At 46.7% G+C, this 70759-nt stretch overlaps 1 protein-coding gene and 1 long non-coding RNA gene across 4 annotated transcripts in view; one reads left to right on the top strand and one right to left on the bottom strand.

The window, feature by feature from the left end:
- The window catches only part of LOC118176763, a 1289-nt gene extending 842 nt beyond the window's left edge, over positions 1–447 (bottom strand). The window contains exon 1 of the mRNA XM_035343961.1: positions 11–447. Within this exon, the coding sequence (XP_035199852.1) occupies positions 11–286 (276 nt within the window). The 5' untranslated portion in view covers positions 287–447. The remainder of the gene's footprint in view (positions 1–10) is intronic.
- Positions 448–32496: 32049 nt separating this feature from the next.
- Positions 32497–41835, top strand: LOC118176971. 3 transcript variants are annotated; one of them, XR_004755616.1, is made up of 5 exons: positions 32497–32733; positions 34113–34266; positions 36759–36946; positions 39043–39149; positions 40700–41835. It is a non-coding gene; the product is annotated as an uncharacterized LOC118176971 (long non-coding RNA). The 3 variants fall into 3 exon arrangements; XR_004755615.1 differs by lacking the exon at positions 40700–41835 and adding an exon at positions 40242–40486 and having other exon boundaries at positions 32499–32733; XR_004755614.1 differs by lacking the exon at positions 40700–41835 and adding an exon at positions 39272–39793 and having other exon boundaries at positions 32500–32733.
- The last annotated feature ends 28924 nt before the right edge of the window (positions 41836–70759 follow it).

Here is a 70759-nt window from a genome sequence, read left to right as displayed (position 1 = left end):
CCTCTCCTGCCTCGGGGACAGTGTCCCCGTGTCTGCAGCAGTTATTTTGGCAGGGAGTAATGGTGAGATGGTGAATGGGGGCTACCCCTGTGTGCCAGGGAGTGACCGACCTGCTGTCCCCACCAGCCTCGCTGGGGGACTCTCGCCTGCCCCAGCATCGTTCCCAGCAAGGCCGTGCTGGTCCCTTCTGTCCCCAAAGTGGGTGCACAAGGCACAGCCCCCCCAGCAGCTTCGGTGCAAAGACAGCAAGCAAAGGGCTGCGGCCCCAGCTCGTGACTTCCAGCATCACTCTGGGGGTTTGGTCCTGCTGCACAACTGCCGTGTGCGGGGTGCCGTGCCCTGACTGCCCGGTGCTGTGCTCATTAACGAGGATCGTTAGTGTTCTGCCGAGCAGTGGTTAATTGCACAACACAAGGCATGCCGTGTGCTGCCCTCACCGAGCCACGGTGCAGCAGGGGGGTGCAGGGGCCAGAGGCCACGTCCCCAGCCCTGCGTTGGGGACAGCCCCCATGGTGCTGTGAGGAGGGGGCAGGTGCTGCGCTCCCAAAACTGCCCCGAGCAGGGGTGAGAGCCCAGCGCTGGGCGAGCTGGGGCTGGGGCTCCCTCGTGTCCCCTGGCAGCCAGGCTGGTGCAGCACAGCGGGTGCGTGGCTTGCACGCTGTCCCCAGTGCTGCCACGTGCTCCCAGGGGACACCATGTGTGTCAGCACGTGCACAGCTCCGGCGTGCGGTGGCACACGTCACATCCAGGACACCCTGCTCGTACCTGGGTGTCCCCAGGCTGTGCACCCAGCGCGTGCATCTCCCCACATCTCCCCACATCAGAGCCAGGTGAGAGCGGAGCCAGCCACGCCAGAACTGCTGCCCCAGGGGAAAACCACTCAAAGGCAGGGACAGGTTTGGGGTGGAGGAGGGAGGGATGCTAACAGACCTCAGAATGCTCCCTGGGGCTGGAGTCAATGCAGGCAGCCAGGATTAGAACCGAGCCAATGACACCCCAAGCCAGGCGCCCGCTCCTGCACTCGCCACCCCCTTGGCACAGTGGCAGGGATGTGCTGGGAGACACCGAGCCAAACCCATCTCATCCAGGGGCTGGTTTAGCGGCTGGCCTTGAACTAGCTGATCCCGGGAGAATTATTCAATAAATTTGAATTAAAAGCGGGCGGGCGGCTTTCTGAAGCCTCTGGAAGAAAAGCAATGAGCTTAAGCAGCCCCCTGGGCCCTGGGGAGGTCTGGCTGGCAGCCAGCCGGAGCCAGGATGCGGCACGGCCCTGGGCAGCACCGAGCAAGGCTCCGCTCAGCTGCCCCGTGCCCACCTGAGCACCCTGCTGGATCAGGCCCCGGGCACTGACTGCTCCCAGCTCTCTCCCTGCTGGCTCCCCTCCAGACCTCTGAGGCTGCTGTCAAGTGCATTTTGGGTTAAGATGCTAAAGAGCTCATAGCGAAGAGCCCTGGGGCAGCAGCAGCAGCGGGTGTAGCCTCCAAGGCTGTAGCAGGCCCCCAGGTGCTGGCTCAATTCCTACCGGATCGACCCAAAGCCAAGGAACGGAGGATGCCGTAATTTCTTTGGGAGGGGAAAAATATTTAGAAGTCCTTAACATTCAGCATCTCCCTTATACAAACTACGCTTGAATCTGCCATTGAGCACCTATGTGAGTATTTGAATGACAAAAATCCCAGGGGGCCATTTCCAAACACCCTCATGCACCGCCTCGCCTCGTCTAAGTGCTGTGCGGGGATGGGGTTTTTGCTGTTTTTTGGGACAAGGATGGGACTGTGCCACTGGGGGAGCAGCCGGCACCTCGGGGAGGCTCAGGCCATGGGGACAGAGGTGCTGGGACCCCTGCCCAGGCACGCTGCGGTGCCGTGCTCACCCCCAGATGTGCCAGCCCTGCACATCCCTGTGCTGCTCCAGGCATCCTCGCACCGAGGCCGGCTCTGCGGCAGCCATAGCAACCAGACTGCCTCCCTTCTCCATCTTTCCCAGCACGGATAACGCCGATTTCTCCCAGATTTGCTGCTGCCTGAGAGACGCCAGCAAAAGCCCCTGCCCAAGGCAGGGCACGGGGGTTGATGTGCCCCCCAAGCCCTGAGCTGTGCCCCGCCGCCCGGCTCTCTCCGCGCAGCGGGGTGGGGAGCGCTGCCTGCCTGCCGGGGAGGAGGGGACGGAGGAAAAGCCAAGCACCAGCACCACTGGGTCAGTGTGCAGCACCAGCACGGCTTGGCACAACAGATCACGAGGGTGTTTCTCATCCAAACGGCTGATGGGGTTTGGAGATGGGGTCCTGAGCTTGGGAATGGCCACGGGGATTTGGGGGGATCAGAGCAGCCCCGTAGATGCTGACAGCGCCCTGCTTTCCCAGGCACGATACCAGCATCTCCCCAGCCTCCCTGAGGTGTGAGAATACCCAGGGATGAATCAAACACAAGACCCACCCTGGGCTCCCCTTAACGTGCTCCGGGGGGGGCTCTGGGCCGTGCTGCTGCCGCTCAGAGCCCCCCTTTGCAGCAGCAGCAGCAGGGGGCTCCCAGCCTGCCGGCCCCCCTCGCTCCTCCCCAGGGGAACTGCTCCGCTGGTGGCGGGGACAGGGACATCGCCAGGGCTCGGGGGCTCCTGCCACCCCCCCGCCTTCTGTCCCCAAAGCAAAGCCCGGTCCCCAAGGCGGTGCCGCGATGCCCGCCCCACCGGCGCCTCCCGCCCCGTTTCCCGGCCGGCATTGCCGCCTGGTGCCCGAGCGGAGCAGCGCAGCTGCCTTGGGCTCCTCGGCAGGGCTTGGACGCTGCTGGCCGCAGCTCCTCAAAAACAGGGCACGGAAAGCAGCTAGCAAGGGGAAGCGGGGCAGGAGGATTTACGCACGTCCATGTGCCTGCATCGGTGCTGGTAGGACCGGGCTGGCTCCTGGGGCTGGCCAGGGCAGCCCAGAGGCCGAGCCGGGAGCGCGGCTGCTCCAGCTCCTCGCAGCCAAAAGGAGCTGGGGGGTGACAGCAAACCCACCCCTCAGCCAGAGGGTCAAACTCAGATAAGGAAAAATCAAAACAGATTCTTCTCCTTCGCTAACTCGGCTGCTGAGAAGCCGTACCAGCACTCAGACCTCGCCAACGTTTAATATCAGAATACAGAAAACAGCCGATCATGACAGGGAAAAACACCCATATTCCGTCTTCCCTTTGGGTTGCCCAGTGCATCCTGGCTGACCTGCTGCGTCAGCTGGTCTGGAAGGAGCACATCCAAGCCAGACTCACCCAAGCAGCACCTCTGCCTATCAGACCCCTGCCAGGCTGCCCAGAGGGCACTGATTAACCTGAACTGCCCCAGTGAGCCTCACCTGGGACCCTCCCCACACCCTCTACCTGTGGGCCAGAAGCTCTATGTAAGCTCAGACCCAGGTTCCTCCCATATCCTGGGTGAGGTGTCTGCTAGGAGCATCTTCCTATGGTTCCTTCTGTTCTTGGGGCCCTTTGTTTCAGCCTTGCTCCACCTCTGCTGCCCTTCTGGAACATGGTGTGAGCCCTGTTGTGGTGGCTGGGGTTTAGCAGCTGGCTTGCAAGCAGCCACCTCTGTGTGTGTCAGAGAGGTTTGCAGCTACCAGGCTGGAGGTTTGGGAGCTTGGGGTGTGCTTGTGTGGTTCCCATCGGGAGAAGAGCCCCTAAGGGGAAGCTGAGCTGCAGGGAGGGTTTCCTTCAGTAGCTGGCTGCCCCAAGTGTGGCCCCTGATGGGGCAGTTCAGGTGGCTGCTGCTCCTTGTCCTGAGCTCCACGACTTGCTGTGGTCTGTGCCTTTGTGCCCGGTGCTGATGTGCATCCTAGGGACGCTCATCCCAGCTGCCTTGGTATGGTTCGAGTTCAGTGGACAAGTAATCTTATTCAGCATAAGCTTGTTTTGGGGAAAACCTGGGCACAGACCATGAGCGTTTGGAAAAAGCAGTGAGTGTTTCTGCACATCTCTGTACCCGGGGCCTCTTGTGCTCAGGCTGATAATGCTGATCTGGGCCCTGGAGATCCCTTCTGCTCTGACAGAGGAAGGGGAGAGGGCTGGGAGGGCTGCGGGTGGAGGCTGGCAGTGAATCCCTGTGAGGAAGAGGAGTGAGGGGTCTCTGTGTGGGGAGGAAGAGGAAGGCTGCCTCTATGTGAGAAGCAACCTAATGACTTTAACTTTAAACTTTAAATATAGTGAGGTCTCTCCGAACAAGAGAGGGAGCCCTTCACTGCTCCATCCATGGGCCCTAGATCCACCTCTGCCTCCTTGCCTTTCACGTCTGCTTTGCGAGCTGCCCCAGGGCTACTTCGAGCCAGCAGCGTGGGGCTCGGGCTGCGAAACCCAGAGAGAGACCAAGGGGATGTTCACGGGGACTTGGCTCAGCCAAAGAGAAGGGCCTGCTTACCAAATCTCTGAGAGTTTGTTGCCAACAGCCTCTATACCCCAAAGTGATTGCCTTCAGGGTGCGAGGAAGGCCCCATCTTCTGCAGTTTGAGTCGGGACCCTCGGTCCTGCACCTTTCTCCCTCTCCTTGTTAGTGAGCGGGTGCTGTACAAGCGTTGCTTGTCCAATGCTCTCAGCTCTTCTCTGAAGTTAAGCTGCTTTGTGTCGGGTCGGCGTTAAATAGGGGATCTGGGGTTTCCTTAGAGGAGTGCCTCAGGAGTAGAATTTACACATGCATTGCTTTTTCTTGAACTTGAAAGAAATGGGCTTTGTTTATGATTTAAGGCATTAAAAAACCTTTAGAGCGCAAAACATCAGTAAAATCAAGACAATTTTAAAGTAGGGGATGCTGTGAAAAGCAATCATTTGGAATAAAACCAAATACCTGATAAAAACAGACTTCCAATCTACTTACAGCCTAAAGCCTGCCCGTGGTGTGGGGGACGTGCCATGGCAAGCAGATATGGGCAGCACCAGGTCTGCGTGGTTTTGGTGTGAGCGTGGCTTCCCGGGCAGTTGTGTGTGATGCTGGCACTGCAGCACGCGAGGTGAGGGTGTGCAGGCGTCTTCCTCGTGTCTGCCCCCAGCTGTGGCTGGGCAGGGGTTCCCAGGAGTTTCTCTGCACCGCGTGTCTAAGTATTTTTATGTATACTTAGATGTGGTGTAACCACGTTCTGGGTGCCCTGCCGCATCGGGAGCCTGGCCTGTGTCTCCCACTGGGTGGCCGGTGGCAGAGGAGGGGAGAGGTGTCTCCGATGTTTGTGCTGAAGATGGCAAATAAATCAACTGTAACGAGCTGGACAGTGCACAAGAGCACAGCTCCCAGCTTTGGGTGGAATCAGAGTTCTTGGCTCTGCAGCAGCCCTGATTACTGCTCATTAATGGAAAGCCTATTTTGGGTTAATTTCTGGGAGTTTGTGCTTCTGAAATGGAGGGTCTAATCTCAGCTTTAAAGCTCTAAGCAAGTTCTATGACATAGGTGGAAATGTTGGTCTCTCACCTGACCACAGCAGAGTTTAAAGCGAGGTGGAAGCTTTTCCATGAGGTATTTGAATTCCCAAAGTTCTGCATGCCAACAGCAAACCCCTTCTGTCTTTCCTCTTAGCCACATGTCCCATAAACAAAGTGTGAGCCAGGCTTGAATATGTTGTGAGTTTGGGGTTTGGAAGCACTGGGGAGCCGCTGGGCTGCTAGGCCGACAAACTGTTTAATAAAGCTTGAAGGAAGCCCATGAGAGGGGGCTCGTGGGGTGTTTGGGGAGGTTTCATCTTGCAGCCAGTGCTCTGTAAAGGCAGGTCAGACTTTCCTGGGTGGTAGAGAGCACTGGTGCTCAGGGCTGAAGGAAAATGTACAAAACCAGCCTCAGGATGTGAGCTGGGAGAACTTATCTGCCAGGGGTGGCTTGTGGGGGGCTTGGACAAAGCACTGGGGTGGACCTTGGCTTTGGCCACGCTGAGCCCCTCAGGGGGGGTTTGTGGTGGCCACGAGTCACTGCAGAGCTCAGAGTATCTGGTGGGGAAGGACAAAGCACTGCCACAGCGTTCTCTGTGCTCACCTGCTCCTTAGGGAGGTGTAAATGGGGAAACGAAGGTGCTTCCCCTGCTGCCTGCACCTGGTACTGGTTTGGGGACCAGCGTGAGCAGTGCTTTCCCCCTGGCCAAGATCTCTGAGCTCAGAAGAAGAAAGCAGCCTGGATGCTAGCTCAGCAGGCTGTCTGAAAGCTCAGTGGATGCTCGATACACCACACTTCCAGTGTGCTGGTAAATCGAGCATGCTAGTAACCTGTTGGGGCTGGTATATGAAGGAACTGGAAGCACCGAGCTCCTACAGTCCAGAGGCTAAATCTGAGTTCTGGGTATGTGTGTGGGAGATGCAGCCAAACATTTGGGTCTCCTGCCCCTGAGCAGGTGGCTGCTCCCCAGATGGGAGTCCCAGCAAGTGGCCGAGGGCGATGTGCTGCTGGCTGGGGTAGGCTGAGGCATTAATACAGAGCTGTAGGGCTAATTTGGTGTGCTTTACAGAATCACAGAATCACAGAATAGTCTAGGTTGGAAGAGACCTCAAGATCATCAAGTCCAACCTCTGACCTAACACTAACAGTCCCCACTAAACCATATCCCTAAGCTCTACATCTAAACGTCTTTTAAAGACCTCCAGGGATGGGGACTCCACCACTTCCCTGGGTAGCCCGTTCCAATGTCTAACAACCCTTTCGGTAAAGAAGTTCTTCCTAACATCCAACCTAAAACTCCCCTGGCGCAACTTTAGCCCATTCCCCCTTGTCCTGTCACCAGGCACGTGGGAGAACAGACCAACCCCCACCTCGCTACAGCCTCCTTACAGGTACCCGTAGAGTGCAATAAGGTCACCCCTGAGCCTCCTCTTTTCCAGGCTGAACAAGCCCAGCTCCCTCAGCCGCTCCTCGTAGGACTTGTTCTCCAGGCCCCTCACCAGCTTCGTAGCCCTTCTCTGGACTCGCTCGAGCACCTCCATGTCCTTCTTGTAGCGAGGGGCCCAAAACTGAACACAGTACTCGAGGTGCGGCCTCACCAGAGCTGAGTACAGGGGGACGATCACCTCCCTGGCCCTGCTGGCCACACTGTTTCTTATACAGGCCAGGATGCTGCTGGCCTTCTTGGCCACCTGAGCACACTGCTGGCTCATATTCAGCCGACTATCAACCATCACTCCCAGGTCCTTCTCTGCCTGGCAGCTCTCCAACCACACATCTCCCAGCCTGTAGCTCTGCTTGGGGTTATTACGCCCCAGGTGCAGGACCCGGCACTTGGCCTTGTTGAACTTCATGCAGTTGACCTCGGCCCATCGGTGCAGCCTCTTCAGATCCTCCTGCAGAGCCTTCCTACCCTCGAGCAGATCGACACTCGCACCTAACTTGGTGTTATCTGCAAACTTACTGAGGGTGCACTCAATGCCCTCGTCCAGATCATCAATGAAGATATTGAAGAGGACCAGCCCCAGCACTGAGCCCTGGGGGACGCCAGTAGTGACCGGCCTCCAACTGGATTTGACTCCATTTACCACGACTCTTTGGGCCCGGCTATCCAGCCAGTTTCTAACCCAATGAAGCGTGTGCCAGTCCAAGCCAAGAGCAGCCAGTTTCTTGAGGAGAATGCTGTGGGAGACGGTGTCAAAAGCCTTGCTGAAGTCAAGGTAGACCACATCCACAGCCTTTCCCTCATCCACCCAGCGCATCACTTTGTCATAGAAGGAGATCAGGTTCGTCAAGCAGGACCTGCCCTTCATAAACCCATGCTGACTGGGCCTGATCGCCTGCTTTCCCTGCAAGTGCTGCGTGATGACTCTCGAGATAATCTGCTCCCTGAGCTTCCCTGGCACTGAGGTCAAACTGACAGGCCTGTAGTCCTTACCTCAAATGTTTGTAGCAGACCCAAGGTAGCGAGCTGTTTGGCACTCCTCCTGTGTTGCCACTGCAGCGCTGGCTCAGAAGGGCAGCAGGAGATGTTTGTGCCGAGGAGCTGGTGTGGGTGCCCATGAGGAGAAGTGGTGCCATTGAAGTGACCTCAGGTGATCCTTTTCTGGGAGGAGGAAAGCCCCAAGTGTCTCCCTGCCCTGAAGTAGGACCCAGGTAGTGATCTGTGGCCCAAGAGACCTGGAGTGTGCCTTCCTCTGATTTCCCTCGTGTCCAAGTGAACTGTCTGCAGCTGCAGGCAGGCTTTTTCCCATAAACCTGTGCAGAAAATAAGACAAAGTCAATTAAAACCTGTTTTTCACCCTTCTGTTGCTCTGAGGGGTGGGGATTACACCCTCCAATGTGCTCTCTGGGGTGTCGGGACCCTGGCACAGCCCCCGGCAGGAGCAGCCCCCGGGTTCCTCACCCTTGCTGTACGGAGTGCTGTTGTGGGAAATCTCTTAAATATGGGGGAAACTGGGTGAGCAAAGGCTGTTCCACTTCAGCTGTGGCTGCCAAGCAACAGAACCATAAACAGAATATTTCAGAAGCTGAAAATCTTTTCTAATCCAAATTTCTTTTTATATCCCAAAGATGTGTGCTTTCGGGTTGGTGGTATGATCTCCCAACCTGCCCAAAGGTGCTTCATGAAAATGGGGAGACTTTTCAGGGATATTTGGAGCTATGAGCTGAGCAGCTGGAGGCTTTGCAGGCTGTTGGCATGACCTGCAAGATGTGGTGTCTTGCATGGGCTCTTCCTCCCAGAAGCTGAGCATGCAGAGCTCAAAAGGGTTCAGAGGAAAAAAAAAAAAAATAGAACAGGGCACTTCCTAGATGGGCTAAATGGGGCTGCACTTCCAGCTCCTGCTCTGAGCCCAGGTCCTTCCCAGCATGTTAAAGGACATGGGTTTTGCAGTGTGGTGCAGGGTGCTTGGCTTCCTCCTGGAGAAGCACGCTCTTGGCGGTGCTGTGCCCTGGTGGGGCTCTGTCCCTCCTCCTTTAGGATGCTCTCAGGAGGTGGTGTGAGCCCTGCAGTGTTGGTCCTGCTGGGCTGCAGCAGCTTCTCGCAGGGACTTGAAGCCTTGGGAAGGGCAATGAGATGCATGGAAGTAGATTTAATCTAAATTGGTGGTTTTGCTGGTTTCTTTTTTCAAGCTGCAGTCTCCCACGAGATGGTGCTGTGGGATAAGGACACTGCAAGTGAGACATGGCTACGGGGCGTTATGGCACTGAGCACAACAAAATTAATTCGTGGCTTTGGCAGCAGGCTTCTCGTGGTCTTTGCAAAGGTTTCTTCAGGGAGCACAGACAGGGAGCGAGCAGCGTCTGCTGTAAATGGGAGAGTTGCCTTGGTGGGCAAACCCAGTCAGAGGGAAAGTACCACCAAATCCCCCGAAAGTACTTAAATGACCTGTGCTGAGCCTGTGTTCGCTCACGTTAATTGCTGCTGTTGGGCTCAACGTTTTGTAAATGGGTAAAGAGCATGTTTTATATGTAAGTAAAGCCAAGAATATGTATATATATGAGTACATATGTATGAATATATATAGATGAGTATATATATACGAATTAATCACTTTTAAAGTGTGGTTGTAACAAGAAATAACAATTAAAATGGTTTTACGCACCTAATTTCCAGTCACATGGGGGCTGTGCTCACCCCTGCCCTGCTCCCATGACAGCTAAGGCCAGCAGTTTGTCTGGGGGTGATGTGGGGGCTACAACAAGTTGTCACCAGCTGAGCCCTTTGCTGGCAGGAATGCAATGCTCAGGTAGGGGATTTTGTTTTGCTTTTTCTGGGATCCAGTTGGGGTAACTGTTTTTAACCTGTCTTCACGATTTTGCTCTTTTTCATTTTTTTGTGGCTACGTCATGTCTGAATTCACTATTTATGGTGGCATCTGCGTATATTAGATCCTGCTTCTGTGTTTTGTCAACCCGAAACTGCTTTTGCCCAGCTTCAGGTCTGCCATTCGTTAACTGGCCGTGCATCTGCATTGCATCCTGTGTCTCCGTGTCCTTGCAAGTCCTGAGTCCCTGCAAACCCAGGACAAGGCTTATGGGCTGCTTCAGGCAACAGCACTTCTGTACCACAGGGCATGTGGCTATACTGAGCATAGAGGCACCAGAGAAGACGTGGGAGTTCTGCCCCACAGCTCTTCCTGTGCCTTCCCCTCTGTTTTCATGCTTTCTGCACAGGAGGGCTCTTTGGAACAATTTTTATTTGATGCTGGGTTCCTGATCTGAGTCTTCTTATAGAAAAAGGTTTTTCTGAACATGTCCTGTCAAATGATATTCTTCATTAATAATGACGCTTTTGATCAGCATCATGAAACATGTGGACAGTTCTTGGAAGGTTTTTGTATTACAAAGTGAATGAATGAACAAAATGTGTTCCTGTGGCAAACTTCTTTCTTGCCAAGCAAACATCTGGGTCATCATAGCTTTAAAAAAATCTAGAAAATACAAAAAGGTCCAGGTGTGAAATGCTAACCTGAACTGAATTTTAATGTTCACTCTGTAGAAATAAAGTTATTGGGATTTGATCTGGAGCCCTCTGAAGTCAGAGGAAGACTTTTTCCTCGGTGACTCAGTAACAGCCAGCACTGGACAGAGAGGCTGAATAATTTACAGAGCAAAATTCCCACCGCTTGCTATACAAACAGGTTCTGGGCCAAGGGGGGCACTGAGGCATCCCCAGATGGATATACTTGCCTTCCAGTACATACACTGGGGCTGGCAGCTGCTGGCTGGGCTTCCCGTTGGCACAGGGTGGTTTTGTCTGGGTCCTTGAAACCTCCACCTGTGGCAGCTGCGGGGTTCTGCCTGTGTTCCCATGTGGCGTGGGGTTTGTCCCGGCTTGGTGTGGACAGCGGTGTGTGCTCTGAGTGGTCTATGCCCAGGAGAGCTGCTGGGCTGCCAGAGGCAGTGAGGTTTCATTGTTTCATTGCAATTAGTTGATTCAGATGAGTTTGGCTTTTTTTGTTTGTTTGTTTTTGTTGTTTTGTTTTGTTTTGTTTTTGTTTTGTTTTGAGGCCAGGTAACACACATTTTATTCTGTTGGCCAGGTAACACACATCACACCAGTGGCATTTGATAACATACCAAAATCCAAGTTTGAGTTCTTCCTCCTTCAGGGCCCTTTCCTAGTGCCCTAACAATGACTTTCAAGGTGCGTTGCTATAGCAGTAAGAGACGATCAGTTATATATTTTTCAAAGCATTTTTCCTTATTTATCTAACCCTGTTTCCCAGGTGTAACCTTCCCACAGATTTTTGCTTTAATAAACAGCATTGTGGCTTTTCTGCACGTCTGCTCTAAGACCGAGGTGACTTTCCCCTCGCTGCTGGAGCGACGTGGCCACGCCGGGCGGTGGTTCTCACCTCGGGGCTGTTCAGCAGCAGCACGACCTGGCCCCACAGCGCGGTGCAGTCTTGCTCGCTGACTTTGTGGCGAGGACATCCACCTCTGACCAGCATCTGCTCCTCAGGCCTTACCTGGGAATAACCTTCTGCAAGGAAACATCCAGCTCCTGGTCTTGTACTGATGCCTTGAGCCTCGTCAGGCCTGTCCTGTCTCCTGTGCACAGGGAGAGCTCAGGCTGTCTGAATCTCCTCCAGAGGGGCTGCCTCTCACCAGCTCAATCCCAACACTGCTGAACGAGCCCTTGGTCTCCTCCCCAGGCTCTTCCCTCCATCTTCCTCCCTGATCTGCCCCCGGTACCATGGTTATCATCCAGGTCAGCCTCCTGGTGCTGTCTTCTTACCCATCTCTGCAGACGCAGAAGTGCCTGTGCCTGGTGGCTCACCGAGGGCTCAGATGTTCCTTCTGGTGCTACCAGGGAAGCACGATGCAGGGGAGGCTTTCAGAGCTGCGGTGGGTCTGGAGCTCCATCTACTTATCGCAGGTTTGCGAGATGTCTTTGTACATGACTGGGTCGCTGGGTACCCTTAAATCCTGTTTTTTCTCCCTGCCCTTTGCCTTGTGCTGCTCCCAGCCCCAGGCTGTGAGGTCTGCCCCCAGCCCCTCTGCCCCCTGCTAACTCCACGTGCGGTACCTTCATCTTCCAAGGAAGAAGTTGTCCTTGCTCAGTACAATGAGTATCTAGCACAGCTGAGTCACAGCCCAGCTTAGGTGTTAGTGCAAATAATTACTAATTGCATCCCCGAGAAAGCTGCTTGTCTCCTGGTTTTCTGCAGCCAGAAGCTTCTCTTATCAGTATGCGGGGAGAAATCGGGTGTGCTGGGCAGGGGGCTGTGGCCCAGATGTCTCTGTCTGGCTTTGTCTGTGCATCTAACAGGCTTTGTTTGCTGGTGCTAAGTCACAGTGCCTTCGGTCACCACAAATGCAAAGTGGAACAGTTGAGACCATGGAAAGTGGGTCAGATTGCTAGAGAGGAATACAAAAGGATAGTGTGTGGGCCTGGGAGAACAGGCTGGGGACTGTCAAAAGGCCCAGGCACAAAATGATTACAGAACTAGGAAGGGCAGAGAGGATGAAAAGCTACTGTACGAGCATATCAGATGTGGGAGGAAGACAGGGAGTGTTGGTCTCAGTGAGGAGGGGAGGCTGTGGTTGCGTGACGCCCAGCACACAGAAGTATTTTGTGATGAATTTGCTTCAGCTTCAATTGAAATGTCCAGCAGCTAACACAGAAGAATGCAAGAAAAAGAATGGATTGTTTTGAAATCAGTTAGGTGCACTGAAAATCACTGTAGGGTATGTGGAGAAAAGCCTTGAGCAACCTCAGAGCTGTTCACCACTATTTTTGAGACCTTCTGGAGAATGAGGGATGTCTCTTGGCAAAGATAAAAAATAATTCTCTTTAAAATGGGGCTCCAGGAAGGTACAGACCAGCAAAGTTTAATTTTAATTTCCAGGAAAATACTGTAACAAATAATGAAAGTTAGCACATAAGGTCAGCAGCACTTTTAAAAACTGTGTTGATTTTCTTCTGTGACAGCATCATCCAATTTTATGGTCTAAAGAAAAACAGTGGATATCATGTAACCTGACATTAATGAAGCTTTAGATTTTTCCCCCATTATATTTTCATAATCAAGGTAGGGAAACTGCATTAAAGAAACTTTCATTTGATGGTTGAAATCTGGCTGGGAAACCATGATAAGAAGTTGTTTCTTGTGAAAACAGGACTTGGTAAAGTGGGGTCCTGCAAATGTTTACTGGGTTTACTGCCAGTCAGTGTTCTCACTAATGATCTGGAAGGTGCCAGAGATTGTTCTTATTAAATTTGCAAACGAGGTCAAACAGAAGATCTCAGCTGCAACTAGGTCAGAGGAGGGTTAAGACTCAAAGTCTCGAACAAGAAATTTCTGGACTAATGCAGCTCATCACATTTTTTTCACTTCCAGTTTTGAACTTGAAAAAGATTTCAAGTTGAAAGTGAATTTGATAAACAAGGATTTTCCTCTTGAATTCTGTTGGTAAGTTTTGCTGTGGAGAAACTCTTGTTGTTTTTGGAAGTGGTAAATTTGTCTTCAGGACAATAAGAGCACCATTTGGTGCAATGTGTTGCTGAGATGGAGTGAGACCTGACATCCTCCAGAGTGGGATTCTCTTGGCAGCTGGGCTGTACTTCTGCCGTAGGAAGCCCTCCTTCCCAGAGCCATGCAAGACCCTTCCAGGGGGCTTTTGCAAAACCTTGGGTTAAGTGGGTTTTTGAATTTGGACCAGATCCTCATTTTGAATCTACTTTTACAAGGAGAAGCTGTAAGGGGAATCTACAGGCAAGGAGCACACTGTGCTACCATGCAATAAGATTTGAGTTTCCTCACTGTTCAGTGCTAGTGCTTGCTGGGTAGTGTTACAGGCTAAGCAGATATTGCTAGCACCAGCTGTTGCTTTATAGCAGTTCTTCATGCTTAACAGTAGGAAACTAAACTATAGTATCATGCAGCTATTATGAGCCATGAGCAACACAGCATGATAAATGCATACAAATCCTCCTTTACTCATTAATGGGTGTCTGACTGCCTCAGGGAGGGGCAGCCTGGTGGTCAGGGGCTGAAAGGAGCAGTCGTCTCCCTGCTGCCAGTTTCTGTGCAACTTGGGCAAATTCCTAAAGCATAATTTTAAGACAGAGGTTCACAGAGGCTGTTACTTTACGGTTGACTAATGCACTGGCTTTTAAAACTCCAGCCCTTAGACTTCTTGAGGATGTTATCTTAAGCGTCTGTCACATATTAATTGCTCCCTCAAGCTATGGGATGCTCACTCCTTGGACCTTGGGCTGGCAAGTTCCCTGGGGCCTTGTCACAGTCTATACAAGTGGTACCAGGGAAAAGTGTCCTCAGGGTAGGTGCGAGTGACCTGCTCCAACCTGCCTTCCATGCTTCTACATGCACTATGTCTTCTCCTTAAGACTCAATCCTCTCCTTTGCAGACAGACCCTGCAGGTCTCTGTCCTTTTCCCAGCAAAGCAGAGGCTTTGCTTGCTTCTGATGTGAAGCCCAGCCAAAGGCTTTGGCCGGCACGCAGCCTGTCCTGGGGCCACCAGCAGCGTGCTGCAGCCAGCACCAGGAAAGGTGGACCCAGTGCCCCAGGGGTGCTCCGTAACTGTTGATTTCTTGAATAACCTTGCCCAAGCTACCCAGCTGCTCCAGGTCTGCGTCTATTATGTAAAATAGTAAATCTTCCTTCTTCCACTCACTGTCTGCCTTGAGTAGTCAAATAGAGAAACCCAGTCTCAGGATGTTCTTTTACTTTGTGATTGATCCACTACGTAGGGGAACTCAGGTTGGTGTGATTTTACAGCTAACAAGTATAAAGTGCTGGGACTGATCTCCAAAGGGGGGTGGCAGTGGGTACTTTACAATCCAAGCACTGCTAGTCATCCCCTTTCAGATTTATGTTCACAGAGCATCTATGGTAATGTTAAGAAAAGCTCTTTAGACTAAAACTACACGGTGCTCTGAAGCTAGAACCTGCTTTGGTTGCAGGTCTACACGCGAAGTCTGTACGGTGCTTTCACAACTCTCTTATCTGAACAGTTAAAACGTGGTCTCTCCCCTCTCACACCCATTACTGTTAATGGCACCATCTTGCTCCCAGAGTTTAACTTTATGGAAGCATTTCTTTTGAGAGCAGGTCTCCACGGTGACTGCCTTTAAGCTAATTAGTCCAAAGCATCAAATGACAGTTAAATCAGAGCTCAAAATTTGTTGTAATCAGGGCTCTTTGAAGGTTGTTATTCCTAATTTGTGTAAATCAAGATGTGAGTGCTTCTAGTGTAACTTTAAGCTTTACTTGTGTTGATTTTTCTTTTACCAAAAGACTAACTTGGGAATTGTTGGATTTTACTTGTGATTTGTGAGGGCGAGGGGGGTGGCACGAGGCAGCTGTTTGCACAGGCTCTGGTCAAACGACGGGACGGTGCATCTGCAGGAACGGGAACACGCTGGGTTATGTGCTGTTTGCCGGGGGAGGAAGCAATCCCCTGTGGTGACTAAAGGCCTCCATTCCCCTACCAAGGTCAGCAGAAGCATCCCCTGCCTTTGGCTACATCATAATTGCATTAATAAAGACTGCGGCTCCCAGGGGCAGAGGCTGCAATTAGAAGCTGTTTCGGAGGTTTCATTGCTCTCTGCAGTGTTCCGCTGCGAGCAGAGAGGCTGGCTGGATTTATTGATGCCATTCCCTGCCTTTGAACACGCAACTCCCACTGTGCTTGAGCCACCTGGCAAATCTCTCTGTGGTTGGCAATAGGCGCTGGGGGTGCCAAAGTGGAAACCAGATCCTCCCCCCACTGTCTTCGTTGCGGGGGGGATGACAGAGGAGCTATCCTCAGGCTAGCAAGGAAAAGTGATTTGGAGGATCAGCTGGTTCCTGTCAGGAAGGAGTGACTGTCATCACCATGTGGGGGTGTCTTGGTGCAATTTCTGGCTGCGCTGAAGTTCAAGATGTGGCCAGGAAAAATGTCTGCACAGGCAGGCTGTGAGGGGCCACTGCCTCTGGCACCCACAGGGGCTGCCAGCACGTTGCAAATTTTATCTGGGTTGCCTGCAAGTGCCTTTCCATTTCATTAAAAATCCTTGCATAGCACGTTTGAAGAGCTGTTCCTGCCTGGGAGCTTGTAAAGGTATAGATATCCACATGCATACATACAAGTAACAGCATATACACATGGAGGAAGAAAGGCACGAGCCCGTGTGAGCACGTGGTGCTGGGACCATCAGTGACCAAGAGCTGCCCTGCCCAGCCTCCTGCTGTCCGTCTGCCCAGCAGGTGAGCTCTCCGGGGGAGCTTCTGTCTGTCAGAACTGCCACAAAGCTTTTCTCATCTGGAAAGTCACTGCAATGTGCTACTGCTTGCTCATCAGTTTTCTCCAAGAGGTAAAGATACTGGGAAGGTCTCATATAGGTTCTTGGCCTCCACTTTGGAGTTGTTGCTCTTCTTCATTTCAACTGAAGTAAACCTCCTTTTAAAGAAAAAGGATAGAAATAAAATAGTTTGGTAGCTCACTCCCTACCCCGTGTAGGAAGTGTGGGCATATTTGAGGGACAGTCTGCAGGAGAAACAGTATGCTCAATGTGTTTAACAGTTTGGTAACCTCCAGTGAGGAGGAACAGAGGATGGAGGTGCAGGAGACTGGAACCTGATCCATAGCTGGAGTGAGCCAGCCAGGTCTCCTGCTGGCTTCAGTGGAGAAGAGGGAAGAGCTGCTATCCAGTAACACCGCCTGGGAAAATGCGTACTCATACACATGAGGATTGAGCACTACACTTAGTCTGTAATGCTGTTTCATCCTACGTCAGACTCCAAAGAGCTGGGAAAATACTCCTGCTTCTTCCTCCCCTCCCCATCACCACCCACCAACCTGATGCAATGTGCCGTTCCTCTGCCTTTTCCCCTTGCCAGTCTTAAGAACTCAAAAAAAAAAAATTAAATGAAAAATCATCAGACACCATCTGGCTCCCACAACTGCGATCAGATCTTGGGCCACTTCCTCAGCGTAAGCTGGCAGGGATCCATCCCCCACTGCGGAGCAGCTCCTCTTGCTCTAGGTTTGGGTTCAGTCCCATGGGGTCGGTGCCCAAATTATTTACATTTCTGCCGCTGTTGTGCCTCAGATCCAGGGTCCAGGACCTCTTTGTGGTGGCTGCTGTGCAGCCAGAGCAGGAGACTGGCCCCGCACCAGAGACCAACGCATGTTAGCACCGACTATGTTCATTTACCTGGATGTGTTTTGGGGTAGTTTCCAGGGAAATTACCTGTATGCCTTCTGTAGCCAATCGTGGTGGCTCAGAGCTTTTCTTTTGCAACATTTGACCAGTTTATTCAAATGCAAGGTTCTGGAGTCATGTATTTATATGAAAATTTCTGCTTTTAAAGGAAACCTAAGGTAGATTTGTTGTGAACTCTTAACCTCCTAAAGACTCAACTCAGTGGGTCTGGCAAACTGCATGAATTTCTTGTAAGCTCAAGGTTAGGGGGACATTGACTTAGTCCCAGTTCTCATCTTAGTCTAAGGTTGACAGATAATCATGATTCTACTCAGAGAAGGTCTGTTAGCTTGCAATGGAGTTGTTCACATTTTTCAGACTGTTTTGTTATCCAGTAATTGGATAAATGGATTAAATGATGTTTATCAAATGAAATATCTGTAGCTTTCTTCCCTGCAACAGTCAATGAAGAAGCAGTTGGAAACGATTTCTCACTAATCCACCCGGTCATTCTGGTCGCGGTGTCTGCTCTTTGAAGATAGCAGCAATCGAGTTGTTCAGACCCGTAGAAATGTGGACAAGTTTCCAAGCCTTTGGTGGAAGCTGAGGACTTTCTGACGGCCACCGTGACAACTCATGACCGTATCTCACGGGTCAGTGTAACTGAACAGAGCATGGAGGGTGCTGTTTTACTTCTCGTGGTGATAATGGAAAAGATTTGCATTTTCTAGCTACTTCAGAAGAGGCTGCTGGGTCTGGGGTTATCCTTGTTTTCTACATTCAGAACTCACAACCCAAGCACTCTTCTAGATCTGAAAGATACTAATGAGAAGCACTGACAACAATGAAGAAGCCAAAGCTAGGCAGAAGCTGCTTCAGAGCTAAGAGAAGTCTCCACAATCATCTGGGTATGGAGAAGTTAATCAGGAGGAAGGGTGGAAAGCAGCAGTGCTGGAGGACAAGCTTCTCAAAATTACTTTGTTTTGGTGAAATAATCAAACAGTGCAGCCAAAGTGAGTAGCAAAATAACTTCAAATAAGCTTTGATTATTAAACAAACACTAATAATACTGGATCAATGCTTGAAAGTCAATTATATTTTATTTTAAGCTGTGGCCTTTAAAACCTCCCAGAACTGCGCTGCTGTTTTCTCCAGTGACACATTGAAGTTCCCAGGTCTGCTCAGACAGTGGAAAGCTATTTTCACTTCCCAAGCCTGAACTTACCTCTTTGATAAAAAAAGAAAATAGTCCTTAGAGTTCTTTCTTCTGGAAGAGGGCAGAATTCCTTAGCAGCTGCAGAGTTGTCAAGGAAAAGTAATGAAAAATCACTTGCCCATCTGAAAGCGAACACTTTGACATACTCTCCTACCACCTCCCATAGTTGCTCGCTAAGTGACAGCCATTTGTGCCCTTAGAATTGAAGCTGCCACTGACAGCGTACAGGATTTAGCAATCCAGAAGGCCTCTTCAAGAAGAAAAAAGATGAAGAAAAAGAAAAAGAAAAAGAAAAAAAGAAAAAGAAAAAGAAAAAGAAAAAGAAAAAGAAAAAGAAAAAGAAAAAGAAAAAGAAAAAGAAAAAGAAAAAGAAAAAGAAAAAGAAAAAGAAAAAGAAAAAAACTGGCAACTTTATGACCATAGGCCTGTTGTATAATCTACTTCTGTCCCCCCTGCTACCAGCAGATTTCAAGCCACATTTCATAAACTGTTATTAAAGCTTTTTGGTAGGGGCTGCATCTTTCCTTCCTTATGGAAGACAAAAGCATCTCCTGTGGAAGGGAAACTGTGGAGTGTAACTGAATGTGGAGCTCAGAGGGGCATCAAAATACTGGTCCTAGGACGTTCCCAACAATTACTGTTACGGGGCAGTCTTTGTAGACCTTCCAAGCATTTCTTTTTCCAGTTTAAACACATTAGATCCGTCTCAAAACTCACCAAGGAGTCAATGTGGGTGTGGAGAGCTTAGTGGAGCCCCCGGACCAAAAAGGGGTAACTGCTTTGTGGGGACCTGGGCTTTGCCCAACGTGTGCTGAGGTGTCCTTAATTGTGCAACAGAAAGCACAACACTTGGATTTTCTTTTTGCTGTTGAAGTATTAAGTAAGGATTTCTGTCGCAAGGACTGCGTGTAGGACAGCTTATGGGCTGTAGGACAGCTTTACAGGCTGCCTAGAGAGGTTGTGGGGTCTCCTTCCCTGGAGATATTCAAGGCCCATCTGGACGCCTACCTGGGCAGCCTGCTCTGAGGAACCTGCTTTGGCAGGGGGTTGGACCCGATGATATTTCAAGGTCCCTTCCAATCCCTACAGTTCTGTGATTCTGTGATTCTGTGGTGGGAGGAATGAGTGGGTCTGGATGCTGCCTCCTGCACCAGCCCCAAGGGCAGCACTCATGCCAAGGTCTTGCGGATGAGCCATGCAGTTCCTCTAGCTCTGAGTTTTGGGTCTTAAGGAAGAACTGACTGTTTTAAAAGAAATCAGCACTGGAGGATTGTGCCCTGGTGAGGACCGAGTATGGCACATCAGCAGGGAACTGCGCTGCCAGTCACTGGGAGCCAGCAGGCGCGGTGGTGTTTGCACTTAGGTACAAGCTGGGAGTAGGTACGGATGTGGAAAAGTAGCATGTTGCTGTGAGATTGCTCTACAGTTAGGCTTGGTGAGCAGCTTATTTCTCAGCCTGTGACTGCCCCATGCTGGTTTTGTTGTGTGTGATGAAGCCTCCCCGCTGCAGGCTGCGCGGGGTGCGGTGGGGCGTTGTGCTGCGTGCTGCGGCTGTCTCTGACCGTCTGTGGCTCACGGCAAAGGGAAGGGGAGAGACCTGTCCCGAATCAAATGTTAGGCTGTGCACGTCCTGTTAATTATGCTGCTGTACGTAAGGAAGTGAGCGAGCATCTATGTGCACCTTGACCACATCGATGCACTAATGGACCTGCGATGCTTTATACAGAGCAGAAAAAGAAGCTTCTGGAAGATGTTTCTGCTGAGGCTTTCCAGTTACTGCTGTCCTTTTGGGTTTGTTCCTTTTGCATTAAGTTAGATGGGTTAAGAGATATCAGGTTGGCCAGGATGATAAATTAACCTTTATTAATTAGGCTATTTAGGATGATTAATTTATTTCATTTCAGCATTTGTGATTCACCATTACCGTTTTTTTGCTCTGTCTCTGCCTTGCAATCTGTTTCTCTTAAATTTCAGTTTATTGTTGCATCTGTTTTGGATCTTTTAATATGGGAGAGAGTTATGATTCCATCATTATAAACATATAAACAATAGAGGAATAAATTGAAAGGCTTGGCGTATTACCGTGGGCTCCATGCCATGCTAACAGGACTACGAGGACTGTCTGGCCCAGACGTGCCTTGTGTCTGTCCGTTTTGGGGAAAGTGCTGGTAACAGCTGTCTGCATCTGTCCTTGCTGGTGTGCTTTGAGCATGGCTGCATCCACCTCAGGTCCCAACATACCCGACTGAACAATTCTTCCCTGCCCAAACCAGGAATCGCTCCCTGCTGGAAAAACAGCACAGGCTACTGTGCTAGCACAGCATGCGGCTACCTCTCGGTGACCTGGTTTGGAAACTATTTTTGGTTCAATGGATGCACATCATGCAGTTTGTTTGGACGCACCTGATGCCATGCAGAACCTTCCTGCCTCTCAGTTTTGTAGATGTGGACAGGGGATGGTCTGAGCTCTATTTCACTGCTGTGGTAAGGCCACAGGTATGAAGAGCGAGGCTCAGACCTGGGCTGCCCTCCTCTGCCTCTCCTCTGCCTTGGGCCCCAGCCAAACCCTCCAGCAGACAGAGATAAGCCCGGGGTCGCTGTTATTGCTCTCACCTTGCCAGCAGAAGCAAGTGAAGCATTGATAACTATATTTGCTTTTCTCTCTACTCCAGGTTTGTCCTTATTTCTCTCTTCCTGAAGAGTTCGAAGCATTGCTGAAAATGTATTTCCAGGATGGACCTCGAAATGCTTCCTTTAATTGTAGGAAAGCTGCTTGGGAGGGGGATTCAGGGAGCTAAAAAGCAGCTGTTCCACCACGTACAGCCTGTGCTCGGCAGGCCTCTGAGCAACTGCATTTCCCAGGGGTTTGGGCGCATTTCCCGAAGTGAAGAGGTTTCTGGCGTGCACAGTCAGTTATTCTCAGAGGTCCGACCTAGCACTGGCCATGCTCCTAGTTACACCATGGGCAAATTCTTGAGGTCCTTGCAGCACTGTGCACACAGCCGGGCTCTGCTGCCTATTTATCTTACTGCTGGGGTTGAGCCTGTCATTGCAGAGAGGTTTTTTATCACGGACAGTGAGGCCGTGTCTTCTCCATGGGATCAGGGTTATGTTTTGACAGGCTCTAATAAAGCCATTTTTCTCCTGCAGCCTCAACCAGGCAGGTCTGCTCTGGATGCTGATCAACAATTTACCTTTACTTGGGTGACTTGGAACAAGCCTGACTCTTTCAAGGCCAACTGGAAAAGTGTGCCCAGCATGTCTGGGGGAAGACCCCAAAGACCTGCCTGCAGTTTCTCGGGCTGGTACAACCCACTGTGCATTTGATTGCCATGTTTAAATTCTGAGCAGAGAGCCTTCACCACAGTACTTTCTTTTGCAACCCCATTGGCATATCTGAGAGCAGTGTTAATACTTGAACGTGCAGGTTCCAAACACCCTGGCTCTGCGAGGAGTAAGCAGCAGGCTAAAGCACCCCCTGCCATAAGCTTGGCAAATGACTTGTAGAGAGTAAGGAAAGGGCCATGTTGGAATGGAAAACATGCATCTCTTTGCTTTTTCAAATTTTCTAGGAAGACATAAATGGTTTGCTCATAGCACTTTGTAGTTTGCATGTCTCTGGTTTGCTAATATCAGTATTTGTCTAATAGAAGCTGTCTTATAGTTCCCTACAAAACTTGCCTTTTATTCTTCAGGCAGCAGTAGGTGTCATTGCATCACTGCAGCCCAACCAGACATTTGGGTTTTGTGCGTGGTTCATGTCTTAAGGTCTGTCTTCAGACATTCCTCTAAATAAATGGGGATATAATATAGACTACCTCTATACAGGGTGCAAATGGGCATACAATGCAAATTTCTTGATATGCTGCAGGGATGGACATGCTCATCCCCTCAGGAGATGGATGGGATTAAATCCTCTTCAGTAGCGAGTGCTGCTGGGCTTTAGCTCAAACAATGGCTCTATCTCAAGCTTTGAAGTGTTGATTTCTTAACAAAAATATCATTAGGTTATAGCTAGAGTGAAGTTCTCAGAAATCTAACCTTGGAAATGTAACTTTTCTGGAGAGCTCGATGAATTCAGTTGTCTTTTAAATTGATAAACTAAAAATAAAAAAATACAGTCTTGACTCTAAACAGTTTTTAAAATTACTCATGGGATGTCAAGGTTGCCTTTTGTCAAGATAGGCTGGTGAGGCACGAGCTTGTATCAGTCACACTTCAGTGGTTTTGTGTGTTGAGTAGGTGAGAGGGTAAAGAATACATACAATAGAGGTAGTTTTGGCAGCTTGGTTAATGGGACCAATAACTCCCTTCCACCCACTCGTCCCCCTCCCCTCGGGTTCCTGCAGGCAGAAGTCAGAAAAGCAAGAATTTTTCTTTTTGCCTGTCCCTTACAACTTGAGCTGTGAAACCATCTGGATTCATAAAACAGTAAATTCTCATCTGGTCTCTTTTGCATGCTGTTTTTATGGGCAAATAATTAATACCACACAGGATTTGAAAACAAAAGGGATAGTTACAAAAACGTTTGCTGGCAGGCTTGCTTCGCTTCCAGCAGCCTTTGCTTTATGCCCAAGGACTGGAATAGCACAGAGCTCCTCTCCTGAAATAGCCATGGTGCAACATGCCTAAGGTGCTTTAGCAGTGATGCCGAGGAGGAATTGCTAAAATGTTTTTCATCTTGACAGTGAGTGGCCTCTGTTGTGTATACACCCTGCAATTAAATGGGAAAGGAGAGACCTTGTATGAAGCCTGCATCCTCAGACCCACGGCATGGCCACACATCCCTATGAACAGTTCTTTGCTGTGTCTACTTAGGAATTCAGATAAAGTTTTCTGATGAAGGGCTTCAGCTGGCTGAACAGACACACAAGCATTACAGTGCTGAAGAACCACTGCTTGGCAGCTCCTTCGCCCTCTCCAGGAACACAGGCTTCTGAAAGAACAGATTTTGATATGCTAATATTTAGTATCATTAAAATATAATGCTTGTTTGTCCTTTATCAACAAGCTTGTTCATCTCCGAGGTTCTTGGGCTGTATCAGCTGTCCTTTGAGGCCATGAATGAGGGTGACTATTAAGACCAGTCAGAGCTAGCTAACCACACTCGCTTGGATCTGAAATATCTCTGCCTGTGCCAAAAAAAAGGGCCCTCATAGTGGAGACAGGCTGGGGAGGAGTGTTGGGGGGGGTGGGGGAGGGTTGTGAAATGGCCTCCAGGAATACTTTCTGGTCTTGCTGCTGTGCTGCCAATCTGACTTCAGTGCTTTGCTCTTGGCTTGGCTGGGCGGCTCTGATTTTATCTGTCAAAGGCAGATCAAACCAAAGCACTGCTTTCACCTCTCTCATTTGATGCATCTGCCCCAAGGTTTGAAAAGAACAGCCTGGTTTTACAGAGAAGCAATAGGTGTGTAACTGTAGAGAAAATTCCATTGGTGGAACTGGAGATAGCACTGCGATAGGCCAGGGTTGATAATTTGGGTCTCTGGGTTTGTAAATGTTCTGGACTTTAAAGATTTGCCATCTGCAGTTATTGTCAGAGCAATGTGATGCCATTTGTTTCATCCTTTTACAAAGGTCACAACTGCCTTGTTCCTCCCTCTATTTTTCCATGCTTGCCCAGCAGTGCTTGGGGTTAGGTCCCTCCTGGCATTTCTCTGCCAATCTGCAGAACCGAGGCCAGTGCCAGCAGCAGGGAGTAAATCCTGTGCTGGAGCTGCTGGTCCTGTTCTGCTTCCAGCCCCAGTGCTCATCCTTGCAGCCTCTGCCCAGGTGCTGTGCAGCACTGGGGGAAATTTGAGTTCTCACCAAGAGCAAAGGCCGTGAGCTGAGCGGCTGCTGTGAAGTACCGAGTTGTCCCTGACCATCCTGAAGCTCAGGGAGTTCCTGAAGCTCCTGGAGTTCTGTGTTAATCTGGACCAAGACGGGTCATGTGTATGTGGCTATCTGGCCATAAAATGACTCAGAGGCAAATGACTTGGAAAAACAAGGCAAAGGGTGATACATGTATTCGTCCAGCCTCGAGTCCTGTGAGGATGAGTGGAGAGTGGATGGAGCTCCAGCCTGTCTTAACCTCCAAGGGGCAGAGCCTGGCTCCTTCTGCTCTGCCCCTGTCGGTGCTGGTGGGTAGAGCCTCAGCCACCCACATCAGTGCTGCACCAAATCTCACAGATTTCTGCCCATCTTGTGGGGAGGGATCCTTGATCTAAAAAAGTCCTACAAAAATGTTTTTGGTGCTGATCTTTCTCACACGATAGCTTCCCGTCTCCCGCACCACATATCCTGGAAGACTAGAGTTCAGACTTCTCCCCAAACCATTCCTTATAGTTTTCCCCAGCCTCTGCTGAGAGGTGGTGTCTGTCACACGAAGACACAAGTAACTCATCCATTTGTGGCTACAACAGACAAATCAACAGCTTTTTCAAAGCACAGGTGGGCGCAGTCTGTGGAGCACCACGTTCACATGCCATGGCTGCTCCAGAGCAAACCTGCCGAGCACCACGAGGTTGCTGCTTGGCTGACTTCATCTACCAGGCTGGGTTACTGGAACACAAAAAGGCTGCCTGTATGGGAAAGAAGGGTTTCCAGCATATTCGCTGTCTGTTTATGTTGTGAATTTGCAAAGAGTGTATAATAGGGGGATTACTTGAGCAAGATCTCCAGCTCCCCACTTCCTCTGTACTCCTGGCACTGATACACCCAGTGACCCCCATGTTCCCTGTCTGCCCCTGTCCAGGCAAACAGCCCCGGGTGCTGTGGCAGGCTGGTGGCATCGCTGCGCGGGTGCCCGGCCGGACAGCAGGAGCTGGGTGCAGGCAAGCAGCCAGGGAGCTTGCCCCTCGTGGGGCCCAGTCCCTCGCTGCTCTGCTGGCAGGAGGTGGGTCGAGCAAATTGCTCCGGCTGGCAAAACAAATGTTTTGTGGGGAGCAGCGCGCTGTGCGGGTCTGGCTTGGTGCAAGTGGTATCGATCCTGTGTTAAGGTATTCAAGAATGGCTGCAATGCAAAGAAACAAATGTCACACCCATAAATAAGAGTCAAACTAATTTAAATTACCCCTGCAAGATAATTAGAAGCTATTGCAGTTCTAGATCTGTGTGATCTGTTTGCAATGTGTCACTTGGCAAGCAGAGTCCCTTTCTGCTCTATTTGTTCTTTTTGTAGCCATTCAAGGGCCATGGCAGTCACAGTGGATAGAAATGAGAAAGATGCTTATAGCATCAATAGCACTTTCCTACAAAGCACCCTGAAAAAGCTCTTCCTCATTCAATATCAATAATAAAAAAAAAGCTAAAGATAGAAGGCAGAGAAACAAAGCTTGAAGCTTTTAGGAGCAATCTTTCTAATCTTGCCATCCCATACTGCTTTCTGTTAATTAAAAAATTACCTTCCAAATTATTTCTGGTTTCCATTTGAGCTTGGCTTTTGCTTGTCTTTCAGCCTGCTTGAGTGCTGGCACCCGCTTTAGGAGGGGAGCGGCGCGGAGGGGTCAGTCCGTGCGCTCCTGGCTGGCAGCAGGTGTCCCCCTGCTTACCTGGGGCCTTTCATCTCGCTCCCCTGCTGCAAGTTCTGAGCATCTGGCTGCTAACCAAACGTGCTTGACTACTGTCTACAAATAATGCCATTCCAAATATAAAATATTCTGTGACTCACAGTAATAAAAAAAAAAAAAAAAAAAAGGAACCAAAAAGTGGATTCTAATGAACTGGAAGCTTTCCTGGGAAGATGAAGAGATCTATCTGATTGCCACGAGCCAACTAAAGAAAAAATAAATCCACAGAGGGAAGAAAAAGAAATCTCAATTATAATATAAAAGGCAGTGTGCTACATATTTTAGATAATAGATTTAAAATTCTTCTGTCAGGCTCAGTGATGGCAAAACAGCTGGGGCTGAGCATCATCCACCCTGGAGCTGTAATCAGCAGGGTTAAAGGCAGAGATGCTTTTCTGACAGCTGTGCTGTGGGGCTGTGCTGCGATGTCCCCGTTACATTTGCTGGTGTTTGCTGAGCCCCCCTGCAAGGAGCCACAGCTGATGGGAGCTGCCAATTGCATCCCCCCCTTACCTTGCTCTGTGCCCTTTACCAAAGCTAAGAATAATCTCTGTTTATTTGCAGGCATTGGGCAGTCCAGGGCTATAAACCTGTTTTAAATTTATTTTGTGCACCTGTGTCTCTTAAAGGTTGGGGTAACGTTAAATTACTGCAGCTGCCCTTTCTGCTGCAGTCCTGGGTTAGCAGAGGGGACGTTTCTCCAGCACTGTGCCTTCTCTGAAGGCAGGCTCCTTGTTGGCAGTGGAGGCTCAAGCCCATACGGAAAAGCAGCTCAGGGTTTGTCACGTGGTGAAGGTTGTGTATGATGAGATAAGAAATGTTATTTTCCAGCTTATAGTCAAGTATTGCAAATAATTACAAACTTGAGCTCTATATTTATGTAGCTTAGTGATATTTTAACTCGTATTGATCAATGCTTGCCTCCAATCTAATGCATGAAAAATTCTATCAAGGATAATGCTTATTCGGTGTGGATCTCAGTTAGAAACAGATCCTCAGGTGCTGCATCCATGATGAGCCATTTTCAAGAGGGTATTATACATCTCTCAAAGACTTTCAGGAGGGAGGAGGAAAAAGTACTTTGAGACAATGGAAAGCTGATTCAATAGCTGCACAGCGCAGAGGCAGGCTCGTGGTGCAGCCTGTGAGGTACGAGCAGAGTGCTGCAGCGCGTTTACGCAATGCAAATGACTTAGTTGCAATGGGGAGAAGAAGGAAGAGAAACAAAGACCAGACCCAGTGAAGGGCAGATAAAATGAGATGGATGCAGGTCTCTGTGGGAATGTGGGAGGAAATCTGCAGAGTTGCACATTGCTGCTGCTCCTTGCAGAGATGTTGGGGTCAGACTGGCAGCCGGGGCGGGCTGCAGCAGTGCTGCTGTGTTCTGACACTGTGTGGTTTTGTGGCCTCTCCAGGACTGCCTAACAGACCTGCCAGGCTGGGTGAGCCTCAGACAGGTCTCCCCCACTAGGGACTTGCTCAGGCTTTCCCTACACATACAGGAAGGCCTCATTTAACAAATTTTAGCCAAAAAAAGTAACTTCTGAAAGATGCTTTTCACCCTTCTCTAAAAAGTACAGCTGAAACGCAGCACAGCTAGAACTGATTTGCTTTAAAAGCTCACGCTGGTTTCTCTACCTGTATCACACCACGCAAGTCTCTCTGCTTAACAAGAGCAACTTTTGCAAGGCAAAGCAGAAGAACATGCATCCAAATGCTAGGTGGCCCAAATGACGTGGCAGTGCCATGCGGAGCGGGGATGCAGCTGCATACAAAACACATGCAAGCTTTTATGGGACTCAGTCCTGCTGCTGGGTTCCCACCCTCAGCCTTGCACAGCATACCCCTGGACACTGCGGACATCCTTGCAGAGCAACCCCAGTGACAAAACCTTTGAGTCTGGTTAATCATCCCTGTATGAAACCATCTTGATTTTTCCCTGAATGCCCTTTGCTATTACAGGAGTTCATGACTAGGGGTGGGTGAGACTGAAGATATAATTAGAGGTGCATTCATCACTCCTGCTGGTAATTGTTTTCTAAGAACCCATAAAAAGAGAAAATTTTGCCTTCTGAAGTGCTCCACAGCGCTGCAGGTATGAGCTGCAAATGCTGTGGAACTGTTGGTCCCTGTCCCCGTGATGGACCCCACCGGCCCCCTGTGTCCCTGGGGGAAATGGGGGCAAATTGGGGCTGCAAGAGCAAGACAAACAAAAAGCCATTGGGAAGGATTTATGAGGCTGGGAGGAAAACCCTCGCAGTCACCACAGTGCTCAGCATTGCCTTCTGAACTGCTGAAGCCTGCAACGTGCAGGGTGACAAAGCAACGGAAAAGGTAGAAAGGGAAACAAAAGAGTTTATTCAAGTTTGGGATTCAGCCTCCATTTCCCTGTGACAGCCTGCATCGAAACAAATTTATGTTGAACAACTGACTGAAAATAATGTGTTCCTTGATCTGGGAGGGGAGAGGTTTAAGAGTCTCCCTGTGAAAATGAGGCCAGTTGATCTGTGCCTTGGTTGTTTTTTCCACTAAATCAAAGTGGGTATAAAGCGCTGCTGGGTCTGAATGGCACCGCTGCTACCAGCTGCAGAGCCTCCCCTTGGCTCCCCATGCTCCAGCTTGCACCGATACCCCTCTCTTTGGGGAAAAATGCCGGGGGAGGAGCAGCCACATGGGGCAGTGAACACTTCTCAGGGATGGACTGGGACGAGCAACTCATACGCTGCTTTTATAAAAGTTTATACAGAGCTGAAATCAGTGCACTGGATTGTGCAGGATAGCGTGCTCCTGTTTGCTCTTCAAACGTTACTTCCACTGAAAAATGCATGCCAGCTTCTAAAAGGAGCCTTTTAATGGGCTGTGCGTTGCATAATGCATATTATTGTACCCCTGCAAAATAACTTTATTGTGGTATTCCAGCACATGTCATCAGGAGGGGCTTGCTGCATCCTGGTCAATGCTGAGTTTTGCACTTGGTGTAAGTGCTGAACAGAAAAATCCATTTCTCTGTGAGCTGTCCTTATTAGTAAACACTAATAAGCTATTGAGCAACATTTAGTGCAACTGTCAAGAATCCTGACTGTAATAACAGCGCCTCATTGAGCCCCCGGCACGCCGCTGACAGCCCAGTGCTGTGCAGCAGTAGATGGTGCTCGTGCTTTGCGTTAGCTGCCTGCAGCCGCAGCATCAGCAGACGGGTCGCTGTTCAGCCTGTCCCTAGTGAGACTCCTTCAGGATGCAAAACTGGAGATGCCCAAGCACTTTACGGGCTGTGCTGAGCCTCCTGATGGCTGCAGCACCCCAATGCCCATGTAGATGGTCCACCAAGGTGTATTTCAAGAAGGTGCTGAGGCTAAATGTGCAATGTAGGCAACAGAGCGTCTTTTCCAGGGCTTCTTGCAGCCCCAGAAAGCTCCATCTCAGGGAAAGGGCCCTCTGCAAGAGAAAGCTAGAACCGCAAGAAAATGCATCACAGGTGCAGTGTCCTGCATGTGGTGTGTCCCTGCCTTGCAGCCCGCTTTAATGTTTTTGGGTGCCCTCTTTGTAGGAAGTGGTACATGAGTTGGCTTTGGAGTGGGGCTGGGAAGTTTGAGAGAGAGAGTTTGGTTAGGCTTAAAAAAAACAAATGTGCAGGAAAAGGCTTGGGTGCCCAGCACTCCCATCAACATCTTTTCAGTCCAAAAGTACTTCTAACCCAAATGTGCTCTGTGAGTGAGTTACTGATTTATATGAACTACATGCGCACACTGTTGTCCACGGATGAGCACCACTGGTTTCAGATTATATATAATCTACAAAAAAAATATTTCTGCTTAAGCAAGCAGTGCTCCATCATAAAAGGGAATAGCTGTGTGTGGATGTAAAGGAGAGCGGCGATGGTTATATGTGTGCAGATGTATGCATGTATATGTGCCTGCATGCATGTGCAGGCATAAGCGGTATCTTTTAAATCCACCCTGTTGCCTGGACATTAAAAGGCTTAAAAAAAAGAAAAGAAAATGAATGCTTCTGCAGTTTCATCTGCACTAATTGAATTTCTGTCCATAGCGTTTACAGACTTTAAGAGGAGCCCGCATAATTACCTTTTCTCTTGATTTTTTTTTCTCCTCTCTGTTTAAAACTCATTGTATTGTGTCATTTTATAGGCGCCAGGAATAAATCTTTTGTCAGCTCTATTGCATTATTATGCAAAGTACACAAAAAGTGTAGGAATAAAACAGCCCAAGAGAAGCAGAGTGCTGCTCCTTTCAGCCCTCCATTCTGCCCCAGCAGCAAGCCTCCAAGTTTGCTAACACAACCTTTTTCTCAGAGAAACTTCCTCACCCTTGGCCATTGATTGCAAAGAGTTCACTTGACCATGCTAATGCCTGCTACGAGGAAGTGTATTTACTGCAAGAAGAAAGACTTGATGAAGGAGCCATCCATTACCTCCACAGAATTGATCCCGGGGGGGTGAAGGAGCTGCTGAAAATTTCTTGGCAGCATTAGAGGGGTCAGTCCAAGGCAGCTCCCTTCTCCTCAGGAATACAGAAGCATCCCAGGAACTGTTTTAGGACAAAAACAACAAAAACAACCAAAACCAAAATTGATGCTCCACAGTATTCTGAAGGACAAAGCTCAGGAGGTATGTGGGAAGCTGTCAGCTCCATCAGGTGGTCTCCAAGGACTTTGACTGATTTGAGAAGCTTGATGTAGGAAGAGGGACCTTAACCTGTGGCTGACCCTGCCCCGTTGTGCCACCGCTGGCATCATCCAGCTGACTGCAAAGCTCCAGGGAAGAATTCATTTAAACACATTAGTGGGTGCTTTAACTTCTCTCCGAGGCTCGTTAGCATTGCTGGAACGGAGATCTGCTCCCACAATGTATCAGCAAAATGGTATTAAGCAACTTAATTAGGCTGGGTTAAACACAAAGAGGGATGTAAGGGCGGGGGGGGGGGGGGGGGGGGGGAGGGCAGGCTGGGAAAGCTCACCCACCGCGCTTGGCTGCTGAGAATTTCCTCCACTAGGATGTCTGCTCATGATTTGGGTTTTGTGTTACCCTCCCGTGACACTGCAGAGTGAGACCCATGGGGCGAGAACGTACAGGGGCTCCTGCCGCCCATCTCCCTCCCGGTTCTTGCTGAGAAGAAATGTTCTTGCGGAGAAGAAAAGCACAGCGACTGGCTATGCCGGTGGAACAATGAAAAAATCAAGAGAAGATTCAGAAGGGGGCCAATGGTAAACTTATTTTTTCTTGGAGGATGATTCTATGGTCACTTGGGAAGCTGTCTGCAGGGCATCACCCCCAAATTTATCCACTCACACCATTGTCATTACTTTCTGAGTTGATTGCATGGAGATTTCAATACAGTGGGAGAAACCCACAGTCCCCATGCCAAACTGAAAAGTCTGGATTACTTGATTCCTCGTTAATTATTCACTGAAGAACAGCTTCAGACAGAAGGTTGAGTGCCCTGCACGCATCTCCCAGAGCCAGCTGCTGGCACGGGCCGGCGTGGAGCACCTCTGTGGCAGACCCCAGGCACCGCCATCAGATCCTGCTCGGGGCTGGGTCTGAGCAGCAGGGCTGAGGTCCTGGGAGCCTGATGGTGCTATGGCCAACATCGGCACCACAGTGCCCTGGGAAGGGCAGGGGGCTGCTGAGGGAAGTGCCCGGCACGATTTCTTGGACAAATTTGGTGTTTCTGGAAGTTGGGGTGGAGACAGGCGTAGTGGGAGATGGCGGGTAGCATTGGGCCGTGTGGGGAACGTGGTGCTTGGTGTGGAATCGCCCTCACTGGGTGTGGGCTGGGCCCCTCTGGTACTTCTGGTACCCCCCTGTGCTGCTTCTGCTGCCTCCCCTCTGCAGAGCTGGAGGAAACAAAAACACCAAAACCCACCAAAGAGCAAAGAGATGCTCCGCATCCTTTTTACAAGTCCCGTTAAGGAAACGAACGAATTTAGCCCCAGCGCATTCCCTCAGCTCCGTGCCCTCACACACAGACCCCCACCAGGCGGGGCCGGGCCCCCGGTGCCCTCAGGCGGAGAGGGGGGGCTGAGCCGGGCGGGCTCCGGGGCAGCGCGGGACAACGCCGGGCCCGCGGCTCTCGCGAGAGCGGCTGGAGACGTGGGGACGGGGCAGGAGCGGCGGCGGCACCGCCCCCTCCCCGCGGCAGCCCCTGTGAGGAGCCGGGGAGGGTCTCAGGGGGGAGCGCTGTGCCATGGAGCCAGGCCGGGGGCGCAGGGCCTGGGGCAGAGAAGGCCCCGGGAGAGCTCCCAGCGGCCTGCCTGGGCCTGAGGGACTGCAGGAGAGAGGAGAGGGACCCTGTCAGGGGGTAGGGACAGACGGGGGGATGGCGTTAAACTAGAAAAGGGCAGGTTCAGATGAGATGTGAGGAGGAAATCCTTCCCTCTGAGGGCGGTGAGGCCCTGCCCAGGCTGCCCGAGGAGCTGGGGGTGCCCCATCCCTGGGGGTGCCCAAGGCCAGGCTGGATGGGCCTGGGGGCAGCTTGGGCTCGGGGCAGGGGGTGGCCCTGGGTGGGCCTTAAGGGTCCCTTCTCACCCAAACTGTTCTGTGGTTCCATGTCACACGAAGTACCAATGAAATGGGACCGATCGCCCTTTCTCGTGATGGGAACACACCTCGCTGTGCTTTATCTTCTCCCTTTCCGTACAGCCGGTTGCAGCTCTTAGCTCTGCTTCCAGGCTGCTGCTTGAGAACAGCGATGGGAAGGGGCTCGGGTATCGCTGCACAAACAGATTTCTGTTTGCATAGCTGTTGGGGAACGGCTGTGCCAGGATGCGCAGAAACAACTATTTATGAATTATTTACATTTCTTTAGTTGCTGCTCATCGTTTGTTATTCCTCTGTTTAAACAGTTTGTCCTCTGTTCCAGGAGCAGAAGGAAAGCCAAAATGACTTCAGTGACAGCTCAGATATCCCACAGAATGACTAGTAAGTAGTCAAAGTAAACAACTTACGAAGAAAATGCAGCCGAAAAAAATATTCATCTCATCTGCACAGCAGATTGGTCAGAAAAAGGAATTTCTGTTCTACAGAAAAACTTTGAATTTAAAAAACAAAGAAGAGAAAAATTGTTTACCTTTCCGACAGGATGAAAGTGTCACAAAAAGCATTAGTGATAAAATTGTGGTTCTTTCTTTCTTTCTAAAATGTGAGAACATCAGAATCACATAGGAAAGGAAAACAAATGGATTAAGTCAGTTAAATAGGTGATGTGATGTGTTTTTTTTCCTTATCAAAATGAGCGGGAAGTGCTTTATTTTGAATTTTTCCCATCAAAAATTGTGTGGAAATCAGTGGTTTGCTGTGCAACATTCAGATGAAAATGAAATACATATTTGCTAATGAAACATCACTACAGTGACAGCTCTAGTGCTTTGTTCCAAGTTACGGGTCTGATCCTGGCACTAATTTCCCCAGAAAGTCTGTCCAGTTAAGTGGAGCTTTTTGGACGTGTACTAGGCTCCACCACCTTGGAGATAACTCACAGAGGCATCCTGCACTGGGAAAGGCCTGTGCTCATCGCTAATTTATTCACCATGAATAATTCAACCACTTCTTGTCATTGCTTTGCCACACATGTTTCTGCCATAGCCTGCATTTGATTTTATCACGAAAACCTCAAAACTGGAGACAGAAAGAATGTAAGATGTTTTCCCACCCCCCCAGACAGAGATGCTCCTCACACTGTGCTGGTGGGATGGAGCGAAGAAGGCAAACATGGGATGTAGAGAGCTACAGCATTATTAGTTTTGAATATTTGTGTTTTAGTTGCAGGGTTAGGCACAAAAAATAATACCTGGTTTCTAAGCATAGGTGAGATACAGAAAAAATTGTATTTTTAAGTAAGAAAAAAAAATGCAGAGAAAAATCAGTTCTTCCTCTGCCTAGCTAAATATGAGAACTTACTGTAGGATTTATTTTCAAGGTGAATTTTTGTTGTTTTGACTCTATAAGTAAGCCTGGCTCCATCGATCTCAATGGCGCGATGCTGATTGACACCTACTGAGGATACATGCAGAAGTATTTTTCCTAATGAGCTCCTTCTGAGCCCACGATTGCCAATTGATGTGGCAATTACATATTAATGTGTGTAACTGTGCACAATCAAACTGGGCTAGAAGGGATGCAACCTTTTGTTTCTTTAAATTAATAAAATATTTATTGCAATCAACTCATATCTCCCAATTTGTTGCCAATTAACTAAAGTGTTTGGTGTGCAGCTGATTGAGGCTGTGGCAACAGAGCTGCACTCAGGGAACAAATCGGAGGCTTCTTACGCTGAATTTCTCTCATTTCCTTCTTTCCAGGTAGGAGCAGAACAGCAGGAGCTGGAATACGGCGAGGACTTTCCCCTCCAGGGAAAGCCATCTCCAGTCATGAAAAGGAGTTGAAGGTAGCAGATGGCCTACGCACCCATCATCAAGGCAGACTTCTGTTGGTGAAGACCAGAGATTTTGGTCTGTAAGTGGGATTTTTACAAACTTTTTTTTTTTTTTCCCCTCAGGAATATTGACTTAAATGGGCAGAAGGTGGAGAGGGTTGCAATGCAGAGTGAGGCCAAGTTTTGAAATGTGTTTGTCATGGAAATACAAATCCTGTTTTTTAGCTGGCCTGGTTTATGGAATAAATTACTCCAATTGTATGGAACCTCAGTATTACGGACTTCAAGTCATGGTAGCACGTGTATATATTTATGGAGCAACTAAGAAAGGACAGGGAAAGTACTAGAGATGTTATCTTGGAGTGGTAAAATACCTTCAGAGCTGCTGTAGGCTGCACCAGTATTGCTGGAAGTGTGACTTGGCTGCTTGGAAGGCAAGCACAGGCTTTAGTGGGGATGTGGCAGCTCTGGAAGTCAGTGACAACAGGTTTGGCCTGAGTGAGTACTTAGTGAACATCCACTCCTGTCCAATGCTCTCCTCCCGGTCCTTTCTGAGCATGCCTTGCCCCTGGGACTCAGCAGGAACAGCATGGCTGATGTGCAAGCCAAAAAAAAAACCCAAAGCCCAAGTTCTTCCACTGCCCCAATTCTCACTTGTGTCCCATAGAAGTTTGTTATTTAAATTATGTTCACAGCCTTAATGCTTTGATGGCTACTTTGCAGAGCATTTTCCTCTCACTTGTTTGTTTTTAATTTAAACTAATGAGATATTTCTGCATTCCTTCCTCTGCGTCAGAGAGCCGGAGAGATTCATTAGAACTCCTGCGAATTCTGGAAATGAGTTTGTAAAATCTTGACTTGGGACATTTCAGATGTGCACATGCCTGCTGGAAGAAAATCCTTTTTTTAAAAAAAAAAAAAAAAACAATTTTTGTTCAGCTTGTTCAAAGTCTGTGATGAAGGACTGTCTCTTCATAAAATCTATCTAATAGGATCTTTTATCTCCGTTAGGAACTGGAGCTAAACGAGGAGAGAATCAACATCAGTAGCACATTTCATCCCAGCTTCACAGCTCTGATGCAGGAATGGTGATTCACTCCCCAGCCCGGCCAGTTCTTTCAGTGTGCCTGCCATTCATGTGAACTAGGTCTAGTGCACGCTACCATTGCTCACATAATTATTAATAAACTGAACGTCTGCATCTAGAATAAAAGCAAATCACATCATATTTTCCAAAAGTGGCTAGGCAGAACAAAGCTAACTTTGTTCTAGCTAAATAACAATAATAATAAAAAATAATAGATAATAAAAGCAGCCTAGTGCCAGCAGGGTGGATGTTCAGTGTGGACTCAGACCAGCAGAGTGTGAAGAGCCAGGGCACGTGTGAGGTGTCAGCACTGCCACTGCTTCCTGGCTTGCACCGTTGATGAGCTGCCTTGAGCTGAGCTGCAGACTCAGGTCTGTTGGAAGCTATTCAAGTGTCCCTTGGAAAAAGAGCATGGGAAAGGCATGAAGGCTAAGGGACTGGAGGAGGACAGAGATTCTTCTAAATCTCCCCTCCTTTGCCTACGGTAATCCCATTTCATCAGCCCTCTGTTTCTGATGTGATAGAGCCTTCCTCTTTTTATATGAAATTAGCACTTCATAACCTCTATACGGAAATGGGGCATCATTTAAATACAGTCAGTGCAGAAGTTTTGACTGATAACTGGATCAGAGCCAAGGAAACTTAATGATCAGATACGGATGGCTATGCAGCACTAAGTGCCAGGGAAACCATCCCTCTGGAGCTGTAAACAGGGCAAATATGGTAAAAGACAGCAACCACAGAATTCCTTGGTGCCAATTTTCAAAGGCACTTTTTTTAAGAGTAGACAAGTCCTTGCAGCGATCTTTACTGCTTGCGTGATACGTCTCCCAGTAAATGCACTGAGAAACGTGGTACAAGTATTTAATGTTCAGCCAGCTACCGCTAGGTGTGTGCTTTTACAGGCCATTGCCATAGAAAGTGGAAGAAAGTTTTTGTTTTTGTTTTTCATCTAGGTGTAAAAAATAAGTAAATCGTAACAAGCTGTAGAAGAGGAGAAGGTGATGGTTTCTTTAAGGATAGAAAGAAGTAGCATATAAAATAAACAGTCCCTTGCAAACATGGTATTGCAGCAGATACTTGCTGCTTTGCTCCGTCAGGGTGCAACCCTTTGTATACTTCCCACTGCAACATTATTTCTGATAAATTATTGAGGTAGGAAAGGTATTTTACCCTCCCAACCAGTTCAGGCGAATCATTAAGTGCATCAAACCCTCTACTATTTTATCGAACCTGAAAACATTTTAAAAAATGAGAGAGGCATGTCTGCTTTTAACACAGATGTTATCCTTTTTACATTTTTTCCCAAAAGCCCTCTCTGGACTTGGGGAATTTTCTTCATTGTTTGTGGGGCTTTGGTGTTTTTTTTTTTTTTTTTTTTTTTTTCTTTTTAAGACAATGTTGAATTATTGAAAAACACTAAAATATTTATTTTCTGATCAATAATACATTGGATGCTCTGCTACTTATTTTTATTATTGACAGAAGCAAGTTGGCTGCCTGAGATGAGAATACCCTAAGATGAGGAAGATGCTGCTGTAATCAAGGCAACAGGGAACCAGATACGCAGTGGCCACAGGCTGGGCTACGGACGTCCCTTCCCACTAGTGAATATTCAGTCTCTTTGGAAAGAGGTGGTTCTTCTTCTGTGGAGGAAAGTCTCACAACACAGGGTATGTATGACCTTACATCAGGCTATACATTAGAGCTGAAACACTCTCAGGGAGAGGCTATGATGGAGTGAAACACAAACTCCTGATGTGCATCATTCCAAGAGGAGATGGAGATGGAGTTGGAGATGTCCCTGCCAGCGCATAGCAGCCAACCTTGCAGGTGGCACAGCTCAAGGGGCATCCATTTCACTGAACAAAACAGGTTTGTGCAGGGTTTCATGGTAGAATATGACCTATATGTCTGTGCAGTACAATCAGATTCATATTAAAGATATTTTATACATAACTGAACAGAAAGCATTAAAAAAAATAAGGCAAATCAATCAAATCCTCGGAAAAATGTAAAACACGTAGAGACCAACTAATTGAAGAGTTATGTATCCTAGGATGATAAAGGGATTACCAGACGGAGTCACTTAGTTGTCTTGAGTTATTTCTGAGAAATTATAGGAGGAGGAAATGTATAGGAAAGGAGGAAATGTAAATGCTGTCCTACTCATCAGAAAGAGTATGACAGTTACAGTCATCGAATTTCTAAATCTGAAATAAAAAAGGAGAAAATATTTATTTGACGGTGGGTTTATGCAGAAAAAAATATTAATCTTGAAGACAAATTCAATATCTTATTAAAATAGAGTTACAGTTACTAGCTGAAGGGAATGTGGTGGGCACAGTCTATTTGAATTTTAGAAAAGCATCTGATGCAATCTCTCATAAAATTTTTATCTTGAAATAAATTAAAACTGCCTTTGATATAAGCACAGCAACATGGATCCATAACTGGCTAAAGAATCATAAAAATAAGAATGAAAAGTGGCACTTACATTGCACTGCAGGAAGTAGTGGTTCTTAATGCAACCCTGATAGGAATAATTGGCCTTATTTATTATCTCCGTAGCAATAGAGAATAGGAAGTGCATGGGCATGTTGCCAGGCCAAACAGGAAGGCATATAATGGACACCAACACTGGGAGGAGGTAACTGTGTTTTTCTGCCCGTGGTGGACCGTTACAGCACGCAGACAAAGTGCGTTAAATTCATGGCTTTGCTTATGCAGAGGTAGCTAGGGCAGGCAGAGACTGGCGCTGCAGGCAGCTCTGCTGTTTTAAACCAACATGAATGCAGGAAAATGAAATGCTTGTCTTTCATAAATGGTAATGTATGCGGTATTTATGATATTTGTACATTTAGTGCTGTTTTCCCTTAAATCGGTATTGCCTGCAAGAAAGAACTAGCGGTGACCCATTAGGAGACCCTGGGGGATGGGCCCCGTGTGGTGGCTCGGAGCTGGGCTGGATTTTGACCATCTGCTTTTGGGGGAAAGCTAAACTCTTCTCCCCTTTTGCTGAGTTCAAACCCGATAGGAGTGGGGTTGCCAGTAACTTACCTTATGAAGATGACATTTGGACCAAAGCGCACAAAGGTATTGGTGAAGTATTTTATAATGCAGTACAGCAGTTCGGGGATTTGGGACTTGTTTTAAAGTTCTTTGCTCTAGTTAATCCATGTGCACAACAGAGGGGATCCCTTTCTAGTTTGTCTGGAGAAAAAAAAAAAAAAAAAAAAAAAAAAGGCAGGAAAAATCAGAAATTCTGGGGAGAGCAAAAACTGAGCTGGAGAGTCCAGATGAGCCAGAAGTGAGAAGCAGCTCCACACAGTGGTAATTGACTCTGAAGACACTATTCATCTGAATTACTCGGTTTGCAAGGATTGCCATCCTTTCCATCTTCACAGAGGAATTCAATATATTCAAGAGTAAAGCTGTGCACAGAACTGATTTTTCTCTCTGTTGCACAACCTGAATAAGGAAATGTAAAAGAAAATCATTTCACATAACTTGAAGCAATTCATAAAATCCATCTAGTGAAATTAAAGTAAAAAATATTTCTTGTGAAATGAAAGACTTTCATTATGCAGCTTTTAATACTTTTAAAATAAAATCAATGTCCTGCTGTTATGTAGCTTAAAAGGCTTTGTTTAAAGACATCAAGAAAAAGTGCCCTCGTTTAAATATTTTCTCCTAGCGATTTCTTTTTCCAAAACAATTTCTCAAATAAAAATATATGAGGAGAATCTTAGATTTTCTTCAATTTCAGTCTTTGTCTTTTGATGGAATATGTTCCAAGGAAAGTCTTCCCCAACTCCAGCTGATTCTGGAGGCTCCCAGATGCTTCCTTCACTTTGTGCAATGCAGTGGCCGTGGGTAGGCACTACCTTCTCATTGCTGTTTCTTAGTAAAAGCCCCAACAGCTCTAGTGTCAGGGAGGTGGCAGGGTCACTGGGGTGGCTGTTGGTGGCCCTGGTACTCTCCACTTCTAATCACAGAGAAGACCTCCACTGGAGATGTTTTGGTGTCCAGCTATACCTGTGGAAGTCGGCCTTAGATCATCTGGGATCTCCACAGATGTCCTGTTTCTTCCCGCCCATCCTCTTAAGCCTTCCTTGCCAAGGCTTCCATCGCAGCATGGACTAAAGCTGAGCTCGTTAGCACAAAGAGGAAGCAAGTTCATTAGCTCACGTTTAGCTTGATGGAAACCTCAGCTCTGGGTCTGCGAGTCCATAGCTTGTGTGACACCACAGCCACATGCCTGTGCTCCATCTTCCAGCCCTGTAAAGCACCGATGGTCACATCTGGAGCTCCCCGCTCCGGCAGCCTTTACTGCGTTCTTCATTTTGATGCCACGTTCCAGGTTTTAAATTGTTGAGTCCCCTATTGCTCATTAGCAGGCACAGAGAAATGGCTTTTATAGACCCATGTATTAAACAAATAAAAGACGTCAAGGAAACTTAAAAACAAATCCAGCTGCTTGCAAATTTACAGCGTGAACATTAAACTCTCATTAAATGTACTTCCATAAAGGGTGGCTTTATTTTTCAACTCTGAATACCTGTGACAGCAGGAACTAAGGTTATCAAAACATGCCAGCTGAATGAAAACGTCTCCTGGCCTAGGGTTTATAAGTCTCAGTGATGGTGCAAAGAAACCAGAGATTTCTGCCTCTTGTCCTCCTTATAGCCAAGGCCGATGGTGCCCCAGGAAAGGGCTGTGGAGAAGGGACGGCTGGTGCTGGTGCAGGCAGTCCTGGCAGAGCTGCGGGTGCAGGCGCAGCACAGAGCGTGGCACTGCCACCCGCATCTGTGCTGTGTAAAGGCAGGGAGAGGAATCTGCTTGCTGTGGCATATTTACGCATCAGATGCTGTATTGATATGGACATATGTGAGCAAATAGAATTGGTTTATTCTCTATTTGAATTTTTATCTGCAAGAATAACCCATTTATTTCTGAATAATCCAGGCTATTGAATACTGAAAGCCCTCCTTTGACTGCGAAAGCCACTGTTACACAAAATGCTGGCAGAAGATGCTCGGCGAGCCCTGGGACGCATTGGGCTTGTTCCTACACAGCTCCTCTGACCCCTGAGCAGTGCCAGGCAGACCTGCAGCCTGATTCGATGTGACCTTGCTCATTTTCTGATAATATTTTTCTAATGTGACTCCTTTATTCCATTTCTGGTTGCAGAAGTAAAAAGTGATTTGATATCAGAAGAAGGGATTTATATCTTTGGGACCCAATTTTCTAAATATTGCACAAAAATGTACATACAATTCTTGGCTATGAGCTGGATTTTGTATGCAAATTGGGTTGCTGTGTGTGTAATTGCCCTTTCAATGCATAATTGCCCATGGGCAGTTTTTGCAGAAGATCCTATCAACTGCGTGTGCAGATAAGTCCTACATTTCTATTCACTTCAGGAAATGTGCGCAAGCAGGAATTTAAAACCAGACACCCAGGAGGGATGAGAACTTCTCAGCGATATGGAAACAACGAACATGCGGGCTGTAACCAGCAGGCAGGATTTTGTGGACATGATGAGCCTGAGAAATGGAGAGAATATTTCTGCTGCAGGTTCAGGACGGCCCACAGCAGAGGCAGGCACGTGGGGGGAAAGCAGCAGCTTCCCAGATCTCACCTGGAGATTGCAGCGCTTGGAAAGCACGGCTCAAAATAACCCTTCCCTCTTCTGCCAGCATGCTGTGCCACAGATGAGGAAAACCCCCAGAATCATTTTTGGGTATTCATTCCTTGTGTGAATGCTGAGGTAAGGAGGGGCGGAAGCCCTTTCCTTCAAACCACACGGGAGAAAACCTGCTGCAGTGCCTGTAAGGAATTTTCAGAAAACTTTTGTGAGTTTCTACTGGAACCACAAGCCTTTTTTATCCTTCCACAATTTTTCTGTCTAACTTTTAAAGGCACTTTTACTGAAGATTTACTGATAGCAACCTTCTACTGAGTGCATTTGATCGCTCCATATTTCAGAAACAATGTAAGAATGGAAAAATCTCTCTCTTTAGGCTCCATTATCTTACACTCCTGTTGTCGGCACTGAGTTATAAAGAACCGGTGCTATGCGTAAAACGCTGAATGGCTTAACTGCTCAGAACATAAAATGAAAGCACTAAACTTATCAGTTTTGTGTAAAAAACATGCACTTTTCCCTTACAATAAACAAATAGATATATAACAGCAAGCAAAATAAAGCAGGCAAATGCCTTGTCTTCTCTCCTTGGTGTGCTGGGCTGCAGTTGCCTGCTGTAAGAAAATACATCGCTGGCATTGACTCTATGCTCCGTGATGGGAATGAGAGTTGCCGTCTATTCACAGCCTCGGTGGCAAATTGGGTCATTTCCAGGGGTAGTACTGTAAGAGATTTTGTCTCTAAAATTAGAGCCCCCTCTCCAAATGCACAGGTCCAGCATAGCCGTAGAGAGCACCCCAATTTTGTGTTGTGGTTGTGATCGTCCTGCCAGCAATGAAAATCTGCTGGGCAAGCTGTGTCTGCTTGTGATAAAATTGATAAGATAAATGATTTTTGTAGACAAAGGAAATGCAGGATATCTCATCTATCTGGACCGAAGAAATCATTTGATATAGTGCCACATGGGAAATTATCAGCTCAACTGAAAGCGTGGAGAATTTATACAGGAACTGTAAAGTGGGTACAGCACTGGCTAAAGGGAGGCCAATGACAGGAAACGCCGAAAGGGGAATTACCGCTCTGAAGTGAGGTTACCAGTAAACATCCCCCAGGACCAGGAGCGGGACCGAACATATTTCATTTCTGCACTGACCTTGGAAGGGAACGTGGGAGTGTGCCAATGACATTTACAGCTCATGCAATGTTGGGAGCATCGTCAGTGCACACCGGGATGGGGCTATTAACTGACAGCTGACCTTGAAAACTGAGGTAATAGAAGTGGGATAAAATGCAATAGTATATAACGTATGGACAAGTTCTTATGGAACAGCAGCAAAAATTTCAGCTATTTGTTAGAAGTGACCAAGTGTACTTGAATGCCACAGGCTAACCATTAATGGCCAATTATATGGTCTCAAGAATAAAATGATCAGATATATCCAAGCGGGATTTCCAGCTCGTGCTGGAAGTCCAGGGAAGCACTAATTCAGTTTGACAAAGGTTGGTCTCATCTCATCAGAGCTCTGTGCGCAGCTCTTCCCAAAAGTGTGAGAGCTACGAATTCAAACTGCAGATGGTCCAGTGAAGGGATCTGGGACAGTCAGAGGAACACAAGGACTATTCATCTGAGAGAGGAAAAAAGCACTTTGTTGATTTAGGTGAAGACTGGGTGTGCAAAGTATGGGAAGGACAAATGGTTCAAATAAGCCAGGAATTAATTTAGGCTTGAAATTAGAGGAAATCTCTGTAGCAAGAAGTGGGGATAAAGCACTCAAACAGCTGTGTCAGTGGGGTGTGAGCGGTGCCTGACAAAGTTCTCATAATAGAGCTGCAAGTGGCCAACAGGAGCGGGGGGTCAGGCTGAGGAAGACACTGTACTAGTTGGCTTTATCATTTTACACCTGGATCTGAACAACTCAGTCATGCAGTGAAGGGGGCCCAAATGAGACCACGAGATTCACCTGCCTGCAGGCCACGGGTATTGAAAACCCAAAGGGGCAGCCTGGGCACCGCTGTCAGCTCAGCACTCTTCAAAGGATGCAGAGGATATGTACAGAAAACGTGTGCATTTGCCAAAACCGGGCTCAGGCCATGAATGATTCATGAACAGAAAACAAGGCTACATTCATCGGATAATTTATATGTAAACCACTCATTCCACCAGCTACAGAAAAAAGCCTAGATCCCTGCAGGTCAGGGCTGTAAAGAGCCGCCAGCGGTGGGAAGGATGCCTTTCTATTTATGCCCTGTGAGGTTTTCCCATCAGGCTGCCACCAGCCCCTCACTCCCCAGAACTGGGGATGCTCGTGCCCTTTATCACCACGGACCATCCTGGGTGCACATCCATCTGACGTGCAGATTTCTGGGGTGCTGAGCTTGCTGCAGGTGCTTTGATCTGAGCAGTAATAGCAGCACTCACCGAAAGCCAAAATCCTCACATCCAATGTCATCTGGGGGGCTGTGGGCACGCTGGCTGAGCAGACATACTGCAATTTAGTGGGATGGAAAGAGGCTTTGGAGGCATCTGTCCACAAACCTGCTGTATAACAGAGACCAAGGAAAGAGGCACTCAAACACAATCCACGTGTAAAAGCAGACTGTTTTCTGTGCTGGAGGGTTCTGGGGTCTCTGCAGATAGGCAAAGCTAATTACTGTGCCCATTTTAGTGTTGCAAACATCCATTCCTCATTATGAGCATGGTCCACGGTCACCAAAGCCTTATTAATTCCACAGCTCTACGATGGGTAATGAACTGCAGATAAAGCAGGAAGGAGACCTCCGCTCTGTGTTGGGAGCTTACCATTGCCCTGCCTAGGACAACCCCAGCCTCGTGGAGCTACATGGTTCCTCCAACGCGAGTCATCCTTCTCATCCTTCCCGAGCTCTGTTTGTTAGGATCCTGGCTCTTTCTGTTTGCTTTCTGTGCAATGCAAGCATTTGCCTAGCGGCTGGTCAACAAACAAACAACAGCATTCTGTTTAAGAACATGTTTTTAATATCCTTCACTAGTATTGATCTGACAGTTAAGTCGCTGAATGGTCCCGAATCTGCTGAAGAACATAATAGACAGCAAAAATATATTACGACCTCAAGCAAATGACTTGAAACCTATGAAATTTACCTGAATGTGGTCACCAACCACCACTCACCTCATAGCAATAGGAGAAGCAACTCCACCAATGAGCTTTTTTAAACCTTTTATAGCAAACTGGGCCAGATGGACAATGGCTCTGCCCCAATAGTGCTGCTGTTAATTATGTTTTATTAGGAATAAGCTCAGTTAACAGACAGTTTCTACTAACTTGCAGCTGGAGATGCTCCAAGGCTGTCCAGCACCAGAGCGGTGAGTTCATCGGGGGGAGGCAAAAGCACTCAGAGTATCAACGGGCAAACCAGGAAAACCTGTGGCTTGGATTTCCTTGTAGATCAGCTGTCTTGGAGCTAGGTTGTCAGCCAAAGGGCTTTAAGGTCATTAGTAATGGGAGTGTGATCTAACACTGCTTCTTCCTGACTGTGGAGAAAAGCATGTGAGCTGAGCTGTGCCGCATGGTGTGAGCGATGTCGGGCAGCCACGACTGCCCCTGTCAGCTTATCGCTGGGACTTGCTGCTCGCGGGCTCTACTCCGTGCTGCGTACACCACACATGCTGTTCCTGCAGTCCAGATGTGGGCAGATGTGCCGACCTTCTCCTTAGCAGATACGCCAGACCATTTCTTTTGGTTTTAACTTCTGAGAGCATGATTGCTGAGTTCTGATGAATTTCCAGTTTCTAAATAAATTAATTTCATTTAACATCATAAGCTTCCTAAGGCATTTGCTTTCAAAGGCCTGTCATATCTGCCTGTGTCTGCTACGGATTTCCATTTTTTCACATCCATATGTTAAGAAAGAAATGAAAAAAAAAAAGCAAAAATGCCGTGTTTGATTCTAAGTTGCAGAGTTTTGATAACCAAATCTTTTTTTTAAAAAAAAAAACACAACACAGTAGAGGCAATGGCCACCTTCTAATTCATAGCATTATTTCCTTTCTGCAGTCTCCATGGCCCTGTGCCTTGCTGCCAGAATATGCAAAGAAGTTTCTTGATTGTCATCTCTACCTTTGAAAGCTGTTCTTGACTTTGAAACTGCTGCAGTTCTTGCAAGGCTTGTTTTCAACCTGAATAATTCTCAGTATTTTCCCCACAGTTCTGCATAGCCTTCTGGTCCTCACTTCAGTGTTGGCTAAGCTGTCACTTACAGGAGCGATGCTGTCATTACAATATTTGATTGTTTTTTAGTATAGCTATCATTGAAAGCATCTCATAAGGAAGCTAGTTAGTTATTTCTTGCGATGAAGCTGGTGGCAATGCCAAGTAGTGGGTGTGGAAGAACTCGCTTTCAACTTCAGCATTGCTGTAGCATCAGGCACACAAGCTGCCCCTGCCTGCATCTGGACCTTAAGATGGCACCTGGCAGAAGACACATCTTCACGTGTCCTGTGTTACTCCTCCAGACAACCCAAAGGCACTTGCAATGGACACCATTACCACTGAATGCTTTTTGCAGTCCAGAAGTTAAACGAGGATGCTCCCCTGAGCCCCCCAGAGGTTGCTCTGTATCAGTTACTGATTTTTAGTTTACTGTCAGTGCTCTTTTGATTTGTTCTTATGGTAAATGTATGGTTTTATGAGCCGTAACACAATACTTCTCCCGCACGGCTTGCCATAACCAACTCTTCCATTTTGCTGAGTGTCACTACTGAAGACCTTTCCAGTTTACCAGATATTTTTTCTTTCCTATTTGGAGCACGGGGCCATTTTGCTGTTTCCTTGCAAAGCTTTGCCAGTCCCTCATTTTGTAGAGCAGTCATTTATTTTTTCTCCATGTTCACATTCCAGCAAACATTCACCAGTTCATTAATGCTGATGGACTTCAACTTTGAGAAAACTGCTGTTGAATTTTCTATGTAATATTTCACTGCTGTTTTTATTAATGCTGAAAGTTTGACTTATTTTCCAAGATCAGTACCTTCATGGACCTTGTGGACCTTGTACCACATAGCTTCAAAAAGCTTCTACCTGCTTTTTAAAACTGGTTTGGGTGCTTCTTCTTCTTCTTCTTCTTTTTTTTTTTTTTTTTTTTAACCGTTGGAATCTTAATTGTTAAGGCCTGCGAGGGGGTCCAGCTGCTATAACCTGAGTTACAACCTTAGCATGTGGATGAAGGGTTTTTCTGTCACTTCTTTGAGAAGCCACTTTGGCTTCATGATCTGTCTCCTTGCCTTGGTCTTCACTCAAACAGCATTTTCCAGCATTGTTCTTTGTTTTGTGGAGAGCTTCTCCAGCTGCTTTTGTGAGCATATTTTGGAGAAGCTGATGTTGCCTTTTCAGCTGTTGCCCACATGCTCTACATGGCCTCACCCACCCTGACTCTGGTGTTACTTGCCTGTAAGCTGGCAGTGGCTGTTGTGGTTGAAAGCGCCCTGCTGAAGATGCTTGACCTGCCAATTGCAGCCTTGTAGCACCTGATTTACTCTTCAGTTCAAACAGACATTGGGTCTGTGCTTGTCTTACAGCCTTACACTGTTGATTTTGTTAATTTTATTTGGTTTTGATATTTTGTGGTGTTTTATTTGTATTTTTTGTTACACTAAACTTTTTGGTGCAAATTACGGTTCCTTCTATTCTAATTCCGTCCCTGCCAGTGGTCATTCTGGAGCTGTGGTTGTGATAGCAGGTAAATGCCACCAGTCTTTCACTATTTTGATTTTCACAACCCAGACTGCTATATGATTGCTTTTCCCTCACACTGGTTGATTTTTCCTGGCTGAAATATCTCATTGTTTAGAGGAAGTCATGCCTGGATTTTCATTAGAGCCTGGAGACAACAGAAGAGCTGACCCTTACTCTCATCCCCAAAGCTTTCGGTAGGTGTGTGATCTTAGATAAATTACAACCAGCTAACTGCCTCCCAGATTATAAGCATTTTTTTCTGACATGCAAATTACTGCAAATTATTAGTTGTGTAGTCATTGTACTAAAATCAGAATCATCCATATAATGTAAAGATTTCAAACTCAGTGCAAACTTGTGCAGAAGTGTTCCTGCTCTCAGCAGTGCTTTGTAGTTCTAGTAAGGGCAACTCCTGAGAAGCACACCTGCAGACATTATGTTGTTTTATGGATAACAGGGCTGGCTCACCACAGATCTTGTGCATTTATCCAGTACAACGGCCTTGGTGTTTGCCTGCGTGCCTGGATCACAGGCTTTCTGCCTCTCCCTGGTTATGTCTCCTCTGAGGCTGTGAAATTGTTTGAAATCAAATACAACATTTTAATGATCTTATGAATTCTTGGGTAGAGTTACTGCCTAAAATAACCCATCCATCCAGTCAGAAGCAAGTGTCCTGATTCAAGTCTCATTGCCTCAAATGAGAGGCATGTAAGGAAACCCTCTGTCATGTGAAGAAATGCTTAGAAGAAGAACACTCACTCCATTAATGACAATGGTGTAAGATCTGGCTTCCATGCCAGGATGGATTCCTGCATCCTCTGGATCCCAGTAAATACCAGCTTGGCAGAACAACATCCCTGTCAGCTCCAGCTTTAGAGCTCTGCACTGTGAGTGGACAAACAGCTCAACCTTGAAGTTCAGTGCTTTACATTCAGTTTGCAGTTTGGGTGGTAGAGGAAAGGCTCTACCTCCCTGCCTCTGCGGCACCTATTCTGCTGAGAATTGTCATTCCCAGTGTTCTGGAAGTGGCTCCTTCCCCCATCCCAACTGCACGTGACAGGCTGACATGCCAGCTGAAGCCCTGAGTGCAGCATCTGCTCTCCTCCCCCCTGCATCACATGCACAGACCCTATTTATAGCAGGAAAGGATTTTTGCTCTTATGCATCATTCCATCCAGCAGAAAGCAAAACAGAAGGAGAAGCTGGTGCAAGAAAATGCTCCCTCGAGCCAGATTTTCAACAGAGAAAGGAGGAACAACCTCCTGCCCCTTGCAGTGCTCTCAGAGCACGCAGAGCTGCACATTGGCTTCTGTGCAATGCCCAAGAACCTCTTGGAGGCTACCATACCATAGGGATGAGCAAATTTGAATTGAGCCAAGTGTATTTAGTTTTTAGAAGACTGGCATAAGTCATCTTTATTGAATATAATTTAGTTTTAACATATTGCTCTGTGCTTGAGTTATTATCTTCACTGTGCTTGGAGAAATAAATTACATTGAAGCCTTTATTTTTGACCTGTGACATCAATACACGCCATGGACAGATTCCAAAATCTTATCAGCTTTGGCATGGCTATTAAATTACAGTAGTGAACAAACCTCTTTAGAAATGAAAAATGCTTTTGGAGCTTTGACCTTTTACATTTCAATTCGTAAAGAGCCCAGTGCAAATGGGAAATGCTGATCAAAATCCAGTTACTTTAATCTTGCAGGGTGTCCTTTCTGCAGAAGAAAGAACAAAATGTATCTTCTTGCTTTTTAGCCCTTCAGATCTCGACACCAAAGTTAGCCTGGAACTATGATATTTGGTGCTAGAAAGCAGTGCTTATCAGCACAGAACACGGCAAATCAGCCAGAGACACAGAGTTTCCAAAAAGAAACCTACTCCAAAATGAAGATAGGAATTAAAATTGGACAAAGGCACACAGCTATTCTTCTGGCAGGCAGTCTGCCTTAGCTGATGTGCAGAGAACATGCATGAGGAATCTGCAGTATTTTAACCTCCGCTCCAGCTCTGCCTTCAGCGTGCACCGAGGCTCCTTCTGTTTGGAAGATGGGGAATTGAACAGAAACTGGCATTTTGTGTGTTCTTAAGCCAGTTAGCAGTTCGCCAAGATTTGGGTTGTTTTCTCACTTCTCCCACTGTGGCTTCTGTCTTCACAAACCATTTTCCCTCTTCCAAAAATTCTGCATTATTCCTTGTGCAACACATGGCAGCGTGAAGCCTGCAGTGTCAGATGGGGAAATAGATTGGGATCAAAGGACAAGATTTAGAAACTGTATTGCAGAGCAATATGTAGCAGCTCGGGTGAAATAAGGTGTAAATAAAGGTCTCTGTAGCAAAACTGACCAGTTTACAGACAATATTATCTAGCATTCCCCATGTTTTTTGACTTTTCATCTCTTTTCAAACAAGTGCAGTAAATGCCTTAGTGTTTCCAAACCTTTCAAGGAAGCCTAAGACATCAGGTGCTTTTCAGAGGGGTGTTGGATATTAATTCCTTTCTCCCTACTTCTAGCTCAGCTTGCTTTCGACATTATTCAATAGTGCTTTATGTGTTTCTGATGATTTTCAGAGAGAGACAATGTTTCTACTGTCAGTAAGAACAAAAACCAAAAGTTACACTTCCATTAATGAATACAACTGGACAAAGTCTTCTACAAATCTGTCTTTCCCTACTAAGCTTTAATGAAGCAGTAGCACTAAGGAGATGCACAGGAGTTTCTGGATTGTTTGTGATTTTTCAAGAGAGCAATGCCACCCTAGGACATCCATCAGCAGCACTCATTTATATTCCACTTTAATCCCGTATTACCTTTTAATAGCTGGTGAAAATCTTGACATTCACAGGAAGGCACTGGCTAGTTTCCTTGCTGAATCAGAACAAGGCAAGGTGCAACTGTGTGGGGCATAGGAGGGCCCCTGCGTTAGTGAAGGCAGGAAGATAATCAAATATCCTGATGCACCAAATGGGACCTGCACTTCTAAATGGATAATTACAGGCCAATAAACTCATTAAGAGCAGCTTTGCAATTTATTTTTATTTATCTATTACAGGTGCAATATTGGACCTAAAACTATGGACAGCAAGTAGTTAACAAGTCTGCAAGCTGGGTCCGTTAGCCAGACAGTTAAAATAAAGCACTGAAAAGCCTAATGTATGTTAATTGAATGCCAGTTGATTAAACATATTCATCGAGGTTTCACATATAGGTCATAAGTAATCTATCTATTACATACTTGTTAAACCTTATTAAATAATTGCCTAGTGGTATTTAACATGCAGTAAGTATCCCCTGAAATTCAACTAAAATGTATTCTTGCATCTGCTTATGAATTTCCCTAAGTGAATCGATTGAAGAATGTTAAAAAAGACTTGTTAAATACCGCAAGTGAAGTTTTTAAACAGAAGAGATCTGCTGTTCTGTAGTGCAAGATATTCCAGTAAGCCTGCTAAAAGACATACAGTATCTGCACAATTATCCATGCAATTCTGTGCTGAGGAAGAGGATTAGTCGCTGCAAAGCCATGCTCAGGAGCATGGAGCTGGAGTCTGCAGGACAGAAGCATAAACCAGTGCCTAGGTCGGGGGAGGCATTGCAAGGCATTTGCAGGATGAAGAAGCCTGGAGCTGCAAACCTGACATCTGTTTTCATAAGTAAAAAACGTTTGCTAAAAACCTGAATGTTTTTCCACAGGTACAAGGCTCGTTCATGCCACTTGTCCCTTCTGCATCATTAATACGGTCTTGCAGTTACAGACTCCTGAGCGGAACAAGCCAAGTCCCCTTCCAAACATAAATTAAAGCCTCGTGGAGTCTGTGGGAGGCACTCACTTTAAACCACACATTGCTCATTGAAGGCATAAGGAAACTTAGGCACCGTGTCTCAACGATTTGCATAGACTGTCTCAGAAAAATAGATGGAGAACATCATCAAAAACCTTCAGAAATCCAAACCTTGCACCTCGGCGGTGTCAGGGAACGCATGGAGTGCACTTAGCCTCAGCTTGTGAACTGCTTCTGTTCCTCTGGAACAGATGCTGCAGCAGAGCTTGAAAACTTTCCCCTCCTCCAGCCAAATGCATGTGGCTCGCCTCAGCCATAATTGATAATAAGCAGCAAACAAAAAAAAAAAAAAAAAGAAAGTTTATCAGCTAGAGCTTAGTTGTTGATGGATTACCGAGACATCTGGTTGTGGCACAAATGACCAGCTCATGCAATTTGTAATACTTTCTGTGATGCTCAGCATCATGGACCAGGCTCTTTTTAAGAAGATAGATGCAGTTTATTCTTCCCTGAGTCTTCCCAGAGTGTTTCAGAGCCCAGGAGCACTAGGAGGCCAAAGCACCCCCTGCCTCCTCCCTCCAGGTTATCTCCAGGTGCCAGCAGTCTGGGGGCCATCCAGGTTGGAAGTGCAAACCCTGGAGTTCGTCTCTTGTTTCACACGGGGCCAGAGAGCCAGAAATATGGCATTGAATTAGAAACCTGGATATCTTTTCTAATATCTGAGAGACATTTGGCATTTAATAGTGGTGGGATAGAAATTTTGCTGAAATCTGCTGATTTTTTTAAACTTACAGGGAATTTGTAGCCAATGTTATACCATGAGAATGAGAGCAAACACCTGGGGGAGCACGTAGACCGTAACAGGCAGGAACCTGTTACTCAGCGCAGCTGGCTAGTATGCCCGAAATTCCCATTTCAGAGGAAAAAATGTGCAAAACTTTTTCAAAACTCTGCTTTGCTCACCATTTGCCAGAAACCCAAGATGCTCAGTAGAGCTTTCTCCAGGGGCTGTGAGGACCCCAGGGTCAAGTTTCCCAAAGTCTCAGTATCCTTAGCAACAAAGAAGTGCCAGATTGGGAAGCCCATTTCCACGAGCAGCCATTCCTACTTTGTAGCCAGCTCTAGTTTTGGAAATACATTTCCAATATCCTTTGCACTTATTTTAGCTTGCCTAATTGCTTAGTCTTTAGCAGATAGCTCAGAAACGTTGCCTCATTTAGAAAGGCACCTTCTGAAATGTAGTTTTGAGACTTAAGCGGGTATTTGGAACGTCCACCATATAAATGACGTGTGTGGCCACCATGCTAAATAGCCTGTGCCTGCAGACCGGTTTTGTCATGTTTCTGCGGTAAACATTTGTGGAATAGATGTAATGATTTGATATTTGGTGTAATTGCAAAGAGAGGAAATCCAGGAACATTGCTTAATACACTTCTAAAACATAGAAACAGCCATTAAACAATATTATATAATTAAGTTTCCATTTAATGGTGTTTGTGCTTCTAATTCTAATCTGGAAATGTGATATATGCACCCACTGCATAAAAGGTGTGCTCTGAGGTTATTAGCAGGCAGTGATGATAAGACTTCGAGTTTCTTTAATGTTTGCATTGTTAAAGAATCCCTTCCTCATGCTCACATAAAATAATGGCAGAATTACCCTCGCAGAAGTGAACGCCAGTAACACAGGAACATTGATGCTGTCCCTCTGCTATTTCAGGAATAACTTCTGCCTTTTTGCTTCACCCAGGTGTTGCAGCTCCTCCATCCGCACCAGCCTTGCCCCTAACGAGGGACTGCGGAGTGACTCTGCCTCATTTAATAAGACCCAAGAGAGACAAGAGGGAAGGAGAGAAAGGCTTCTTGTGCACACAGAAGGGAAATCATGCTGGAGCTGCATGGCTGGAACAAAGAAGTGATTCATAACTGAGGCTGAGGAAGAGTGTGTGAAGGGAGAGGAAGGCAGGTATTTTTCTTACCTATTAAAGTGAGGAGTTAATTTAAGTCATTGAAATCAGTTATTCATTTAGCTTATTTATATAACTAGTTATTTTTTTAATGTTAATGCATTCAGTGACAACTCCAGAAATGGGCTAAAGGTCTTAGAGCAAGCAGATGCCAGATACCCCAAACTTTTATCACGTGCTGGCTTAGGCAGGTGGTGAGTGCTGTGGTCCCTGGAAGCCTATAGGCAGGCTCTGGTGCCTACACAGCCCCCTAGGGTGTTCAGAAGGCCGTGTTTGTGAATTTCTTTAAGTGGCAAAATTTCTTGTCCTCCTATCACTGACATTGGGATGAAAGAGGAGAGGTTTATTGGCAGTCAGTAGGGGTAATGAAAAAACAGAATGATGGTGATTTATGAATTGATTTTACGGAAAGACAAAAAGACAGGGTAGCATGTGTGTGCATCAAGTGGTTAGAGGCAAAGGGCTTTATATTGTGCTTGGTGTGCTGGGTTCAACGTGCTTCATAAAAACAGGTTGGTAGCATTATCTGCATTAGCCATAGGGGGAAACTGAGTCAGAGCGTGTGACTTCTTTGCATTTAATACTAAGTCAGGGCCAACCACACGAGCTTACTTACACAGCGTGAGGTACATAGCATGGTGAAGGACTGTCAAGTACATAATATGTGCAAATTTCTCATATCAGGAATCATCTGGACAGCACAGAGAAACAATACTCACTTTAATCAAATAAATGAGCTAAAAATACAGTAGTTATGAAATGCTCCTTAATGTTATCTCCTGGACAAAATTGTGCTATTCTGTAAGAAAGAAACCACTTCTCTCCAGTCTATTACACTTCTTTGTGTTTCTGCAGCAGAGTGGAGAAAAAACTATCTTTCAAACATTGCCATCTGCAGCAAGGTTTTAAATGGTCTCTTACATACATTTATTGGGAGGTAAGCAGCTACATGGGCATCAGTCCTCTTACGAAGAAACGACTGATAAGCATGTCAGGACAAGCTTAGTGGAGTGATGCTCCAGGACCTGCCCCACTGCCAAGCTAAAATTTAGATTTAGATTGCCAACAGTATCAGTGAGGTAGCAAATAATACTGTAGACCTTAGGTAGGCTACATTTTTCCTGAAAGGAAAAAGAGAAGGGTTTAAACTACTCATATATGAACTTGGTGTTAAATTAACTGTAGGTAGTCAGGAAAGGAGTAAGGCATCATTGGCAACAAACCATCTATTCACCAAGAAACAATAGCCAGGGAAGCCAACGGAATGTTTGCTTGCATTAAGAAAGGGCTAGCTGTTCATACAGTATTGTCTTGTAGCTTTTATATGAAGTGACACCTGGACACGGACACTTTGCTCAGTTTTGCTCTCCAGTCTTAAAGAAGGATAGGGCAGAAATAAAAAAGGTCTAGGGAAGGCACTGAAAATGATGAACAGAATGGAAAACTGCAGTGTGTGGAGAGATTAGAAGATTAGAACCATATATCCTAGATGTTAGAGGAATAAGGGGTAATGATAGAGAGAAATAAAAAGTAACAAAGTGTTTAAAGAAGGTAAGGCAAGAAGTCCTATTCCTTGAGCAGAAGGCACATAAAATGAAATTAAAAAGCAAGTAGTTTAGACCTTTATAGATACCGTGCAGCAAAGTAGCAATACCCTGCAGAAGACTGACATCTGTGTAAAGTGTCCAAGTGTACAGCAGGAGCACTGACCTTACTATAACAAACAAAACCCATCATGATCCGGAGCTCAGCCCAGCCGTGAGTTCCTGAAGTCTGAATGATCATGAGGCAGCTTAGTTCATTAACAAATTTGTTGCCACCACTCCTCAAGCAGCAGACAGAATAGCATTCAGAGAAAAATACAATTTTATGTATCTCTGTACTGAGATAGAGATCAGTTTCCTCCCCCCCCCCCCCCCCCCCCTTTATTTCTTTGGAGCTAATGAACTGGAAACCTCTCTGTGTGAAATCTGCAGTGATAGGAATTATCCTCAGTGGCTGGTGCAGCAGCTAGCTTAGGCACCACATTAAGTAAGGCACCCCATCTCTGCTAGGAGACTGTTCTGATCACTAAAAGGATGAGCAGGATGCAAAGCGCATCTCAGCTTCAGCTGACCGGGTGCTCCCAGTCCTGTCCTGAGCAAACCCAAGCACCCTGGGGTGCAACAGCCACAGGTAGTGCAGGGGTGGGTGCAGCATGCTCACGGCAGGTACCGTGGGCCTGCTCTCAGGAGATCAGTCAAAGGAAGGCACAAATTCTGAAATCATGTGCTCAGCCTCACAGCAAGGGCCCTGGGCAGCTCCTTTGACTCCTTTTCAAGCAGCCTGGGAGACTGATGTGAGTCACGGGGTGCTGCCATGGGCTCAGAGAGGAGCTGTAATGCTGGTCCTACTCTCTGGCGTTTATTAAATTATTTTTCATCTCAGCAACAGCACTGTGGGCTGAGCACTTCCAGGGAGTTGTTGCACTTCTCAGATGGTTAATCACTTGGCCTTTGGCCTCCTGCCTTGTAACTCAGTTTGACATGTCCTATAATTACTGCTTGGAGAGTTTTATTACTTAATTATGGTATCAGCTATTGCAATTTAACATGCCATCAATCTCTCCATACCAGCCCCCTATATACCCCCAAACAAAACTCCCCTCTCAATCACACTTTTCTGCAAATTTCCACAAAGGAAGGAAGTGCAGAATTTGTCCTTTGATCCATACCTTGTAAAATTTGCTAAAGTAAAAACTTCTTGCCTGTTTTCCATGCCTCACCCACTCCTCCACTTCCGAACCCTTTGATTTTCAGACTTCCATGATATATGTACATCAAGCAGCCAAATCTCCTCATCCTTTTTAATGTATCTCCTGAAAACAAATGAAGGCTCCACCACACAAGCTGTTGGTTTGGTGGAATGTCTGGCGCTTCACAGGCTGCATACTGAGCGCGCTTAACGCTGAACCGTGTCCTCCTGGGGACTGGTGGCCCAGCCCTCCCCAGCCAGCGCGTGTCTGCTCCTGGCACAAACGTTTCAGCGTGCTTTAAGGACCAGCTTCACCGCTGTCATGTCGCAGGAGGTAGAAACCACTGCTGTGCCATTTGGTCTGGGTTTGGAGGAAGAGGTTTAAGCCACCTCCTATTTCTTGTGGTCATTTCTTTAGGGGAAGTGTGAAGCTGAGGTTCTGTAGTGATTCCTGAAGGCAAAATACTTGTGTAGCTGAAAGGAAAAGCATTGGTGAAAGATGATTTTAAACCGCCTTAGCTCTCATCAGCAGACCCCAATGCAAGGGTGCGCTGATTTATGGCAGCCTCTCAGAGCTGCCCACAGACTGTTTGACAGACCAGACAGACACAGATTCTTAATAGCACATGGTGCAGCTCCATCCCCTTCCACCTCCAACATCTCTCCTGCACCAGGACCAGAGCTCAACATAAATCTGCTGTGCCTGAGCTGGGGGAATTGTCCCCCGGCCTCCTGCGGCTTGGAAGGGCTGCTTCAAGAGATAGAATTAGTACCTTGATGTCCAGTATTGATCTCCCTTTGATTTATACTCCCTTGATCTGATTTTCTTCTTGGCGTCATGAGTATAAATCAAAAGTAACACCCACAGGAGTCAGAAGTTAGGCTGGCATTAAGCTTGTGTAAGTGAAATTGAGGTTCTGCTTCCTTAACTTCAGCCTCTCCTGGTGTGAAGGGAAAGCAGATTTGAGTAACGTCAGCTGTCTGAATCATGGGAGTACAACACAGCCAGGCACTGCAGGATGCAGTCTTCAGCCATGCTTTTTGTTTACTTCTTGAACCTGGATTTCAGAGGAATTAATCCCTGGATTCTCTCCCATAGCCTTAGTCTTTCACCTTGAAACATCCCTGCCCACAGTAGCCAGCAGTCTTCCCTTTCAGACTTCATTTGGGGGTTGAATTAAGTTTTCCTGGTGGGATGTGAGGAGGGAAGCGAGCAGGGACAAGAAAACTACTTTTGCAGAATGATGTTTGACGCGTGACCATTTTGTATTGAGTCATTTGGGCAAGAGCCCACAAAGAGAACAAAATTCTGTAACCACTCAGTTTTCATTCCCAAGCAAGCTCAACAACTAACATATCTCCTCCAATTTCAGTGGCATTTCATAGCTTTATCCAAGGGATTATTACAGCCTTGAGACTCTCCTTAGGAAATTCTCTCTGTCTTTCTAAGACCACTCTTTGGATGTCCTAAAATATCCATTAGTTTGTCCTGAAACTCTCTCTTCTGTACTGAAGAGGTGCTGTGTAGTGAAAAAGAGAGGAAGAGTGGTCTAGGTGTGCTGTTTTTCTTCATCATGGCATGAACACCGAGGGTTGCTGAAGGTCTGGGGGGATCAGGCTATATTCACACGGTGTGGAAGTCCACTCTGAGTAATAGAACCGGGGTGAAAAATTTATAAAGGAGAAAGCTTCCAGCACTCCCCTGGCAACTCTCAGCAGCAGCCCTGAGGTTGTGATGCGACTGATGGAAAAAGTAAGTGGATATGAGCAAAGGCCATGGACCGTAAAAAGGCTTTGTAGACAAAATGGGCCTTTCTAATTAAGTTGTGTTTTTTCACATTGCTGGGAGGGAGTACTGCTTGGCTGTCAGGAGTAAACACCCTGCTCCTCACTGGCTCTTCTTCCTGGCCAGGTATTCTTCAGCATCTCCCTCCTGGTGCTCGCTGTCAAGGCACAGAGACAGCTTTTAATGAAAGTATGGCAAGATTTTGAAAGTTCTATTTATTTTTATATCAAACATTTAAAAAGCAGGTACCTGTGGATTTACAGCCAATTATTCTTACAGTACCAGTGTTGCCATAATTTATCTAAATTTCTGTTAAATATGAATGGTCTACACTCACAACACTGCTTTTGGGAATAATTCCAGGCTTTTTAAATCCTGTACATTAAATTATTGACTATCGTGCTTAACTCTCAGAAAACACAGTAAGGCTCTTGAAGAAATATATTTGCATGCCAGTGGTCTGAAACTATATTGAAACTGGCTCATTAGATTATTTTGAAGTTTTTTCTGATATCATGTTTTTTATGACCAGCCTTGAGACAGCTCCACCACTGGGAACGTGCCCTGGGGGAAGGCTCTTCATGCTCAAAGACCCGGGGCTGGAGGCAGCATGCCAGACCGCATGTGCCTGAGAATTTTGCAATATAATGCCCTAAGTATCATCTCATAGCCTTGGGGAAGGATAAGAAGATAATCAATGCAGGCAAAGTGATGCCCATTCAATTTGTTTTCAACGCATTGTCAGCTCTTTCTTATATTCTCTAACCTCTGGTAATGACAAAGGGAAAAGAAGCTGATGAGAGATTGGTTTCTCTGGTTTAAACCTCCAGGCACCTCGTGTGAGCAGCACATTATATGCACCGCGTTGTCCTAGGTACACGAAAGCACTGGGATCTTCCATTTTGATGATGCCTCATTTCTTAGGGTAAATAAGAAGCACGTTTGGTGTAAGTCCAAAGAGCTTCTCTGATTAGTTAGAGCCTCTGCTGAGAAACCAATTAGTCCAAAGTTTGAATGCTCTTTAGGACTGTGACAATTGCTAAATTGGGTTCAGAGAGCGCTGGGTGGACAAAAAGGTGCCTGTTTTTATTATTCTGTATGGGAGCATTCGCGTGTGCTCAGACAAAAAGGGGCAGATAGAAAGAGCCATTTCCCTCCAGACACCAGCCTCCATTTCCAAGCAACATCAGAGGGAACTGAAAGGAACACAGGGACAAGAAGAGATTTGAGATGAGTTCTGCTCGTCGCTGCAGGGTACAAGATGGAAATATGAACGGCTCCCTTTGATTAATGTATGCCCAAGGTCACGCATGCAACTGTATCAGTCAATAGCAATCAGATTAGTGTAATGTATTATTCAGTGTTTATGATGGTAGATTTGTATAGCGCCCGTGAGGCAGCTTTTATCCCCTTGAAATGTTTTCTGAATGCCATTTGGGATTGACACAGAGCTGAGAATCTCCAGCTGATGTTCCTCCTGTATAATTACCCACTTCCATTGTTTCTGCATGGACATATGCTCGGATGTAGTTGTTCTGCAGTTGGTTACCAGCCTAATGGTTTTTGCCCCCAAGAGTTATAATATGGAAAATAATAAAAAGGAATGCTTTTAATTGAAGGTCCCAAGTGCTTTGCAAGTACTGCTTATTAGGCTTTGCTGCAAATTGGTGATAGCAATATGGACGTGTGCTTCTTGGCCCATTGGTGAGCACGCAGCAGCCTGCAGGATGCAGCGCTGCTCTGTGTGAAATCCCTGTCACCCCCTTGTTGCCAGAAGGGCTGTGGATCCTGGGCAGGGCCTGATGGAGGCAGATCCAGGCAAGAATGGGAAATCCTGAGCTGCCCCAGCAGGCAGCTAACATCCAGGTTAACGATGTGCAGCAGATAAGCGGGTCTGTATAAAACTCAGGGCGGAGGAGAACTCACTGGGTTAGGCATTTTAGGAAATTTGTAAACGTAGACACATCTAACCTTTTCAGGGTTTGGTCACTTTGAACTCCAGTAAGTAATTTTATGCAGTAGCTCTCAAAACCCCTCACTTGAAAACTAGCTCTTCTTAATTGGCTTGGAGGCAAGCCATCTCTCGTGGACTGCGAAGTATCTAGAAAGCTGTTGGCAGTGCACAACAGACATCAGCATGCTGTAGCTAGTTAGGGGAAGCGGTACTAGGAGTACCTTGGGGACTTTTATTATATCCAGTCATGTTCAAAAGTACTGTTAATGACCTGGAAAAGCAGATAAAGAGCACATTCATTAAATTCCCAGATGATACCTAAATTGAGAGGCAGAGCAAACAACAATGGGGAACCATCCTGTAAAAAACTCTGGTGGACCAAGGGAGAAAAGAAATGAGGCAAGATGCAATAAAGTGAAATCTGTGGATGGGTGGATCGGTGTGTGGTATTGCTTGGTGTTGGTACGTGGAAGAAGAGGCAATGTGGAAAGTCCAAAATGGCTGATATTTGAGAGTATGTTTTTGGCAAGGCAGCATGGCCACGAGTCAGACTGTCACACAGTTAGGTCTGAATGAGCAGAGGCATTGCAAGGGAGAAAGAAGGTAAATATTGTCCAGAACGCACCAGCTGGGCACAAGCAGAAAATTGCATTCAGCTATGACCACTTCGATACTGGTAAGAAGCTAACAAATGAAAGGTAATTAAAAAGGAATGACAGAAGGTATCTGATAGGTAAAAGATTTATAACGGCAGTTTTGCTGAGCTGAAATTTGGATGGAGGAGGGAGAAATATAGTGAGCATCATCCATTTAAGATGTAGATAGATGTATTAACATGTAGATAGAAAAAGAGGCAGGGATTCCTGGTGGCAGCCAGAAAGTGCTCACTAGGGAGGATAGGAAAATATTGGCTGAACATCAGCATCAGTTTCCTATTATCAGAGCAATTAGTCCTGTTGAATGAGCTCTCAAGAAAAGTGCTGAGTGGTTTTAAACTGGTACAGACCGAGATCTGGGAAAAAAAACATACTGCAGAAAGCAGCCTTCCACTGGCAGCAGTTTTAAAAAATCCTCCTTTTCTAGCAGTTTTGTTTATAGCTCTGACAGTTAAGTCATCCTGACATTAAGTCATCCTGTGACTGTTAGGACTTTGCTGTTTACCATTTTTATTTTTACACATAGGAGGGCAGCAGTTAATAAGGAAAAGCCTCCCAGAGCAGGTGAAGGACCTCCCCTATTCATTCTTTGTAAAATTGCTAGCAGGGGAAGTCTCCACAAGCTTTTATTAAACTTTCTGCAGCTCTAAGCTGGTGGGAACACTTCTACAGCTCCCTGGTGCACTTCTGGACCGCTCAGGGCCGGCCCCTCATGCTTGCTCATGGAAAGCTGTAGGAGATAGGTAGGAGTATTTCAGCATGGTGCACACTTGTGGTTACAGCGTTAGTGGGCCCGCAAGGCACTGCAGGCCCTTAATGGTCCTGAGCATCCCCTTGATGCCGGGCTCAACTTCATGCCTGGCCCCAGCACCAGGCCAGTGCTGGGGAGGGCGTGTTTCTTCAGCAATGAACTATCTTGTAGATACTCCAGGGTAGCTTTCTGTTCCTTTTGTGGTTGAAATAATATCAATCTTTGTCTTTCTTTTTGTTCCATCCCCAAAATTATGAAAAGGCTGAGCATTTAAAGCAAGACCTACATCCTTTTTCCTTTGCAGTAGACATTAGGCACTGAACACGGGGACTTCAAACTTAGTAACATGGAAAGAGTCATCTACAGAATGCTCATTGCTGTGGCTGTGGTAGAGAAAAGGGTGCTTAGATTTAGGAATGGTGTTCCTTTGCCTGAGATGTGGCAGAGCCTAATAATAAGTTCCTGAAGCTCATGAAAATTCAGTTCCTTTTTGATTTTACAATACTTTGAAGTTAGCCCTGCTCTGAGCAGTTGGTTCCAGTGGGTTGTGGATGACATCCAAGGGCTCTTCCAGTGTGAATTATTCTGATTTTGTGATTGTTATTCTGCCCTTTCATTTTGCAGGCACAGATGGAGCTGCCCGAGGAAGAGCAGGACTGGTCCCACAGTATGTCCTGCTGACCTCCTCATCCTGAGAAAAGGGACATACTTGCTCCTGAGACCTCCAGGCCTTTTTAAGAAACTCATAATGCTCTATGTAAGTCCCCAGTATTTGGCATTCAATGTCAGTGCAATCTGCAAAGCCAGGTACCAGAATCAGAAGGAAATTTGGCCTTCCAGGGCTGCATCAAAGTGAAACTGAGTGTTAAGCTCTGACCCCGTGTATGCAAAAACCTCCCTGGCATGAATCCTGACCCAGCGTTGGGATCAGGATGCCAGACCATGACCTTCACCCATCCCCAAGGCACAAACACTGTGGAAGTGGTTCAGAAGGGTCTCCTTGCACAGTGCTGGGACAAGACCAGCGTACACCACCAGCCTCTGGCTGTCCTCTCCTTCCTCACCGTGTGCCACCCTGTCTGCCATGGACCGCCCCTGCTGTCACCATCCAGCGCTCCTTGATCCCTTCTCCAGTGGTAACACAGAGCCCCATGGCTGGGGCTGTTGCTTGACTTCAGCTCTGTGTAAGCAGGCAGGCAGCAGGTATAAGTGCTCCAGCAATCATATTATTGCTTACACAGTGATTGTACTGCACTGCAGGATAAAAAGGTTCTTTCATATCAAGTACAGGAGCCAGACTCAATCCCTATTGTACCCTCTCACTCACTTTATTAAGTTTACTTCATTTCTGCTCTGTCTCTGTACCTCTGTGCCCTCTGCTGTGTGTACCAAATCTTATTGACATTTTAATATTAAATTATTATGACAAGAAGATATTCCACTTGCTAAGTAATTTGTTTTATTCTGAGGAAGATTGGAAGCTGCAGAAAAACCATTATGAAAGATTTAGACAATGGAGTGCTACTGACTGATACAATATAAATTATTATTTTGTCGGCAGCACACCCAAATTCCCTACTAAAAATTTAAGTGATAAAGGCAAAAAGTTAGAAAATTAAATTTGGGGGAATGAAGAGAATATTATGCACAGAGGAAAAAAATGTAACATTCAGACAAAGATATTAAAGAAAAACATACCCCAAAGAAATGTAGAGCAACAAAAGGGGTAATCACTAGGTGAGCACTTGGCCCCAGTTTTGCTCCTTCCAAGTGTTTTTGATGAAATTGTCCTTGACTTCGGGACACAATTAGTTCTCACAAATACAGACTTGTAAGGATGAAGTGGGGATGGAATTTCTTCCTGTTTGTGTTGAGAGGTATAACAATATGTTATTACTATAATATTAAGCAAGAGGTAAAGTAATAAGGACTTATCCTGTCTCACCTTCTCTTTGTGAAGGACTGAGGATCAGCTGTCATAGAGGAACACACAGCTCCTGCCCCTTACCTCCCTCTGCTTTCCCTCTCCAGAAACCCTTGAGGAGCTCCAAGAACCAGAAGTCTTTGCATCCTGCACTGGCCCGAGTGAACCTCACATCCTGAAAACGAGGTGACCTGAAACTCGATACTCCATTGCTTGAAGGCAGCCTGGGGACCAGAGCACGTGCCCTCACTGCTCCTGTGGTTCATCCTCCGCAAGGGAAGCAGCTGGTGGAGACAGTGCTCCGGCAGTAAGTAAGGCTCATGGGTTTTGGTGATGTCTTCCTGCTTCTAGGGTAAATCCAAGCTCATAGCTAGCTGAGAAATAAACACCTGGTTAATGTGGCTGTTAAAGAAAGGTTATTTTATATGGGACTTACGGTCCTAGAGCATCGCTGCCAGGCCTTGCAGATGGGATTTCATTTCAACTGCATGGCCTTTTCTGTAAGGAACAATTAGACAAACTGGTGCTCCCAGTTGGCAATTAACCTAGATACCAGTGGAACTGTGATTTAAACAAAAGTAACTCATTCTTTGTCATCGTGATATTTTTAAGAGTAAGGTTGCTGTTGGCTTTCTGGATGGAGGTGAGTGTTGGAGTCACTTCTGATTTGAAAGCGCTATTGTGTGCTTAACTTAGATAGTTTTCTTTGTTGAAACAACCTTGATAACACTTAAGGGGAGCAGCTTTTTTGTATGACTGTATTAGAAATACTGTGCATAGCAGATACGTTTGGGAATGAAAGTCAAGATTTTTCCCATCTGTCAGTGGTCTGAACTGGGGAAAACTGGCAAACGCCTCTGTCCAACTGTGACCTTGTGTGGAAGCCAAGGAGTCGTATTGTCATGGGCCAGCTTTGGTGAAGTAAGGTGACATGCTGAAGGTTTCCGTGAGAGTCAGTGGAGCAGGCCGGGGAGGGACGAATGCCGGTTACTGAAATCCAGCTTGCCTTGTAGTGAAAATCAGAATAAATTACAAAGCTCAGTGCCCGATGTGGGTATGAACCTGCCCCACACAGGCTTGTGTTCAGCACCTCGGGAGAAACCTGAAGGTCACCTGTAGGCACCTGCTCACATAGCATCTAAGGCAAGCCTTCGTACAAGGCACAAGTTAGGCATGTACATTTTTGTGGACCTGATAGAACCCAGGGACCACAATTGTCATCTGGATACACTCTACCTGAGGAAGGTGAGTTGATACAGGCATCGGGACCTAGCTCTTGGCTCTACTGGGATTATTTCTCTTACATGATCATAGCAGCTCGGTGACTACAAGTCACTGAATAAGCAACTTTGTCCTCTACTAGTTGGATTTATTCGTGATCTCACTCTAGATTAGAAATGAACCCTCAGTACTAACACTCACTGTCTGCAAGGCTGATTTGTTCCAAACTGATGGACACGTTCCTGCTGTACATCTAAGCACAATGGGGGGCTTCAGGATTTTTGGGTGGCTGGAACGTCTCACCTTGGAAACAGAGTGATTGTTTGCTTGCTAGCAAGGGAAACGTGACTACTGGTAAGAAAGTAATCAAGTCTTTACCTTACTGGGTTTGTGCCTAGTATCATGTCTTTCATGCAGCTCTTCACACTCTATGGTGTGGGATTTCGAATTGCGTTGTGCAGGGAGAACAGAAAGGAGGCTGAGAGAGCACCAGCACTGCGAGAAGGACTTGCTGCTGCCTCCCTTTAGGGGAGAAGCAGCAGGCAGCCTTGAGCTGGCTTGGTCCCACCTGTGCTTCTCAAGAGGACTGTGACACCAGGGGTAATGTGACACTTTCATGATGAGTCAATTTAAGATTTTGTCCTCTTTTTCCTGGGCAGCCTGGAGCAGTTATGTTCTCCCTTCTTTCATGGAGAAAAAGCAGACTCGTGCTGTCTGGGGAAATACAAATTACAGCAGCTATAAAGCAAGGGGAAACAATCCAGTGCACGGACTCTTGCCTTTTCTTGTTGTTTGTAAGTCTTAGAGACTGAGCATCTGCAGTGTTTGGCTGACATTGCTATAATAAGGACATCACAAACATTCTCCTGTATTAGACAAGGGGTCCCAAGACCCCTAACGGATGGAATTAGGTCAGCACTGTCTCCTTTTCATCTTGGGATGATGACCTCAATTGCAAAGGTATTACCTGACATCTTGTCCTGAGAGCAATCCGGTTCCTCGCAGCATTTCACACTTGGAACTCGACAGTGCTGAATAGGAGTTGAAAAGAAAATAGACAATTAAAAGTGTTAGCTCATTTTTTAAGACTCACAGGGGCACCACCCCTGCCTGTAGGAGACAGCTGGGGAATTTAAGAATCACTGTATTCATAAGGTATTGTTCATATTGAAGTCTAACTTCTGTAGGTCTGTGATGATAAAGTTTTGAAGATGAAAGATTGGCCTGTAGAAATGACATTACAGAACAGCCATTAAATATTAATCCTTGCGTACCTGAGAGATTTCAGATTAAAATTTATGATCCAGAAACAAAACCATGCTCCCTTCACATTAAAGCACCAATTGTCTTGGTAATTGCAACTACATCCGAGCAGAGAAAACAATCCAGGTTAAGACACAAGTGCACACAATCTTCATGTAAAAATTCGGGGACTCGTGGTAAATACCAGGCTGCGGCGTGGCCACAGGAGGGCAGCAAGGAAACATTGTCATCTCCTGCTGGGCTGTTCACAACAGGTACGTCCCGGCCCGGAGCTGTGTGCCCAGGGACAGGGGGCTGTGGAGGGGACAGGCAGAGCTGTGGGGGAGCCCTGCCGTGCTCCCAGAGCTCGGGGAGGCGAAGGCTGTGCGAACAGCTGATGTCCCGGCCAAGTTTGTGCGAGGAATCAGCTGGGGTGGAGCTGCAGTAAGGGGTGCGCCGACATTTTTGGTGAATGAGAGCAGAGAAAAAAAGCATCTTTGAGTGGAAAGATTCATTGAAGCTCCAAGTTTCCCTTCCTCCTTTTGAAATAACATGAAAATAAATCTCAAAATTAAATTTTGTTTGGAGCATGCAGTAAAAAAATAAAAGCAAACTGACTTGCTGCTGCACCTATCCAACTGAGCTAGTGAGTGGGGGTTGGTTCACCTTGCTTTCTGTTTGCTGTTATTATGGTCACATTTCCAAAGTAAAGCTGGAATTCAGGCAATGTTTTGGGGCAGCAGCCACGACCTCGGAGCCTTGCTGCCCCGTGGCACAAGCCCGCAGCAGGCAGCGCTGTGTGAGCCCTGCCTGCCGCACAAAGCACGCTGCAGCCCTGCTGCCGCTGACCGGCCCCAGGCTCGGGTGAGCAGTGACAACCAGAGCTCCCAGTCAGCAGCGTTAAGGAGAAATTAAACAGGATAAAAGGGCTTCAAGAAATGTCGAGCTTTGGCAGGCGGCAGTTAGGCACAAGGGCTGAGTGAAGAGCAGCTGTTTAACAGGGCTCCAGTGTAACCAAGATGATGTGCTATATTAATACTTCTTCTTTTTCTTTTTCTTTTTTTTTTTTTTTTTTTTTCATTTTCTATCGATCTGAAAAGCTTCAGCCCAGCAAAAGGGAAAAAATAACGTCCACTGCAGACTGAACAATATCCTGAGCCTTATCTTAACTGAACATTAGGGGATATTCATGTGGCCAGCACGGGGCTTTTGCTAGTTCAGCGTTCACGATGGTATCTTCCAATTCTGCAATTAGCAGTGTGCTTAGGGGAAACGTTGTAGTCTTTTCCAGGGAAGCTGAGCACCTGGAGGTGTCACTGTGGGTGAACAAGGGTGCGAACTTGCAATTTGTTAGCTACTCTGGTGTAAGTGCCCTTGTAGCTGCTTTTAACCTCCTGCTAAATGCAGTGTAGCTCACCTGTTTTCTTCCTGGTGGTAAGATGTCTGAAATGACCTCACACAAAGCTGTGGCATTAAAGCGTGTGTGCGGGCAGATTCCAAGTTACTATGGAGAAGACAGCAAGCTGTAAATTCACATCCCACCGTATACTGCAGTAACTTCTGTACACACACAACCCTTCCCACCCCTCACCTCCAGCGCTGCAGATCTGAAGCTGCCATGGTGACTGGACTACCGAGAGAACCAGCACAGCCAGGAGTGCTTTTCTGGAGGCAATCTCTGCCTATTTGCACACAGGAGTTTTGCTGGTTTATTGATTTACCCATTTCTTCCAGTCAGATTCATTCCAATACCAGAAATCCAGTTTGTCACATTATAATTTCCCCTTTAGAAATGATTTGTGACTAGAGCACTACAAAAACATATACTGGCTGCAGAGTTATTGGAAAGAGGTATTTTAAAATATCAATTCTTTCACCATCCAAAGCTTAAGGAGATGATTTTCTGTTCATCCACTCCTTTTCCTGCTGGGTGGAAGTGCTCTGATACCGTGGCTGTCTTACATTATGACCAGTCTTGAAGACAGCAAAACAGATATTTTCCTGGTAACTTCGCTCTTTCCTGCCTTTTGGGGATGTTGCAGTGTGTAGGAACTCTCCCCAGCTCTGTTTTCAGAACGGAGACTTCTCCAGCTGAAGGTTGGTGGCTGGTGTGCCGAGTCCCTGCTGCTGTGCTGGGTGGCGTGCAGCCTCAGAGGTTTTGCTCATCATGCGGTTTCTTCACCAAAATACTGAGGATGACGTTTTTCTCAGTTCTTTCCCAAAGATATGCACAAAGTGATAGATGATTGTCATTTTGGATAGCTGATTGCCACCCAAGAGCCGTGAGTGAGTGCTCGCAGGCAGCTGCACAGCGCGCAGCTTTGTAGAGAGGTTTGCTGCGCATCGCTGCCGGGGGGAGCAGAAGGGACGTTTCAGATGTAGGTTGTGCGTGACTGGAGGGATAACATCCCCATCAGCTGGCCAGGAAGGACACGCTTTCTGACAAGAAGATGTAGGAAGCAAAAATACTTCCTTTTTTGTAGATACATCTTGGGCTCTACAACAATGTGGGGGACCAAGCATGGGCAGTGTAGGCTTTGGTGAGGAAAAGAGATCGTAGCTTTTATCTATCGAATGCACTAAGGAGAGTTAGCAACTTGATGCTAATTATATAGTATTCATTTACCACCTGGGCCAAAAGTGATTGAAATAGACTTTTTTTTTTTTTTTTTTTCTCCTGTCGTGCAGTTTTAATTGCCTGCGCCTAACTGAAGTTTGTCTCTGGAAGTCTCTCCGTACTTCCAGTGTCTTGGAAACTGAACCTCTTCAGGGAAGAAGCCTAATAATATATCTTTCTTTCCCAGCCAGAACTTAGCTTAACAAACCAAAATGATTAAACTCAAAGTTCCAAGTAATTATAACCAATCGAGACATGGAAGCTCTTTTAAGGGTAGGAGTTCTGTGTGTCGCTCTGTGCTCTGCGAATTCCCTCTGTTCTCTCTCCAGACTTTCAAGCTTTAAATGTTCACTTTCCCTGTTTCTTCTTAATACTCTGTATTTTAGCAGTTAAGTCTTGATCAGGGTTTCCAAGCAAACGTGTCCAGTAATATAATTTCCATTCTTCTTTAAAATGCTGATTTATTTAAGGAAAAGGAGTGGAAATAAGCTGCCCTGTGTTACCAATCCAGTTGACAGGGCATATAGAGCATAGGACAACTCTTGGGTTACCGTACAGCTTTTCCGGTTCTCCTTTTAGTTTTCTTGTAGAGTTGAAAACAGCTTCCATTAATCTTTCTCTCAATCATTCTCTAACATCTTTGAGGGCATCCTTCCAGCACCGTTAAATCCCATCCAGGCCTGCAGCCTCCCCTTCCTCCCCCTGCTCACCAAGCAGTGTAATGGCAATGCTGCTCTTGAACTTAGTTTTTTTGTGTGTATTTCTATCCCAAATAGTTGATCTTAAAATCAGGTGCAGGGGTGGCGTGTGTATTTGTGGTGTTGAATAACTGTTTTCACCTTAAATTCTTCCTGTACCTCACCTTTATCCAATGTTGTCACCTTGCAGCTGTGATGGACACAGCGCAATCACTTTCCAGTGGACACAGAGGTTAATGAGAATGCCCCATCTTTGCCATGTTGGGCAGGAAGGAGTTTGCGGGGATCCTCTTAGCGATGACTGTAAGGAGGCTACAGCTTGTTTCAGCCAACACTGACTTCTAATCAACAAAGACACGATACAATTTATATCCATATCACCCATTGTTTTCTTCAGTGTTTTTATTCTTGACTTCTGTATACTATAGTGAATGAATTTCTGGTCCTAAACCTTGATTGTGCCATTTTAAGACACCCATCTTACTCACCTTGCCAGCTCCACGCAGAGATTGTTTCCTTGCTCACTGTTCTGGCATCCAATGCTGTGGTATTTCTAATTAACCTGTGTTGTTTCTCAACCTTCTTATACCAATTTGCATACCCTGCCTATTGTATATTTGCAGACTATTACTGTATGCTTCCAGCAACTAGATTAGACACATTTTTCCTTTACAGTTCCTCCATTATAGAAATCGTGAATCCTTTTTGTTCTTGGCATTGAAAAGCTGGTGAGGATTTGGGGTATAATGCCATCTATGTAGAAACCTTTATTTGTTTTCTTTTATTTATTTTCTCTCACAGATACATCACATTTCTCACCACAAACAAATTAAAACATCACCTCTGTTAACAATTTCTGTACAAACTTAGTACGACCTGATCATCAGCAGTTGGTTGCATTTTTTTAGGGAGAATTGAAGACAATCACATAGCACAAAAGGCCATTCGCAAAAAGACTGTCTCGTTACAAGGGTAAATATATTAATTGACAATTAAGCTAATGCATCTGGCATAGAAAAATGCTTGGCAATGTTACCCCCAAATTAGTGAAGTATTATTTGTTCATATATTTAGCTTCTCGAAGTGCAAAAGTGAAGTTGTTCCCCACACGTATGCTCTGACTTTTTCTGGAGTCAATGCCTCTTATGGCCCCTCTCGTCCGGCAAGTAACTCATTTCCAGGTGTGAATGGACAGTCGGGCTTTTTCACCTCTGCTTTGTACTCTCATCTCTTATTACAGACTCTGCAAGTCTTTATGTATCAAATTTTCTCTTCTATTTTGCTTTGTTTTTGTATTTACAGATGAAGAACGTGACCTATTGTATTTAGTTTTGTGTGACGTGGAATATGGCTCAGACGTGCGTAACCTGGGTTTTTCGTTATCCTAGTGGCCAGGAGAGAACAGGAAACTCTTCCACATGGGGCTTGTAAGAACATGCTGCTGTCAGAAATGTATCTGCTCTCTCTCCCTTTCCATTTACAGTACTGCTTTACACTCCCAAAGTGCTGCCTAAACCCGTCTGGTTGGCTTCCATGTTTTCAGATTGCTTCAGCTGTGCTGGAACTTTTCTGCTGATCCTGTCTTCCATTTGGGATATTTTATTTGATTTCTCTCCCCACCTGATAGCTTGGCTGTATTCAATAATTTCTCAGGATCCCAAACTCTTGAAACAGGTCCTCTGCGTGCAGCCTCACACCTACCACTGCTTCTGTTTAAATGAGTAGGAATTTCTTCTGCAATTCACGCTCAAAACCCCTGTTATGAGAACTGTCTAAGTTACAGCCCCCAGTGCTGCCATTAGCATCTTTATTAGCTTTCATTCTCCATTTTGGGGGGAGGAGTTCTTTTTGAGGGACTCCTGAGGGAAACAAGGAGCCGTAAGACCTGTTAGTCTAAGGGCCAGGGCAGAGCAGGTAAGGAACTGGACAGACACAAGGCTGGTGCCTCATCCCTCTGTCTGCAGAGGTTCCCTGAGCCAACGAGAGCAGTCTCAGTGTGTCACACACACGTCAGACATACGTTGTGCTGAATTGTGTGCCACGCTTCCAGGGGTAGCTGGGCAGATGTTGGCCATAGTGGGCAAAGCTGGTGAAGCTCCACTGCATTCACTCCTGGGCTGCCGTGGTTCTGACGGGCTTCAGCTCCAACCTCAGCAGCTTCCCTGGGGTTTTCTGTGCTTCCCATGACAAGTTAGACAGCTGCAGCATAACGAGTGGTGGGAAATGCTGGTCACCACCAGGTCATTCGGAGCACAGCTCCTGATATAGCCCTCTTGGGCCTCCTCTCTGCTGCATCTTCCAGAGGGAGAGCTTGGCCTTGGTCCCTCTAACCTCTCTGCAGAGCTACCTCAGTCTGCCAGAACAAATACAGAGAATTGGTATGAACATGGATACACCAGTTGAGCTAATTTGGGATCCTGGCGTGAAACCCATCTTATTTATATCTTGATTTCAATGCATGCACTGGGAGCAAGCAGTGTGCAGATGCTACAGGGTAGGTGAGGCCAGGTGGAGGCCAGGAGGGACCAGAAGGACCTACCATTCATTCTGTCTCAGCTTTGTGTCTCAACAAAGCTTCATCCTTGGCTGTTGCTTCCTCCTCTGAGTCCTCACAAAGCTCTGGTGCAACGTGGTGCTTTATCCAGCAGAGCCATTGAGCTAGATGGTCTCTTGCCTTGCTCTGCATGGGCCTGCGAGTAACAGAATGATTCATCGGCTGGGAGCTTAAAATGACGATGTGTGCCACTGCTTTTGAAAAGCTAAAGAGATTAATATTAAACAAAAAAAAA

The sequence above is a fragment of the Oxyura jamaicensis genome, chromosome 20, assembly GCF_011077185.1.
Source record: "Oxyura jamaicensis isolate SHBP4307 breed ruddy duck chromosome 20, BPBGC_Ojam_1.0, whole genome shotgun sequence".
Taxonomy (NCBI): Eukaryota; Metazoa; Chordata; class Aves; order Anseriformes; family Anatidae; genus Oxyura; species Oxyura jamaicensis.
Note: the sequence above shows the minus strand (reverse complement) of the source record. Positions and strands in the feature narration are given on the sequence as shown.